Source organism: Pristis pectinata, chromosome 28 (genome assembly GCF_009764475.1).
Source record: "Pristis pectinata isolate sPriPec2 chromosome 28, sPriPec2.1.pri, whole genome shotgun sequence".
NCBI lineage: Eukaryota > Metazoa > Chordata > Chondrichthyes > Rhinopristiformes > Pristidae > Pristis > Pristis pectinata.
Window position 1 is genome coordinate 10,161,964 of NC_067432.1, and position 72,089 is coordinate 10,234,052.

Below are 72,089 nucleotides of genomic sequence, written 5' to 3' on the forward strand. Positions count from 1 at the left end.
ATCAAACAGCACTTAATTACCAATAACCTGTTCACTGATGGCCATTTTGGGTATTACCAGAACCAGTCAGCTCCAGGTCTCATCACAAACATGGACCAAAGAACTGAATTTCAGAGGTGAGGTGAGAGTGACTGTCCTTGACATCAAGCAGCATTTGATCGAGTGTGGCATCAAGGTTGCTTGGTAAAACTGAAATCAATGGGTATCAAAGGAAAAACACTCCAGCATTTGGAATCACACTTCACACAAAGGAAATTGAACGTGGTTCTTGAAAATTAATCCAGCCCAGCCCCAGGGCATCACTGCAGGTGTTCCTGAAGGCAGTGTTCTACACCTAAACACCTTTAGCTGTTTCATCAATAGCCTTCCTTCCATCATAAGGTCAAAATTGGGGATGTTTACTGCTAATTGCACAATATTCAATTCCATTCACAACTCCTCAGCAAGAGTAACAGCCCTTGCCTGCATGCAGAAAAACATGGACAACATTTAAGCATGAGGTGCTGAGTGACAAGTAACCTTCACACCACAAAAGTGCCAGATAATGAACATCTCCAACAAGGAAGAGTCTGATCACTGTGTTTCAATCGCTGCATTCTTCACCATCAACATCCTAGTTGTTATTATAAACCAGAAACCCAACTGGACCAACCATATAAATATCATGGCTAGAAGAATAGATCAGAGGTTGAATATCCTGCGGTGAGTGACTTACCTCCTGATGCCTCACCGTCTTTCCACCAACTACTAGGCACAAGTCAGAAATGTGATGCTATATTCTCCACTCACCTGAATGGAGCAACTCTGAAGATGCTTGAAACCATCCCAAACAAGACAATCCATTTGATTAGCACTCCATCAAACAATCTAAATACTCTAAAGACCACCCTAAATAATTGCACCATAAGTTAGTAGTGCAATTTGTAGTAGTGCAAAAAGAAATGCTAAAGTGTCAATAATGGAATTATTGGAATCTACCAGAAGAGGTAGAATTAAGAGTCTGAGAACTTGGCAGCACCACTGGGAAGTGGGTGTGAAAGAGATGATTGGTTCAGGAGTCTGATAACAGTGGGGAAGAAGCTGTTCTTGAGCCTGGTCGTCTGGGCTTTCAAGCTCCTGTATCTTCTCCCAGAAGGTAGAAGAGAGAAAAGGGAATGGCCAGGGTGGCAGGCATCCTTGCCGATACTACCTGCCTTCCTGAAGCAACACACTGTGAAGATGGACTGGATGGAAGGAAGTGATGAGCCTGTGGTGGACTGGGCAGTGTTTACCACTCTCTGCAGGTTTGTTTGTCCAGAGCACAACAGTTGCCATACCAGGCTGAGATGCAACTAGTCAGGTTACTTTCTATAAGCACATCTGTAGAAGTTCAAGAGGATCCTTGTGGACAAGCCAAATCTTCTCAGATGCCTAAGAAAGTACATACATTGAGGTGCTTTCTTGATCACTGCATCAGTATTGAGGGACCAGGTGAAACTGCTGGTGATAAAAACGGCTAGGAACTTGATGCTGTCGACCATGTACAGCAGCTCAGTTGATGAGGACAGGGTTGTGTTCCTCCCCGAGCTTCCCTAGAGCTGGGCACTGCCAGCACCTTGGGAGAAAATCAGGCACCAACCAACTGCAAGTACAAAGCCAGGGACTTAAAACTGAGATAACAATGGAAAAAAATGTTGCAATTTCAAGAAAAAGAACAATACATGAAATAATAATCAAAATGTAAAATCAAATGATTTATCAACTTAAAATGGCCTCTCTGTCACTCTTAACAGACACCAAATTTGTTGTTCACCAAATTTCTCTATTTTATTGTTAATTATATTTAATTAAAGGGACAGATTGTTTTCTTTATAATGTGGAAAGAGACCTCTGTTTCCTGTCTTGTAAAACTATGAGGATTCGACTGTAAACAATAAACTCTTGAAAATTTCAACATGTCAGACAGAAATATTACACAACTGTGGAAAACACACATTTGAAATCCATCAGATTAGCAGGATTTCAACATGACATGATTAATAGATCACTTGATTCAGGAGGATTGAGTGAACTGTGTTTAATCGAGATGAGGCTAATTAAGAGAGGCCCCAAAGGACACTTGTGAAACGCCTGTGACACAAGATGCTAATGACCTGTAACCCAGAGGGGTCAGAGTGTAGGTTGTAACTGCTGATGCGAACCTACTGTTCTTAATTGGAGGGCAAAGGTTAGAGTGCAGTAGATTAGTTCACATGGCAAGGAGGCTGCAAGTCAATGATTCCCACGGTTAAAGTTGACCAATTGTTTTGCTGGGGAGGAACATTTGGTTACAGCCACTCCTCACAATCACAGAATGGTTGCAATATGGAAGGAGGCCATTCAGCCTGACGTCTATACTAGCCCTTAAGAGCTAAACCCACTCCCCTGCCCTCTCTCCACAGTCTTATAAATTATTTCCTTTCAGGTACATACCTATCTCCCTTTTGATCTCTACAATTAAACCAGTTGCCACTATTAACCCTGGCCATGCATTCCACACGTTTACAACTCATTCCTAAAAAAGGAAATTCACTCGTCACTTTTGGTTCTTTTGCCGATCGCCTTCATTCTGCATCTCCTGGTTCTTTACTTCTCCAATGGGAAGAGATTTCCTCTACTTACTCTGCCCATAATCTTCATCATTTTAACTACCTCTGTCAGATCTCTTTGCATTCTCCTTCCTTCATTCCAAGGAGATCAACTCCACCTTGACCAGTCCATCCATATAACTAAAGACCTTCATTCCTGGCATCAGTGAGGTAAATTTCTTCTTGACCCTCTATAGGGTTGAGAATTGCACAAGTAATTGTGCTATTAGGGAAGCCAAGTAACTGGTGTGTAAGTAGCAGAAGCAACTGCATCATGTCCCTAACCCAGCAAGTGTGAATAATTACTCCTGATGAAACCCCTTCGGGCCCTTCTCCTCGGGGTAATGCTGCAAACATTTGAGAGGCCCTACAAAAATATGTTTGTGCTTTGAAAATAACAATTAAAAGACATAGCAATGATTTCAAATAGTTTATGTTTTAAATGTCAATAGGAACAGAATAAAGTCGGTTTGGTTATATCTCATTAAGTGATTCTCCAAATGATATCAGGATGGTGGACTGAGCTTCAGATCCTTGTATTAGGGAAGGCTGGAGAAGAAGTGGCTTCTGCATTCCAGGGTGGAATGTTGGTTTCAACTGAATAACTTCCTACTTGGTGGAGTAACCTGAATAAATACACTTCCTACCAGACAGGCCAGCTGTTGGGCCTTCTGTGCTGAGTGACTCACATCCTGATTTCCCAAGGCTTTTATGCCATCTACAAAGATCAAGCCAGGAGTGTGAAGGAATTCTCTCCAATTGCCTGGATGAGTGCAGCTTCAATAACATTCAAAAACCTCACTGCCAAGCAAGAAAAAGCAATGTGCATGATTGCCGCTATTTCTATCACCCTAAGTATTTATTTCCTCTATAACATATCATAAGATAGAAACTGCTGTATAGTTATTAAGTTCCATTTACAATAGCAGTTACAGGACAGAAGAGCCTAAGAAAATGGTGCCTATCCTAACTGCCAAGCAAGAAAAAGTAATGTGCATGATTGCTGCTATTTCTACAGCCCTAAGTATTGTAGTGTAGCGGTTAGCATAATGCTTTACAGCGCCGGCAACCTGGGTTCAATTCTGGCTACTGTCTGTAAGGAGCTTGTACGTTCTCCCTGTGTCTGCGTGGGTTTCCTCCCACATTACAAAGACGTACGGGTTAGGAAATTGTGGGCATGCTATGTTGGCGCCAGAAGTGTGGCGACACTTGCGGGCTGCCCCCAGAACACTCTACGTAAAAGGTGCATTTCACTGTGTGTTTTGATGTACATGCAACTAATAAAGAAATCTTATCTTATCTTATTCCCTCTATAACATATCATAAAATAGACACTGCTGGATAGTTATTAAGTTCCACTTACAATAGCAGCTACAGGACAGAAGAGCCTGAGGAAATGGTGCCTATCCTAACTCTAACAACAAGGAAAGTTCTTTATGTAGTGCTTACACGTCACACATACATGTTACTACAGTCATTGACCACATGACTTACATACATAACTATAAATAAGTACACCATATTGCATTCCCTCTGACGAAAAATGTGTGTTAGCACTTCTCGCAGTTACACACAAACAATCTGTTGACTGATTTCCTTACTTGAAGTGATGTCCTCCACTGCATACTGCTGTACCTGTTTCTGGAATTGGGAAGTCCTGCAAAGTCTTGGCTTGATTCATTGTTGTCCTATGATTGGATAATATCAGGAATAGATTCAACATCATATTTCCATCAACTTCACTGTCTATTATATATCTTTTGGTGTGATAATTTGATCTATATGGATATTCCTGACAAGATTTCAAATATGAATGAAGTAATTGGTAATTGGTTTACTATTGTCACATGTACTGAGATGCAGTAAAAAATTTTTGTTTGCATGTCATCCAGACAAACCTTTCCATACATCAGTACATTGAGGTAATACAAAAGGAAAACAATAACAGAATGCAGAATACAGTGTTACAGTTACAGAGAAAGTGCAGTTCAGGTAGACAAATAGTGCGAGGGCCATGATGAGATAGATTGAGAGATCAAGAGTTCATCTTTTTCATAGAAGGGGACCGTTCAAGAGTCTTATAACAGTGGGATAGAAGCTGTCCTTGAGCCTGGTGGTAGTTGTTCTCAAGCTTTTGTATTATTTCAGTCTTCCGATTTGGACTACAGTACTTCATTGAGGTTCTACTGCTGAGTTTTGTACTAAGGCCAGACTCATTCGCTCTATCAGACTTTTCCTTTTCCCTAAAATATTGCTTATTGCTTCATTTGCTGCCTCTCTGTAGTCCTGTCTGAATTAGGTTACACCAAGCTCTACTACATGTGAATTTGGTGCATTCAAAGCTCTACGTAAGCCAGTAGTAGAGTGAGTCATAATAAAGCTATAGTAACCTTGGAATATTAGGTTCTTCAAGGCTTTTTAACACTTCGACAGAACTCTGCCACCCCATTGGAAGTAAGGTGATGTGGAAGAGTCAATAGATGTTTGATGCCATAATATTGCTTAAAGCTCTCAGTTACATGGAAAGTAAGTTGCCCATTGTCAGACACTAATTTATAATTATGTAAGCAGTACCAGGGAGATTCACCAGGCTAATTCCTGGGATGAAAGGGTTGTCCTACCAAGAGAGACTAAATAGTTTGGGCCTGGAGTTTAGAAGAATATGGGGTGACCTTATTCAAACATATAAAATCCTAAGGGGACTTGACAGGGTAGTTGTTAAGACGTTTCACTAATGTGAAAGTCTCAAACAAGGGGATATAACTACAAGGTAAGGGGCCAGTCATTTAAAACTGAGGTACATAGAAATTTCTTCTTGCAGAGGATGGTGAATCTCTGAAATTCTCTGCCCTGGTGGGGGGTGGATGCTGGATTATTAGAAGTATTCAAAGTGGATGTGGATAAATATTTTATAGATTGAGGAATAAAGGGGTACGGAGAAATGGCACAGAAGAGAAGTTGATGTCAGCATAGATCAGCCATGGTCATATTAAATGTTGGGCATGTTTGAAAGGTCTTATGGCCTACTCTCACTCCTGTTTTCTTGTGTTCTTATTTTCCTTGTCAGTGTTTAACCAATAAATAAAACTCTTATCAATAGTCCACACATTGATTCCAGAGTACTCTACCACTTGCCAACAATCCTTTACCTGAGAACACTTAGAATGATTAACAACTGCCCCATTTTAATCATCAGATGAACAAGAATAATTCAAACCAAAGATTACAGAATGGCAATAACACATCATTTGGACACTTGCCTTGGCTAGTTCTTTCTGCTAATTTGTGCTTTTAGGCTAATTTCACTACTATATCCTGCTGAGTTGCCTGAGCAATCACAATGGCTGTCAGTAGGAACTCATTCTCTGGAAGTTGCAATGAGAAAAGTGAACTTTCTCTACCAATATCAGACAGTGCAGACAGTAATCTGGACAGAGCAGCAGCTTGAGTAGCAAACAATTCTAATTTCCGGTTTTGTTAGTCACTGCTTACCTGTTATACAGTGTAGCCTGCAGTGTTATGGGTAACCCAAGACCCTAAGCCATCTCAGCACACCATGCATTGTAACTATCCCAAGACTTTCAAGATTTGTCCTGAATAAGTTTTAAGACTGACCTTGTTGTTACTACATGTAGATGATTGAACTCACGTGTTCATCTTCATAATGCAATAGTTCATAGCTATGTCACTCTGTATCTCTAATGGCTTTCCATCAATCAGGAGAACAACCTGAAAGTCTTGTTACCTCACAGTACTAGTGCTATCCAAAGTAAATTCAGTCATCTGCTCTGGTTGTAATATTGCAAATCCCCTTTGTGTGAATTTTCATGAGAAGCTTACTATCTCCATGCCTACATTGCATTCAAAATGCATGTTAGCTTGTATTTCTTTTTATAAACTACTGCTTAGTGTCCTTTCTTCAGATGTGCATAGCACGTAGAATCTTCAAAGAAGACATGCAAAGAGAATGACTGTTGCTGCATCTGTGATGCTGTCATTATTTCTGGATGAAAGTTTTAAGAGTTGTCCTTTGATTCTAGGCTACCATTACATTTGTAGCTGGCACAGGACAAGATTCTCTGGCATTCATGACTGCCACCTCTATAGTAATTGCAATCCCACATGCAGAACTAAACATAAGGCTTTTTGTGCCTAACAGGTTTGACTGGACTCTCTTGTCTTAGACCACACATGAACCTGCCTGTGCCTGCAAAAAACTCTGATAGGTGTATGAGTGCATTTATGTAATTACTCATGATTTCGCCCAGCTTTTGTTTGTGTGTGGCAGATTTATAACTTTTGTTTATAGGCAAGGCATAGAAGATACAGTCTTAATGCAGGCAAATGGGATTAGTGTAGAATGACAAAAAAGGTCGGCATGGACATGATGGGCGAAGGGCCAGTTTCTGTGCTGTACAACTCTATGACTCTATGACTCTATCTGAGACAGCTATGAACACCGAACATAGAACATAGAACAGTACAGCACAGTATGGACCCTTTGGCCCACAATGTTTTGCCGACCTATATAAACACCTACTCCTTGACCAATCTAACCATTCCCTCCTACACAGCCCATAACCCTTCATTTTTCTTATATCCATGTGCCTATCTAAGAGTCTTTCAAATTTCCCTATTGTATCAGCCTCTACCACCAGCCCCAGCAGTGCATTCCAGGCACCCATCACTCTCTGTATAAAACACCTACCTCCGACATCTCCCCTAAACTTTCCTGCTCTGACCTTAAACTGATGTCCTCTGGTATTGGCCATTGCAACCCTGGGGAAAAGGTGCTGGCTGTCCACTCTATCTATACCTTTGGGTTGAAGCATTCTTCCAACCTCTGAACTATCTCCGCAAACAAGATTTCTATAGTTTTCTGCAAAGCTATTAGGTTGGTAATTTTGGGATACATTTCAGAACCAATTTTCCTAAGTTATATTGTTCTCACTTCCTCCCTGCAGCATCCAATGCTTTTGCACTTTCAGTACTGTCTTCCTGCTCAAGAATATTATTGGCCATGAAAAATATCTCCATCCAGTCCAGATAGAATGTGAATGATTCAGCTACCTCGCAGGTTGCCTTTGTCTCGAGGGAAAATTCTCAATTCTCAAGCCTCCTGTTTCCACACTTTTGCTCTTGTTCCTTCATTTCTGGGCTTTCACCATCTTTCTTACTTTAATTTTAAACTTGGGTTTTAAACTATTTCTGTGCTTGTTGTGCTTGTTGCTGTTCCATAGTCAGAAGCAACTCTCTGGGTGTTCTGGCAGTCTGCCTTTGACCCATGGGATTGGTGTAAAATGGATTTACTCAGTCTTCATTAGGGACATTGAGGCCCGTTTTCCCCCAATGATTTGCCATTTCTCCTGGCAGCCATGGAGTTTTCACAAATCCATGAAGCAAGAGCACCTCTATTAAAGGTACGGCATTGATTTCTATTTTCTGCTTCTTTTTTTAACGTTTATGAGACATCACTGATTGTTAAGTATTCCAACATGGGATACTGCTGGAGTACACATTCTACTTGTTATAGGAGCTGCAGGACACAAAAGATTCAAGTGGTGTTTATTCTAACTGAAATAACAAGAGGTACTACTGCAACTCTTCCCCAGCGTCTACCAAACCAACTGTAGATTCATGGAATCATAGGGATTTGGAGACTGGCTCTTCAATCCACTGAATCTGCACCGATCATCAACCATCCATTTACACTAATCCTATATTGTTTTTATTCTTCCCACAGTCCCTGCTCCTCCACCCTACACTAATTGGCATTGGCCAATTAACTTCCCATGCCACACATCTTTGGGACGTGGGAGGAAACCAGATCACCCGAAGAAACCAATGTGGTCACAGGAAGAAAGCAAAATCTAACCAGAGACAGCAGTGGAGGTCAGGATTGAACCCAGGTTGCTGGTGCTACATCCACCTCCAGAAGGATGTAGACAGTAGTATGAGCGAATGCAATGCCACCTCCTGCAGGTTCCCCTCCAGGTCACACACTATCTTCATTTGGAAATATGTCACCATTTCTTCATCACCGCTGGGTTTAAATGCTGGAACTCCTTATCCAAAAATGGATGTATCTTCACCAACCAGACTGCCGGGTTTCAAGAATATAACTTTAGGCTTGGAGACCCAAGAGACCACAGATGCTGGAATCTGGAGCAACATACAAGACGCTGGAGGAGCTCAGCAGGTCAGGCAGCATCTGTGGAGGGAAATGGACAGTCGACGTTTTGAGTTGAGACCCTTCATCCGGACTGGAAAGAAAGAGGGCAGACAGCCAGTATAAAAAGGTAGGGGAAGGGGTGGAGCAAAGCTGACAGGTGATAGGTGGATCCAGGTGAGGGGGGGGTGATAGGCAGGTGAGGGAGGGGGGAGAGTGGGAATGGTGTAAGAAGCTGGAAGGTGATAGGTGGAAGTGACAAAGCACCACGTGGCTTCCAGCTCTCATTCCAGGCCTCCCAGTTTGACCCCAGCAAGGATCCCCGGTGTTTATATTCCATTGATTTCTTCTATTCCATGGTCCACTGTCCTCTCCAATCAGATTCCATCTTCTCCAGCCCTTTGTCACTTCTACCTACCACTTCCCAGCTTCTCATCACCTTTTTATATTGGCTGTCTTCCCTCTTTCTTTCCAGTCTTGATGAAGGGTCTCAATCCGAAACGTCAACTGTCTATTTCCCTACATAGATTCTGCCGGACCCGTTGAGTTCCTCCAGCTCCTTTGTGCGTAACTTTAGGTTTGGCCTGGTTTCTAGGTTATAATAACTGAATAAACACAAAATAGAGAGGATGCAAATTCCACAGCAGTGAGTTTAGATTTAGATTGGAACTGTCTAAAGGAACATTCCCTCACCTTCAGGAAAAGAGGAGAGTGAAGGGGAAAAAATTGTTCCAGTAATTAAATAGAATAAAAATAATGCTAGGAGCTGGAAGATAATTGACTCTGAAGCCACCTGTATTTACTGCCCTGTGAAAGAAAGCAATGAATCTTTTGTTGTGGAGGTTCAATGTCATCCAGGATAATGGTCTGACATTTCCCCCTCCACCTTTGTAACTGATCCTCTGAGCTCAGGGCCACCGTGTGTTTCCTGCCACTATCCTGCTTCTATTTCCCTTTACCCTCAGTTCTCGCGGCAGCTGTTTCCAGCCATTCTTTGTCGATGCAGGGAGAAGGACGAGCCTGCTGCTTCCGGTGATGGGACAGGAAAGCCTGCACTTGATTGGGGTCAGCACCAAGCTTGTAGGCAGCATGTATACTTTCCATCTCTCCTCTCTCTCTCTGCCATCCCATCGACCGGCCTCTTGACTAACTAGATCCAACGGATGTATATGGTCCATATTTTATATTGGTAATTGAGCAAGAATTTAACTATCAATGCACAAACCAACACAACAGGCAGAATATTTTAAATTTTCTTTGACGTACTTCTTCATTCTTTCCTACATTACAATAGCAACTACACTTCAAAAGTAATGTTCTTTGGGACATCTTAAAAGGGAATGAAATGTACTATACAAATACAAATAATATATCATACTATATCTTTATCTTCTTTCATTCATTCTCCCTCTTCCCAATTTGAGCAACTCACATGTTTCACCCCACATTAGGTCAGTTGAGGATGGATTGCAGCACAGATTCAATAAAGTGACAAGTAAGAGAATTAGTTGCATGAACCTGATATGGTATTTCACTGAGGCATGATCTGATGGATGTGATCAAAGTATGGATTCAGTAGGTTTTAGACCAAGTCGCTTGCCTGGAAATTCACTTCTAGTTAGTAACACTAAACATCAGTCAGCAGGCTTGGAAATAGAGGCTGGAGGGATGAAGGGTGAGGACCAGAGGAACTCTATCACTGTTCCGTCTGGGAGGATGGACTGGGTTAATGATCCTATGGTACTGGTTGAAGAAGAGAAAGGCCTTCCGTTGTTCTGTCAAACATTCCTCAACTAGCAGACAACAGAATAACTGTCTATTCTTCTCATGATCATTTGTGCAATCTTCTTTTGAGCAAAATGGCAGTCACCTCATCTCAAAAACAATTGTGTGCAGAATATAAACGAAAGTAAAACTGTGCTCATCCAAAACACTGCTGACTGTTTCTTAACTCACTTCAAATCTCATTCACCCATCATAATCGTACCTGCTGACCAACACTGACTCCCGCTTTAAAAACACGTTGACTTTAAAATCTTTCTTGTATTCAAATATCCGCATGGATTTGATCCTCTTGTTTCTGTGAAGTCATACAGTTCTTGAGGATATTTTTGTTCCTCCAATTCTGGCCTTTCGCACTCTGATGATTTTAATTCTTCCGCCACTGGCTGCTGTGTCTTCAGCAGCCTTGGACCAAAGCTCTGCAATTTGTTGCCTAATCCTTCATCCCCTCCCTCCTCCTTAGAGAAGCTGCTTAAGGCACAACCAAACTTTTGATTATCTATCCTGACATCATCCTCTGCATCAAATTTTGACAACCTTTTGTTTGATAAATCTCTTGAGGCACTCCTTTGCATGTTCCATCACCCATTAGCAAGTTATACTTTAAGTGAACATCTTTAGAGGTCGTTCAGAAAAAAAATACTGCAAAACACATTTTCGTTCACCTCAAGCCACCCTGTGCTCCAAGCCTAGATGCAAAAGTACAAATTCTCCCTCACATGGCTAATTTCCTGGTAACTTTTAACTGTTTTAATTGCACCTGGAGAACAGAATGATCATCTGCCTAGTGACAGCCTCTGTGTAATCTGTTTCTCATTACTCGACAACCTAGGGAGAGGCACTAAGTCTTCCATGGTGCCCAGTTGCTTTGCTCGCTACCTAAGGGTCACAGCCATCTCAGACAATCAAGGCTTTGACTACAGCAGAAGGAAACGGCTGGTGTTGGAAATTCAAACCGAACATTGCCATTCCTGGCATTTATCACAGCACTCAGTCACTGGAGCATAGAGGAAGGTTATTTTGAGCAGGAAACTTGGGTGGGAGCTGAAAGAAAACAGAATCGCTAGAAGGGATAAATTCATTTGAATTCCCAACCCAACCTTCCTAATGTTCTGATGTGTACTATGGAAAAACAATCTAATGGGCTATGGAATGGAATTCCAATTGCTGTATATAATCCAGGCATGTTGATTGAACTTTACACTAACTCTAATGATCACGAGATACTTTTACTTGACACTCTCTACTGTACACAAAAGTTATTATAACAGCTTGGTGTTGAAGGTGATAACAGAATATGACTGTGATATCATATGTGATTGACAATGCAACATGCTACCTTCCTATTGCTGTTCCCTGACACAGATCAATGCTGTTATTTCCTGAAGTTGATTAAATAGCTTGGCTTACATTCAGAAGCTTCTGAGCTCAGAGCTTAAAGCTATTCCAAAGTAACATTTAAAAAGAGAGATGGGGATGCAGTGCCCCAGCTGGCCCGGATACTGGCACGTGGGCAGTTGGCAGAAGTCAGGAATTTTTCACCGGATGGCCAAGTTTCTGATGTTTGTACCTCTTTAACCTGCCAGAGACTCAATGTTCCAGTGGCTCAATATGTTGATGCATAAATATTAGGTCATTATTCAAAGGTTAAAAGCAGTTGCCAACAGCAGAGGCGATCTGAACCTGATGTTGCAGTCAGAACAGTGTTGAGGGTACTCAATCCTGTTTCTAACCTATTCCTTCCCCAAGCTGGGCATGGAGCTTCATGCTGTATTAGATATCTTTATCCCAAGCATTGGGCACAAATTTTGATTGTTACCAGCATGTAGGAAATGGATCCAAGTGGATTGACTACTCATTTAACATCCTGCCAATGAAAAGCCAGTTGTGAAACAGAAGGCTGATCCAATGATGGTTTTTAGCTAATGCTGAAGATTATAATTCATCTGAAATGGGCAGTGTTTCATTCTCCTGTGCAAGAATCCTTTGACCCAAGTAGAACATTCATAAATTTATTTGATCACACAATGTCAGCGTTGCTAAAATGCCAGCATTATTGTCCACCCATCATTGCCCCATGAACTGAGGAGGCATTTAAGGTTCTTCTACATTGTTGCAGGTCTGGAGTCACTTATATGTCTGACCCTTCAGGACATTAGCATGGTAGCGTAGCAGTTAGCGTAACGCCTTACAGCACCAGCGATCTGGGTTCAATTCCAGCCGCTGTCTGTAAGGAGCTTGTACGTTCTCCCCGTGTCTGCGTGGGTTTCCTCCGGGTGCTCCGGTTTCCTCCCACATTCCACAGACGTACAGGTTAGGAAGTTGTGGGCATGCTATGTTGACGCTGGAAGCATGGCAACACGTGCGGGTTGCCCCGAGAACCCTCTATGCAAGATTCATTTCACTGTGTTTCGATGTACACGTGACTAATAAAGCAATCTTATCTTATTAGTGAACTAGATAGGTTTCACAACAATCCAGAGGTTTCATGGTCACCATTAAAAATACCAGCTTCTATATTCCGAATTTATTTAATTACTTGAATTCGAATGCTCCAAGATAGGTTTTGAATTTGTTTCCAGATCAATGTCCAAGCCTTCAGATGATATTGTACCTTCAAATATACAAAAGTAATACAACTTTGGTTTCTCTCAGACACATTTTCAAGTCTCCAGATTTTATTGAAACATGCACAGCCCTTTGGCAGTGAAGGAGGGAGGAAAGTGTTTCCAACAGAATGGAAATATTTCCAGAATAGGCATCCAAAAAACTTGGTGAATAGGCCAGTCAATCCCACCAAGTGGTGGAGAGTTTATTTGGATCAAAAGGAGCAATGGGAATAAAACAGAGATGGAATATTGAGCCAAGACCCACTGGAACCTTCATAGAAGTTGGACTGTACATGTGTAGGGGTGGGGAGGTAGGCAAAGGGTTGGAGTAGGACCCTTGGGCAAATCCACTCACTAGCCTGCGGCACCTAGTGGGATTACTTGTTAAAGTAATGAGATGTTCAGTTGCACTGAAATCTATGTTACCATGTTCAGAAATCTGGTGGGGATGGCAGGTATCAGTGTCAATCAGCATCCATGTATTAAGCTGGTCCTGGTAACATGTTGTCACCCATCTCTTGCATGGAGGTTGCCAGCTGTACTGAGTCAGAACAGGAAGGCTTCAGGGTGGATTCCCAATTTGAGGCAAGTTAGTCAGTGTCAGCCAAAGTGGCAAAAGGAAAATAAAACAATTGGTCTCAGTGTCCCCCAGGCTTTCTGTTCCCAATTATGATCTAGTGAATCCTTTTGGGAGGGAAGTAGGGAGTAGGTGGGGAGGAAGTGGGGAGCACGAGAGTCAGCAGTAATTCCCCATGGTCACAAAAGGGAAAAAAATGACGAGTTTAAGCAAACATAGCCACAGTCCATGATGAAGGATGGTTTCTGCCAGGAATAATATCCATTCCTGTAAACTAACTGCCTCTCCCCCAGTTGGAAAACAAACTGGCTCTTCATCATTCCAGTGCAAGGTTTCACTTACCATCCAACAGTATTTCATTCCACCTCTAATATTTTGTCTCAATTTTCCTGAGTAGTGCTTTGAATGACTCAACTTTAATTCCTGGAGACCTGGACAACCTGGGAGAGTTGATCCCAGAACCTGATGAACCCAGTTAAGTATACAGTTGTGGATTTGGATTGAAAGTGGGGAACTCTGCCACTATAATGGGGCAGACTTTTACAGGAAAGTTTTGTTCAAAGAGACGAAGTCCTTTCCAGTGAAGGACTGTGGGCTTCAGGAACACGTCATGGTCGGTAGTGAGAGCAGATTGAACATTAATGTGATCCTCTTTGCAACAATATGACAAGATAACACTCCGTTTTAAGCCCAGTATTTTGTGAAATAACAATATACCACTCTCTTAATTACCTCTGTTTAATAGGTTTGAGGCACAAGGGCAGCACATTTGTGCATTAGGTAGTGCTGCTGCCACCTCACAGCTCCAGAAACACCATGTCCAATCCTAACCTCTGGTACTGTGTGTGAAGTTTGCAAGTTCTCCCAGAGACTGTGTGGGTTTCCCCTGGGTGGTCTGGTTACCTCGGCAGCCTGGTTGTTAGGTCAATTGACCCTAGTATAAATTAGGAGAATCAGGAGGTGTTGAAGGGTATGGGAGAGAATAGATTGCAGGGAAATAAGTGGGAGAATGGGATTGCTGGGAATGCTGAGAGCTGACACAGATGCCCCAGATGGCTTCCTTTTAAGTAGCAAGTATGAGAAATAAGACATCTCAGAAACAAGGGTACACGTGTTTCCATAAGGTTAGCCTAATGCTTTCTGTGACAAGGACTATTCGAATCAGCACACCTGTTCATTCAGTGTGCTCCAGGCTGTTCTCATTCTTCTGAAGGAAGCAGAAGGACTTCTTTACTATGGCCTTCCCATTATGACTTCCATTCATAGATTTTCCCTCTGTTGATGCTGCCTCCAGCATTTTGCGTGTGTTGCTCTAGATTTCCAGCATCTGCAGTCTCTCCTGTGACTTTGTTTTTCCCTCTGACCACAAGGAGTGGTTTTATGGCCAGGTGATCTGCTTTATTACAGTTGTGCAAGGGATAAATATTGGCCTTGATGCAAGGGAATAACAACTTTGCTCTTCTTCGGCACACGCCTGAGAAGACAGACAAGGTCAGCATTGTATTTTAAAGACAGTACTTCTGTCAGTACAGTCCTCACTCAATAGTGTACTGGGATGTCAGCCCAAATTCTTGGGCTGAAGTGGGACTGGAACCTCTGTATCTTCTGTCTCAGAAGCAAGAGTGCCAGCATCTGAATGACAATTGACACACAGTTTGGTCTGCCCCATCCAATGTTCAAAGCCAGTAACTCTAATAGTCTTAGAAAAACACTTACAACTACCTCATTAGTTCCAAGTCACTCAAAAAAGTGTAGATATTTGTCTTTGAAAAGCAAAAAAAAATTGCAGATACTGGAAATACTCAGCATGTCAGGCAGCATCTGTGGAGAGAGAAAAACAAAGTTCCAGTTTCAGGTTGATGATAGTTCATTGATTCTATCTTCACCAATGCTGCCTGGTGTGCTGAGTATTTCCACATTTTCTGTTGAAATCTGTCTTTGCCATCCCTCCCACCTCATTGTATTAACCACACAGCCTAGATGACAGGTCTCAACCCTAAACTGCCTATTTCCCTCCACAGGTGTCATCTGACCCACTGAGTTCCTCCAGCATGTTGTTTGTGGACAGAGAACAAAGCCATTCAGACCAACAGGTTCAAACTATTCTCATGTCTTTTTAATCTAACCTCAAACACATACTTTTTTTTCTCCCTTAGGAGTTTATCTCACATCAGTTACTTCCTGTGTTAGCAAGTTCCACATTTTCAACCTTCCCTGGCTAAAGACACAGTTGCACAGCACAGAAGCAGGCCCTTTGGCCCACCATGTCCATGCCAACCATTATTCTTATTTAAACAAGTCCCACTTATCTGCACTTGCTCCGTAGCCTTCTATGCTTTGGTGATTCAAGGTCTTGTCTGGATGCTTCTTAAATACTTTTAGAGTACATTCATCCACCACCTCCTCAGACAGGTATCTCCAGAATTGATTTAGATTAATTAATAACCACCTTTCTTTGAAAGCCCCTAGAATAGATTGACAAAGCAGTTTTCTTTACATCTTACAAACCTTTCCACAAGCTTAAAGGTGCACACCACAATGATAGCAGCCAGCTGGTAATTTACCCCTGATCGTGCACACGCTTAGAAAGAGTATCCTTAAGCGACAGTTACTAAATAAAAAACTAAACTTTGGCTGAAATTTTACCCTACTGGAATATTGAAATCAATTGATAATAGCAACAAATTAGTTAACAGAAATGTAAATCAGGAAGTGAAACACAAGAAACAGGAGGAAGCCACTCTGCGCCTTTTGCCTGCTCTACCATTCAAGATTATGGATATTCTTTTCCTGCAATAACCCGATACCCAGAGATACACTTACTATTGAAAAATCTATCACCACCTCAAAAGTACTCAGTGACAGACTCAACTGTCAGTGCAGAATTCCAAAGATTCACCACGTGCTTCTTCTCATCTCAGTCCTGATGGCCGCCCCCTTCTTTGGAGACTGTGCCCTCTGGTTCTGGACACGTTAGCCACGAGAAATATCACCCCTGTATTAACTCTATCAAGACCCGTGAGAATTTTGTGCACTTCACTACGATCACCACTCTCATCTAAATTCAGTAAAACAGAACTCAGTCTGCTTAATCTTTCCTCCATCCCAGGTGTCATTCTGGTGAACCCTCATTGCAATCCATGTATCATAAAAATATCCTTCCTAAGGTAAGGGAGACCAAACCTGTTAACAATACTCCAACTGCGGCATAATTGTAGTAAGACATCTTTAACTCTTGCAATAAGGGGCAACATAAAATTTGTCTTCCTAATTGCTTGCTGCAGTTGCATGTTAAACTTCAGTGATTCATGTACAAGGTGATCCAGGTCATCTCTCACCATAAGAAAAAATCCATTCTTTTATTTTCCTAAAGTTGATGACTTCATATACATCTTCTGTGGCTATATCTTCACTCATTTAGTTACTCCATCTATATTCTTGGAAGACTCTCTGCATCCTCCTCACAACCCACCACCACTCACCTTTGCATCATCAGTAAGCCTAGAAATATTACACTCCATCTCCTTATCCAAATCATTGATATTAATTTTGAATAGCTGGGGTCCCAATAACAATCCCTGCATCATGCCTTAGTTAAAGCTTTCCAACCCAAAAGTACCCTGCTTAATGTCTGTTAACCAATCCTCAATCCACAGTAGTATGTTACCCAAATTCCACGTGCTCTAATTTTGTTTAATAAACTACATGACACATTATCAAAGGCCTTCTGAAACCACAAATATACCACATCCACTGGTTTTCCCTTATCTACTTGTTACAAACTCAAAAATACTTAACAGATTACTCAAATATTATCTCCCTTTAATAAATCCATGTTGATTCTATCCAAACCCATTGAAGTAAAATTTCAATAATTGCAACCCGGCCATTTGGGAATCCCAATGGATCAGCATCTGGCTCACCAGGTGTCCCTTCCACTCAGTGGGGCCCCAGTTTAAACTCACTCTGCTCTCTTTGCCACTTTCCCTCAAAACCAACCTGGTTTTGTTCCCCCATGCTCACTCGAAACTTTCTGGAGCCTTTTTACCTGTGTTCCTTTTAAACTTTCCGGGTTCACTGGAAAAGATCTATTTGTAACATCTAAAGAAGTGAATTAAACATATGTTGTAGCATTAATCAGAACACCATCCTGTCACCCATGAAGCGTCAAAGTCCTGAGCATACCAGTTTAACAATTTCACTGTAATATTTTCTTAATGATCTGCTGCTACTTTCTTAATAATAGATTTTATCATTTTCCCTACTACTGATGTCAGGCTAACTGATCTGTAATTCTCAGTTTTCTTTCCCCTTTCTTAAATAGTGGGGTTTCATTTGCCACCTTCCAATTATAACCATTCCAGAATCTATGGAACTTTGGAAGATGCCAACCTTTGCAGCCACTATTCTCCGCCTCCTTCAAAGCCTTGGTATACTGGTCAAATCCTAGGAATGTAAAGGCCTTCAGTTCTATGGATTACTCCAATACTTTTAACTACTGCTAGTTTCTTTCAGCTCATTTACTCCAGGACTTTTGTCTTCCATGAAGGACACAGAAAGAGTATCTGTTTAATTTCTGTGTCAGTACAATTTCTCCAGTACTTTGAGGGATCCACGTTAACTGGTTCTAATCTTTTCCTCTTGACACATCAATAGAAGCTTAAATATTTCCATTTTATCCCTTTGCAAAAATTTAAAAGGAGGTGACCACTCTGGGCCATAATCTACTCAATGTTTCCAACCCTCATTAATCTCAACCCCACATACAGCCAATCTTGCAAGTAAGTGCATAGTGGGGTGCATAGATAATGAATACTTACTGTACTAATGAATGAATCAGCCTGCCAAGTCAATCAGATGCCAGATTATTGTAATTTTACTGTATTAGAAACATTTACAAGAGTAAAATCCCAAATGATGGTATTATTCTTGTTATGTATATACACCATTTAATTTCCTGATTTATACTATGTCTTACACAGTTTGGACACCCAAGACAACTCCCACTAGTGTTTTCTTCCCCTTGCTGTTCCTTAGTTCCACCCAAACTGATTCTATTTGGAGAAACATACAAGTCCGGAGTGTTTGTATGTTTCAGCTTGTTCCAACAAACATACAAGCCGAAACTCATTGGATTTCATTTCCCACAGGCCCTCTAAACTCACTGGGACTGTTTCCTGTTCCCTTTAAACTTAGCGGGTTCACTGTAAAATTTGTGCAACATGTAAAAAAGATTCCAAACCAAGATTCTTTTGCTCTTGTCTTTATAACCAGAGCCACCTCTTCTCCTTTTAAATTTTAGAACAGGGATAATATGGATTATGCTGGAATATTTAATTCCCTGCCTTGGTCACTTTGCGACCACATCTCCCTAAGGGCTCCACGATCACTCTATTTGTTTCTGTGTGCCATTAATTCATCTATATCCTGTTATGAATGCTGGATGTGTTCAGATAAAGAGCTTTTATCTTTGTATTTTTTCATCATCTTTTCTTGCTGACTGTAAATTAAAGATATATTATGTTCTTACCCTTCCTGAAAGTCTCTGGTTATCATTAACTCTTACATTACCCTGCACTATTTCCTTAGCTTTTCTCTTTAACTTTCTAGAGTTTCCATCAGGTTCCAGCATCACTTGCCCTGCCAGTCTTAACTTCTTTAAACATATAGCGATACCATTGGCCCCAACTCACAGAACCCCCTGACTCAAAGTCCATACTCCAATGCACTGCATGTTACACTAAAACATATCATGCCTCAGCAGAACCCAAAAGATTTATATTCCTAGGTTTTATTAGTTCTAAATCAGCTGACTTCAGTTAACCAGTTCTAGATGGTTACCCAATTATCTGGATGACTAAAGCCTAGTTGTTTACCACTATATGAAACTCACCACTAAAATAAAGCCATAAAAGAGAATCTGATAAACAGCTAAGTATTTCAAATGAACTGAGGACTTTAAATAGTATTCCATCAAAACATTAAAAAGAATAAAACTCTATATTTCCCAGAAATAGAACCCACCAAAACTGAATTTAAGTGTGATTTAATTTCTCTGGAGGTCCAATTGCCTTTAAAACTGAACATCATGTGCCCTCTAGAGGATATCCAGAGAAAGGACCTAATTAAGGAAGTTGACTTTACATTTTTAATTCAGCACATTTTGACAATAGCTCTTTTTCCCTATAGTCCCACCCAAGATCAGATTGATTGTTTGCTTTCCTTCCAGCTCAGATGCTTCACTATCTTCTGTCATCTCCTGCAAATGTTGCCACTTTCATACGTCAAATTTAAAAGAGGACACCACCCCCTAAATTCCAGACTTCAACTCTCAAATCTCATTTCTATTCTTGGAAATCTTCTGCTCTTCTTACACATTGTAAACTACACCAATTTGTCTTTTCTTAGACCTCAAACTCATGACTGTTCAATTTTACCCTCCAAGCCACAAGACTTTAAAACACAAACTCAGCATTACCTACCCATGACTGCAATTAACCTGGCATTTTCCACTATTATCTAATATAATGCTGTAAATCTGCATCACTGCTCTTGGAGCACCAGCCAGTACTTCCTTGCAAATATATTCACATATCAGAATTTTGAATATGGACAGGAGCCTGACCAACTGATTCATCTCTATCCACATCTCATTACAACAGCTTACCCGAACTATATGAAAAGCATTTTGGGTGAATTGACAAACCAATAACAATTACATTACAATAATCAACCCTTCAAGGAGGGATTGAAGAAAAATATCTAAAAATTTTAAGTTAACTCAATCCGTTCTATATAAACTGAATCTTGATTAGGTATGAGGGACATCTGGTGGTGTGATGAAGAACACAGTATACAGGAAACACACACCTCTGCACTGCCCTGACACGAACTATACAGGAAACACATAATTCTGCATTGACCTGACCAGTAAGAAGCAATAATGAAAATAAAAAAATTGTCTGGAAGACAAATAATTAATATAGATTGAGACCTAATGTCAGACACAGGTCTTTAACTCAACATTTCTTACAGTTACCAATGTATGGCTGGTCTTCTCAGACTCACTTTGTTTGATGAAATGTCTTAATACTGTACATCTTTACCACACCATTTCTCTAAACGCTTTGCAGATTTTCAACATTTAGCATTAGCCTTCATGCAATTAGCACAGTATTGATTCGAGATCAGATGACTGCGTACTCAACAAAATACATCAAATCCCAGGTGAAGTTAATAATTTAGGTACATCTTCAAAGATAGTAAAAGATCACATTGAATTCAAATGAGCCAATAATTTTGATGCTTGAATATTTGCAATGAAACCATAGGAGCCTTGTGACTCAGAGTAGAACCTATGGGATGCATTCTACATTGGGATGGCATCAGAGCAGCTGTTTGGGCTGCTGTTAACGACTCAGGTTCAATCATGACCTTTGTTGATGTCTATGTGTAATTTGCATGTCCCTTTGATTGTGCGAGTTTCCTCTGGGTTCTGCTATTCGAGGACATCTTCAAGAGTTGGTGCCTCAAGAAGGCAGCAGGAGTGGGTGGAGGGATAATTGGCCATTATAAATTGTCTCTAGTGCCCTAGTGGTAATATCTGGCGGGGGAGGGGGGGGGAAGTAGTTAATAGAAATATGGGGAATGGAATTAATGTTAAAATGAATGTTCCATAATTGGTGCAAACAGCCCTGTTCCATGCTGTATGCCCCTATTGTTTAAAATCCCACACCAAATTTCTATAACCTGCAGGGTATTATCTTGCATTTGCATGCATTCCAAACCAAGCAACAGTTTTCTTGATAACCAAGTTTTACTTGACCACAATTGAGCTTGATTAGCAAGTACTTGCCCATAAGTACCATGCAGTTTGCAACACAACTGCAGAATGGGTTATTTCATGGACAAGTGTTGGGTGCCTGCAAAGGTCTGGACTGGTCTGGAAACAATTAAGGGGGCTCAGAAAATGATGGTTTAGGATCAGAACTAAATGCTTTTGTTTTGTTGTATATGGACTATCCCTAACCTCAGGCTTGGTCATATAGGTTTCAACAAGCGAATAAAACTGCACACAATGGTTACACAAATGTCAGTAGTGGGTTCATTGTGCTAATCTCAATTATTCAATTAAACTGTAATCCCCTCTATATTTTTGTGGAGATTGCATGGAACACTTTTAGATTTCTTCAAGGAATGTATAACGTGCTAGAATTATTGCATTTTTCCTCTCAAGCCGTAAGGAATGTTGCTTCAAGTGAGACCACCAAATAATTACTAGCCACACATTTGATAATGTATTTCCTGCAGGATTGTGTTGTGTACAGAACAGCAGGTATATTTTCCAAATTTCATGATCTTTATGACATTGCACTAAAGCAGGAGGTTAACCACTGCCTTCAATCTGAACTCAATATGGGATTTTAGCAAGGCACAGATTGAAGATGATCATCAAAACAACAAAGAGAGAAGATAAAAATTACAAGGAAACCATTACAACATGGAAACACTTCCAGATGGATGCAGAGTCCACAATATCTTTTAAAAAGGGAAGGATGAAAAGAAGGCAAGGGGGGGGGGGGGGGGGGGGGGACTTACATAAATAGTTTTGTTTCAGAAAGATAACAGGCATCAAACAGTCCTGCATTACAGATTTGTGATTCCAGTAATAAACTTACATTTCTAAGCCTCTTTAGTATGGATGGAGGAACTTCAAATGCCACCCATCAAAGCAAAAGCAAAACATTGAAAACAAATCTGGTGGATGAACACTTGAAAAGCAAGGTTCATTTGTCTTTAATGCACCTTCAACATGATGGTGTCTATGCAGTAGCATGTACAAGCTGCATGCACTTATAATACAATTTCCACATCGTAAAATAAACAATGAGTTTATCACTAACTGTACAAAATACTTATAATAGCTTTCATTTAAGACCACTTTACAGTATTTACACTCCCACCCCCCCCACAAAATTAGTTCGTACACAAATAGAAATCTTATGCATAACCCACATCTACATTCAGCATAAATGTGTCTAGTTCATTTTCTCTTTTATCGAAATTTAAGAATTATCAATGAGATAATTTAAAAGAAATCCAAAGACCTGAAAAAATTCTGTGACTTTCTGTAAAAATTCATTTCAAATTAATATATGACAACATCTGAAAAGATAAAATTGTATTTAACTTTAATAGTACAAAATATAACTTGGGTGCTCTCCAATAAAAAGTTTTGGTAGCACATTAGGAGTTCCAATTTTAAAACCAGGGCGCAATTGAACTTTTTTTAGACAGGTAATGGAGGACTGAACCACACTGGGAGAAGCCCAGGACTGGAAAGGTTCTAAAATTGCAGGTTTGCTCTGACCATTCAGTACAGTGCGAGGAGCAGAGGCATGTGATTCAAAAACCTTTCTTCTCACAGCACTGGGTTAACAGTCTTAAAGTCAGTGGGAATTCAAGATAGCTTCTTTTAAAATTTTCATGTACATCCCAATTGCAATTAAAGATAAAATCAAAAGAATGTTAAAATAGGCTATATTACTCGAAACTTTTAACTTTGTTTAAAATAATGTAATTTGTAATGATTTTAATCATAGGTTGGTGGAGATGACCACTCAGTCCACTTTATTTCTTTCTTTATATTATACCTCTTATCAGCAATTACACAGGTCCATTCTATTCAAACATCTAAAAGAATTGAGCCAACCATTTTCAATGTGTAAAATTACATTAACAGCAAGAACTAATCCTTTTCCATTTAGTCTAGTCTTGTGAAAAAGACCTAGCAAGTGACCCATTGTGGGCATTCAAACTTTACCTTCATTTAATCCAAATGGTTTTAGCCCAAGTCTGCACTGACACTTAAGGGGTGGGGAAAATCTTTCAAATACAATGCATATTTTAAAAAATAACTTAATTTTTTCTCCTTTGAAGACAATGTCCAGTTTGAATGGTTCAGTCAGCCTTATTACATGAATGCAAGTTTACTCAAACCTAGTGGCAATGTAGTATTGGAGCTTAACTCCAAGTTCATTCCATTTGAAGTGCTTTATCACATCCACTGTTACCACTACAAAGCAATTCCAACATTCAAGATATCCATAGTCCTATACAATGTTTCCCCAGAGAAAAGAAACTGAAACAAAACTACCAGGTATTATCACCAAGATTAAGGTGGTTCTAGTTAATTAGCAAGTTTTTTTCTGGAGTAGGTCTTTGTAATGCAGCGGCGAACTGGCATTTTGGCGAAAGGAGAATAGTCTTGTTCAATGTCACCAGCCAATCTCTTGGAAGGGGAGCTGTCTATTGGTACAATATCTGTGAACAATTCAACAAAGTAAAGAATATTAACTTCATAATTCTAAATATGTTCTGCAATGTAGAAGTGAAATGTTCCAAAATCCCAGGTTTAGTTCCTTGTCATTGCTAAGTATTCAAAATTCATTCCAGAAAAAATGGGTAGACATATGGAAACTATCCATCTTCCATTCAAAAGCACATACAGACATCAGCTGAGGGCAGGAAAGAAGTTGCTTTGTGATGCCTTTTAGTTTAAAGTTAATTTTGGTTTTATAGTCAATGCCATTTGGACAAGGGACCAGAAATCTGATAGGACTGCCCAAATTGTACATTAGTAATTAAATATCTTCAAGAAGGAGACATTTAAGCCACAAATGGGAAAGAGGGCAAGTACCCCAAGAGCAAAAGGAAATTTAAGTAGCAAGGAGGAAACAGTCTGTTAAGGGAGATAGGTTAAGGAAACATTTCTCACCTCGAGCATAATGTAAAGAAATGCAAAACTATCTATTTTGATTGGTTGAATAGAAGAGCAGAATATTGTTAAAATGGAGACAAACTACAGAAGATTTGTACCAAGGATTTGAAGCCCCTCCAACATGAAATATAACTAATATGCACAAAGAACAATTAATTAATAAGGCACATGGAACAATGCCCTTCATGGCAAAGGAATGAAGTACAAAATAGGGAAGTCCTAACCCAACCAACCGTACAGGACATTGGTGAGATCACACCTGGAGTACTAAATATAATTTCCGTCTCTTTAAAGGAGGACATTATAGGCAGTGAAGAGAACATAGAACAATCCACTTGGCTCTTGATGTTTGTGCCAAACATGATGCCAATTTAAATGACACATCTGCCTGCACATGATCTATATCCCTCTACTCCCAGCTTGTTCATGTGTACATCTAAATGCCTCTTAAACGTTGCTATCATACCTGCTTCCACCACTTCCCCTGGCAGCGTGTTCCAGGCACCTACCTCTTGTGTTAAAAAAAAACTTGGCTTGTAAATCTCCTCTAAACTTTCTCTCCTCTCACCTTAAAGCTATGCCCTCTAGTACTTGATATTTTCATGCTGGGGTAAAAGATCATCTACCCTATCTATGCCTCTCATAATTTTACATACTTCTATCAGGTTACCTCTTAGCCTCTGACACTCCAGAGAAAACAATCCAAATTTGTCCAACCTCTCCTTATAGTGAGTACTCTCCAATCCAGGCCACATCCTGGTGACCTCTCCTGCACCCCCTCCAAAGGCACAATCCACCAAATGTGGCCTAACCAGTTTTATACAGCTGCAACATGACTTCCAACTTTTATACTCATCACCCCCAACTGATGAAGGCAGGTATGCTGTGTACACCTTCTTTACCAACCAAACTACAGGTGTTGCCACTTTCAGGGAACAATGGACTTGCACCCCAAGATCCCTCTCTACATCAGTGCTCCTAAGGATCCTGCCATTTACTGTATGCTTTCCTCTTACACTTGACCTCCCAAAGTGCAACACCACACACTTGTGCGGATTAAATTCCATCTGTCATTTCTCTGGCCATATTTCCAATTGGTCTATATCCTGCTGAATCCTTTTGACAACCTTCTTCACAATCCACAACTCTGCAAACTTACTAATCAGCCCACCTACATTTTCTTCCAAATCATTTACGTAAACATAATCACAAACAAGAGGTCCCAGCACTGATCCTTGTAGAACACTCCTGATCACAGATCTCCAGTCAGAATAACACCCCTCAGCCACTACCCTGTCTTCTATGGCAAAGCCAATTTTGAATTCAATCTACCAAGTCTCCATGGATCTCATGTTCATTAATCATCTCGATTAGCCTATCATGAGGGACCTTGTCAAAAGCTTTACTCAAGTCCATGTATTCAACAACCACTGCCCTCCCCTCATAAATCATCTTCATCACCTACTCAAAAAACTCAATCAAGTTTGTAAGATGTGATCTCCCCCACTACAAAGCCATCCCTAACAAGTGTGCTTTTCCAAATGAGAGTACAAGATTCACAAGGTGGATTCCTGGGATGAAGGGGTTGTCTTATGAGAAAAGGTTGAGCCTATAGTCATTGGAATTTAAAAGGAGAGATTGTTCAGGGGCTTGATGAGTAGCTGCTGAAGGAATGTTGCTTCCTCTCCTAGGGGAAGCCAAGGGGCATATAGTTTCAGAATAAGGGGATATTTATGATAGACGAGGAAGAACTTCTTTCAGAGGTTGTAAATTACTGTAATTCTCTACCCCAGAGAGCTGTTTGACACACCTTACATCATGGGTACACAAGATTGGCAGCATGAAAGGTGATAAATAGCAAATAAGGGATTTCATCCTTCCGAATGAAACTTCTCTTCCTTGCTTCAGTTCAACTTAAACCCATACACGCATACATAACAAAATCCAAAATTCCTTTCACATTCACCTTTGATACCAGTTCTTTTTTTCGCTGGTGTTCTCCCAGTATACAACAATGGTGACTGAGTGAGTGTCAGCAGGCCACTGGCAGACAGACCTGATTTAACTTTGTAACTTGGTGATGTTTCAACTACAGAACACAAACAAAAAAAATTAATAGAAAGAAGGCATTCGTTGCAATTCTCTGCTTTATCACTTAATTGCTTATGACCATTCGATTTAGAATCTGAACAATGTGTTCATTCCCACGTTGCTTTTTTCAGTCGAGGTTTATTTCTCATTACTTATCTAGCACTCTCCTGCAATTTTGTGCTTTCCTGGCTCCATGCTCCTCGAGTAGCTTCATTTGATGGTCCTTTTTCATTTTCCATACAAGCACCTACATTTCCCATTCCCATCAAACTGCTAATAGTACAATCCCTCAAGAATTTCTCTCCTATTCCTTTTGTTCACAAAGACATTGGATAAGTAGGAATGAACTGTCTTTCTATCGTGGTAAATTAGAAAAAGTAGGCTCGTACATGTGGACATATAATTCGGAATCCAAAATGTTTGTAATCTAAACAATGTAGCAAGCTTCAACCAGTGCAACCTTTCAACTCCTCTCTCAAACCATCCAGGGCCCAATTCGGCTTTCCAAGTGAAGTAGTGAGCCACTTGCTCTTTGCTCAATCTAGTGCACAATATGGTCTCCTCTGCAATGGAGAAGCCAAAGATTGGGTGTTCACATCGTGAATCACCTACACTCAGTCCGCAGGGGTGACCTTGAGCTCCCCTGTTGTCTTTTATTTTAATTTTCCATCTTTCTCACACACTGATCTGTTTGTCTGTGGCCTCCAGCACTGTTACAAGGCCCAATGCAAGCTTGAGGATCAATATTTCATCTTCCGTTTGGTCATGTAGCAGCCTTCCAGACCCAATATCAAATGCTCCAACTTTAGATAACTAATCCCATCTGTAATTTTGGCTGTTTTTCCTGTCTTGGTACAAGCCTGGCCTGCCGGGCATGTCCTGCAGCCTTGCTGTTAGGAATATATAAACACAAACAAAGAGCACAATCCAACTCTAAGTGGCACATTTGCTCATTTGGTCTCACCCTATCAGAGATATTGCCTTTGCCCTCCCCCCAACCACCCCCCCCCCCCCACCTTCTTTGGTACTGAAAACTAACTAATTTCCCTTTCCTGACAAAGGGTCTTTGACCTGAAACAGCAACTGTTTCTCTTGACCTGCTGAGTGTTTCCAACAATGTCTGTTTTTCTAATATGCTGCCCTGTAATGCAGATCTTCAACTCTTTCCTTTTATGCTGGAAGTGAATGGTCACCAAAACCCCCAGTCCAGGATTAGGTGGTTGAATGAAACCAAGACAAATCTTAGTTCTTCCACAACTGCCAGGACATTTTAAAACCTGAAGAGGTCTGTAAACAAATTAGTACAAACAAGCAACATTCCTACAAACCAACAAATGCAGGTGACCGATAACACCAATAAGTGCGAGGTGGAGGGAATGAATGGCAGTGCTAGAGTGAAATTGGCATTGCACAAGGGTTCATTTAATCTGCATACATCAGACAAGCTCTCGCAAGTGCCCTCACTCTTAAGGATGCAATAAATCTACATAAGTGGATTGCACAGCAAATTCAAATCTGTAGCACTTAATCAATGGGTGCTACAGCCAGATTTCCCTGTCACCATGTCATTATACTGTGACATCCCCATTTGATTTTCAGTTAAAGAATGCTGCAGCTGAAGTTGCAGCCTACTTTCTTAACAAAAAATATATAAATGTGGTCATCTCTAACAGACAAATTCATAGTACTGAAATGACAAATTGAGTTACTTGTTTCAGGGTTGTAGTTGTACCTTCATCCACTTTTTCACAAACATCCCCTCCCACAGAGACAGTAGTTTAAGAACAAAACCAGAAAATGCTGGAAACATTCAGCTGTTCTCTTACCATACATTTTAATTCAAATTTCCAACAACTGCAGTACTTTTCTTTTCTAGTGCAGGAACAAAAACAGGCTGCAATCATAATTTTGGGAAAAGCAAGGTATTTGGAAAATCACCTGGACTATTGAAGACATCATCGTCAACTGAACAGTGCAATATAGTTTCATGAATAGGAGCAGAAGAGCTGGGAGAAGACTGTCTCTTTTGCAGCTCTACTGATGTAAATCCAGATTCTGAAGAAGTTCCAGTAAAATTTGTCTCCTTGCGCTTTTTAACTTCTCTTCCTTCTGTTGCCACAGGAGAGATAAAACTACTCCCACGTTTTCTAGAATGAAGGGCAAACGTTGTCACTGGACTATCTGGAAATCTTTGGTCCCATTCCACATTAGGGGATTGATCTTGTAACCTGCTCACTCCTTCCATACTCAGCTCTTCTAAAGGCAGAGTTTTGCTGCTATAGTGTTCTGTAGGAATGTTGCCATCTTTTTGCATGACTATAGGTTCGCCCACCTTCTGACTCTTCCTACTGAGTGGAGTGGTGGCTGCTTTCTTCTTTCTTGGCCAGTTTTTAATGGCATCTGGTGTTTGGGAGGGCCGAAGCTTGTGTGTGGGTGAAGGAGTCCAGGGCACGGCTCCCAAATCTGTTTGTGATGGAGAGGATGTGTTAGAGGAGCACTGGTTTGGCGTATAGGATTGGCAGATATAAGTCTGCACACCCCCTTTTCTAGGTGTAGCCTTTGCTGGAGTGCTGAGAGACGTATGGAAACAAAATGATGGGGATATATGACCTGCTTCGGTTCTTCCCGAATGTTTAATGCAAAATTGTGCCTGCGCCTCACCTAATGGACTTTCGCACCCACTTCTCTTTAAGTAACCCGAGAGAGGACTATTATTGCTTTCACTGACAGATTTCTTCAGCTTTGGACTAACCCCTGCACTGGAATTGGTCCGCTTGAATCGGAGTTTGGGAAGCCCAGAATCTTGCATTTCCAGCTCAACCTCATAGGTTGGCATTGAGGGCCAATTGCAAACATTTGGAGTTGATGTTTCCCTTGGAACTTCAAGCATCTGCTGCTGCTGTGCTGCTGCAAGTCTCTGTCTCCTATCTGGAGTCCAGCGGAACTCATATGACGTGGATTCCTTTTGAAGCAGGGATGATTTAGTAGGAGCCACAAAATTAACACTGGAATTAGAAACGTTTCTCTGCACAGCAAATTTCATTCTTAAGCCAGAGCCTTCCTTTGGTGAAAGACAATCTTGTGATATATCACTATTTTCTTTTGTCTGCAAGCCAGTTGCACTAGAATCAATTCTACTAGCCAAAGGAGATGAATCTGGTTTCTCCAATATTAAAACAAGTTCAGAGGCTGTGCTTTGAGAAAGGCATGAGACAGAATGTGATGAATCCAAAGCTCCAACAGCATTAAAACAGTCTGCTCTAAGATTATGTGAGTTGTCACAAGTTACTTTTAACCAACTGCCAGAAGCTGTCTGGTTGGTAACACAGCTTTCAGTTGTGTTAGGAATCCCAATGTTTTCTTGTTGCATACACTCATACATACTGGCCTTTGATTTCCCAAATACCTTGACGTTCTTTGGGGACTTATTCCATGCATTATAAATTGTGCTCATATTTTTTTCTGGGGTTTTAAAAACTTGGTTTAATCTGGGCACTGAAGTGGCAGGTTCTGGTGGAATTTTCAGTGGTACTGTAATTGCTTCAGCTTCAGAAACTAATTTAATTGATGTATCCAATATTGCCTGAGCTTCAGATAAATCATGTACATCATGCTTAGATTCTGTAATGTTAAACCCAAGCCTTACCCTCATTGTATCTTTGAGATATGGAGATGTTGAATTTGATGTAGAAGGTGACAAAGTCCCAACTGGGCTTTTATCTGGTGTAGAGTTACAATTTGATGGTTTTTTCTGATCAACTTTTGAGAATACAGCGTTAAGCCCAGCCCTTGCTCTTGACCTTGAGGATTTGAGGTATGGAGATGTTGCACTGCATTTAGAAAGCTCTGTCACCTCAGTTTTCAATGGTGTTACGTTAAAAACTGACTGTGTCTTTATAGGGCTTTTAGGTGACCTTGTAGAGTATTTTGGTGGTGGCTTTGACTGAGATTTTGCCGGCGTTCTGTTAAACATTGACCGTGTCTTCGCTGGGCTTTTAGGTGGTGTTACAGATTTAGATGGTGTCTTCAACTGAGATTTTGAAGGAGTAGCATGATAGCCCACTCTTGTTTTTCCTGGACTCTCATTAAACCTGGTTGGTGTACGCAGACTCCACATTGATCTGGTCATGACTGGAGTTTTAAGTGGTGTTTGAGGACTGGCTTTACTAATATTCCTTGATGTAGAAGGGGTGCTTGGAATTGATTGCGAACAATTGCTTTTATCTGGTGAGCTCAAATCAAGGCCTCTTCCACCAGTTGTCTTTGAGGATTCTGATATCCACAATTTTTGGGGAGAAACAAAAGATTTCGCTGGTGTGCAAGAGATCAATAATTCATCAGATTTTGACTTCCTTAATTTTAGTTTTCCTGATGTACAGAGCTTCGATGGTTTATCTTTTGACAAGGTATCAATCAAACAGGATGGAGATGGTCTTTTTGATTCTATTTCTGAACTACTCAACACAGATACATCTTTGACTGGTGCTTTCACTTGGGAACCAAATTCTACAGTTGAGAGGTTTGTACAAGGAGATGCTAAACACTCACTCTGCCTGGAAGATTGTTTGGCTGGTGAATGGTCTTTGTAAGGAGACGTCAGCTTCAGCTGTACACTAACAGTGGAAGGAGATTTAAATAGAGATTGGCCTTCCATTTTCCATGGTGAATTACCTTCTTCAATTGTTGCTTTAATCAAACGTTCACTTCGCCTTGGTGACTGAAATTGTGAATCTGTTGCTATTTTCCGGGGTGAAGATCCTTTATTTAAGAAATTTTTGGCAAAATTTAGGTTCTTGGATGGGATTTTGGCATTCTTTACTTTCTTCCTTGGTGTTAAATAATGGTGTGTTGGCCGGGATCTTTGGGCAGCTCTGGTCTTGTCAGGAGAGTTCAACGTTTGCTGGGGACAAGACTTTGGACCCTGAGAGATTAAACAAAAAAATTATTACAACTAAATTTTAAAAAGGTTTTAAATTAACATCCCGATTTCTAACAATGTAAAAATTAAGCAAACATCCTAGAAGTTTATTCTAGACATTCAGTCAACTATAATTAGTGCAAAAGCTGGAATGTAACATTTACTTCAAGATTTGGCAGTTAATTTTTAAATGACACCTCAGTTTAAATGTTAATACTGAGGACAGGAACTCCTCCCAAATTAACTACCAAGTTGACAGCATTTGCACCTTTTGGTTTTTGCATTTGCCCACAAAAATTGAAACATAATACTCCTAATCCAATATTTAGCATTGTTTTTAAAAATTTCAGTTAGTAAAAAAAGTACAAGAAATTTGAGTGGGAAAAACAGAACAAAAGTCAATAGCGTATATAATTTTATTTCCCATTCTTGAATTAAATTTGCAAGTTCAATCATACCTTAACTAATAATCCCTCAGAAGGTGAACGAATCCTCTTGTTCTTAGGACTCTCAAGTCCAAATACAGCACCGAAGAGAAAACGATTTGGAGACTGGATGGCTTGGTTGCCTAAAGAGAAAAGATCAATTAAGTGCTGTAGAAACATTGTATCCCTAGAGTATACCTTCTTCTATCGAGCTTCCAACATCTTGCCTTAAATATCAGTTAGTTTTGTTTTGTATTTTACGGTGCAAATAACCTTGATTTGTAGACAAAAGTGCCATATTTCACAGTACAGTCCCACAAAATGATTAATCATCAAGATGTATTTTAAAGATCCTGTTTCAAAGATCCATGTACGTTCTTTGGATGATTGAATGGCATTTTTTGGTCATCCAGCTGAACTGCTGAACAAACAAGTGCAGCCTCCCTTTGACAGGTCATCTGAAAGAGGCATGGGTTATTATATAGTGCTCTTTAATGACTTCATTGGAGCAACAATCTAGAATGAGCCTCAATCCTTCTTGTTGTTAACCAGACAAGAACTTTATCAATATACCCAGGATAGCATGTGCTCACACTCTTTCCCATATTCAAGCATATATTTAAATTAAAAAATGTCTCTATATACAGAAATAAGCGTGATTGAACACAATGCTCCATTAGAAATGAATACAGAAACTATTAAAAAATGGTTAAGGAAACGCTTGCTATTTAGTGGCTTGATAGGCAAAATCATTGTCAAATATAAAAATTAAGAGTTCAATTACTGGTACATGCCAAGTTAACTGGTCTCAACTGCCAGGAATATTAATTGGTGAGATCTTGGCCAACTCCTGAACTATATAGTAAAATAAGGTTCCTCCCACAAATTGATTAATCAGCCTTTACTTGTAAAATTATCAAAAAGAATAGCAGGCTCAGCTGTGCCAGACAATTACTGACTGGTGCCCAAAGAATTGTAGACTGGGGTGCAAAGATGAAGCAAGAGAGGAGAGATAAAGAAAGACTACAGCAAATACACACAAAGACAATGCCTTTACCTATCAAACCACCAAATAGCAAGTGTTTTCTTAACCATTTTTAATAATGTTTCTGTATCCATTTCTAATGGAGCACTGTGCTCAATCAAAAAAATAACATCTACTTATCACTCTGTTTAAAATTAATATATGCAAGGGAGACCACCTTTAACAAAAAATAACTTCAACAGATCAGAAACTTGGAGACACAAGAGACTGCAGATGCTGGAATATGGAGCAAAAAAACAAACTGTTGGAGGAACTGAGCAGGTCAGGCAGCATCTGTAGAGGGAAATAGACAGTTGATGTTTCGGGTCAAGACCCTTCATCTGGACTGAAAGAGTAGAGGGGAAATAGCCAATATAAAGAGATGAGGGGAGGGGGTGGGGGAGAACTGGCAAATGATAGGTGGATCCAGCTGTGGAAGGGCAATGGGCAGATGGAGGGGGGAGCAGTAGAAATAGCGACAGAGGGTAGGATCAGAAACTTGCTGACGTAGAAAACTCATCCACTTTTCAAATTTACGCAAGAACATTAATGCAGTATGAAAAATTGTTCGTTACTTAGAAGCAATTTGTAATTTTTGTTACCTGCTCCTTTTGCTTTTTGTGACAATGACTGGACTCGCTCCAGACTCCGAGACATTGGACGAGAACCAGAGTAGAATGTGCTAGAATGTCTCCGGGCAAGTGATGCCTTTCTGATGCGTGGGCTCCTCCTTAGACACAAGTCTACACATAAGGAATAACTATATAAGGGAAAACTTTTTCAAAGCCTAAATATCAGGCAAAGTACTGGATTCAAATATTTAATCACTCTATTTTCATTTCTTCACCTCGAATTTAAATTTTCTCCTGTTTGCTCCACAACTGAGTAACGTTGAAATAATATTCTAGGTTGGTATCATCTGCAAAAAGTTTATTTGTACCTGAACACCTAGTTCAGAAACATGTCCAGTCCAAATCTTAATTTTATGATGTACTTGTTAACTAGCTTTGTAACTCATTGGTCTATATTTCATATTATTATAAATGCAGCTCATCCAGACAATTTGAGATTATCTACAAGGGCAGCTTCAATATTTGAGGCTTGATACTATCTAGGACAAAGTATCCCCCTTATCTGGCATCCTATCCATCACCTTTACCAGCATACCATGTCTGCAAATTATTTTATCTGCAAGATCCATTTTGCAGCAAATCAAAGTTTCCTCTATAGAACTTCCCAAAACTTTGAATTCTAACAATTGGAAGGTTAATGACAAAGTACAAAAAAAAAAGCCATTATGTGCAAGTTCTCTTTCAGGTCATATCTTGACTTGACTTGAAAGTGCCCCTTGATTGGAAATCCTGGATCTTCTGAATGACACTGTGGGAAAACCTTCACCATTAGGACTTCCTGCAGTGTTCAAGATGGTGCCTCACCTCCAACTTCTCAGGTACAAATTAGGGATGGTCATTACATGTCAGCCAATTCTTTCCCAAAAGTTATTACTGAATCTGCTTCTACTACGCTCACACCCAATGTGATCCACATCATGACTCCGTTAAAAAGAAAATCATCTCACTGCAAGGTTATGTCGCTTTAGTGAAATTTTTACTTTAATGACATATCTTGATATGTGGAATTTATTATCAATGAACTAAAGTGCATGAACTGTTCATGAAGTACCTGATCCACCACCCAAAGACTTACTGTTAGACAATGCTTTCTCTGGAGATTCTTCTACAATACTAACATCAGAGTTGGACTCTGAACACCTGTAAAAGACAAAAGAAACGATATTTTAAAAAAAAAAAGACATATGATAACCAACATCTATCAAAGAGCATTCCCTTGTTAAATAGTTTAATTCCCAGTGTCTGAAGATATTAGTCATCTAATTTATGACACAATAGAAAGTTAACTGTATTTTATCTGCATATGGTCACGCACCTTCCTTGAATCTGCTTGTGCAGAAGCCGCTGTGGCACCTGCTTGTGAAGTGGTGTCTCAGTCACTTTCTTGGTTAGCAATTTCCGATTACCTAAGACAGGCAAAAACATATTAAACTTACTTTCTCCTTTTGTTAACTAGATTTGATACTCATTACTAAAGTAAAGAATAAATTATTTGACAAGTTTAAGTAAGATACATAGAAATAGGGCAAAACTTAGGCTTTAGGGACAGGGAAATGAATGTGGTTTGGGGCTTCCATTCATAAGATACTGTGACCCCTACTGAAAAATATTCATATATTAAACAGAACTAGATTCAAGAAATTCAAAGGCACACAGCCTGCCATCTGCTGAACCAGTCTGCACCCAAGCTGTGCAAGAGGGAACGTGAGAGCCAAAAGGTATATCTGTAACTGTCCCCAGATATGAATCAGCACCATGATGAAGAGCAAGACAGAGATCAGTAAAACAAGTTGCCCATTATCTATGTTATTATACCGATTCGTCCAACCAGAGTTGCTTTAAACATAAACCTCACCATTAAGTCTCGGCAGGTTGTCAAAAGTCACTTATTTGCAAAGCTTTACCCTAGTGATTTGCTACTTAACCATGAAGCGTGCTAGGTTTGAGTGCTGCAAATCTAACAGCAGGGTGGATGCTGGAGTGTTACTTGCACAAGCATCTTTTCAAAACTGAAGAGGGAATGTTTAGTAAAACATCACCAGCTGGAGGAATTATAAATAATCATAGCAGCAGATTCTAATCTAAAATGTAATAAAGGATAGACAATATTTAAACATAACACCACAGGTTATTAGATCTTCACTTTTAGTGGTCTTTTCTTCACTGTGTAGTTGCCTCACTCCCTTATCAACTGACAGAGACTGGCTTCTTAGCATCTTTGATTTTTTCCTTGGCGACAACATTTCACGATTAAAAAGGTTTCTTCTCACTTTTGTAACCTCTGAGGATTAATAAACAGAAGGGAAAGATCAATTGAGAGGTCAGTAACCAGAGAAATACAAACATTTTAGCAGTGAAATTCATGCAATTAAATTTATAAACCAGGTACTAAATCAATAAGCAACACAGAATTTACTTATAACATTTTCCCAAGATCAGACAGTGCTTATTTATCTGGTCACATAAATACAATAACTAGCAGACCAAATCATTATAGTGATTTTCTGCACAAGCTTAATTCTGAACTAATTTGGCAAGGGTTACTGGATTGTAATCAAAAGCATAAGCCATGACTGTTTTTTAAAAAAAACATACATCCTCCTGCTCAGAAGCCCAGATTAGCTAACTTAGCAATGACCAGAAACTGACCCCAAGAAAATTAATTTAGATCAAATTAATCTCCAAATGAAACTTCCTGTTTTCTTGGATACTTCCATTTTCCTCCCAACTTCAACTGCATCTCAACTACAAATCCTAACACGCAAGCTCACTGTATAACACCAATGCTATTAGGGGAAAATTTACAACATTTTAAAAATGTGTCTCCTAACTACTATTTTACTGTGAAGTCATATTTTGCAGGATGTTCCAATTAACCTTCAATTCAAACCCAACTCCTGCTGAAGCAGTCTGGCTGAATGACAACCAAGAAAGTTCAAAGACTGAACCATTTTTCTCATAATGGTTTCAAAGGAGGAGCACTGAAGCAAATATCATTGTTGGTGGCAATTAATGGTCCCCTCCAGTGAAATGTCAGCAATGGTCAGGAGTACTTGCTTATGGCAATTGAAATACACTAAGATTTGTTGAATTACATTGAACTCCAGACATTTTGCTTAATGTTTTGAAGACAATGCACCACATATCTTGAATTAGCTGTTGACTGGTGTTATTACTAGAAAGTGCAAACAAAATATTTTGTTTGTTAATATATTTTGCCCCTTAGTAAAGATGCAGAGGATGTCAAATCTTGTTCTCACAGCAGTTTGCACTTATAGTTGTTCTAATGTTAAGAAGTGTGCTTCACGGAGAACTGATTTAAAAAAGCATGATCTAAACATTGCTTACAAATGAGACCTGAAGAAAGACCTTTAGTGTCAATAAACACCTAAAGATTTATCAGGATACTCAATTTCCCTTATTCTTCTCCAGAGAAAGAAAATTCACATTTTTAATGTCATTCCGAGAAGGGAGATGACATCTCAATTTAACATCTTAATGGAAAGACATCACCACAAATAATCAGTGGGCTATCAATATTGCACCAAAGAGATCAAGTGCTACAGTCAACTGCATTTAGCATCCCGCTCCTTCCCTTCCCCCATACCCCCAATCCTGCATCTCCATTTGATGCAATATATACCCTATGGAGTGCAGGGTAGCAACTGACAAAGTTTATGCAAGACAGTTCTTCTTTCTTCTGACTATTCTATAAAGCAAACAAGAGCAATGTTATTAGAACAAAGACAAGCTTTGTCCCCTCCTAAGGACAAGAGCATCCTGATTTGGAAATACATCACCATTGCTTTCGTCTGAATCCTGAAATTTCTCACACAACGTTACTACAAAAGCACAATCACAGAAATTCAATAGCAATGGTGCAAAGGAATGAGCCATAATGCAAAACTAGAACCAGAAGAGGTGTGGTGAACTGAAGCTGTGATACATTTATATATGAGAACACATTAAATGTAATCAGCATGCCACTGGCAGAATGTGAAAAATAAGGACAGGCACCAATTTTAAAAGTACTTGAATTGCACAACAAAAAAAGGAGGAAGACAGTTCAGCAAATTTTGAATTCACTGAATTCAAATCCAATTGTACTTGCCTCACACATTTTGGATTGGCAAGCTGTGCAGTAACTGCCAAGAATGTGCATCAACAAAACATCAAAACTACCATCTATTCAAGAAGTAGTTGTTCCACTGCTAATCACACAGGCCTAACATTCAGTAGCACAATATCAGATAAACAAATCATAAATGTGATAGCACAATATATATAAAACCAAATTGTACCTTGTACGTCCTTTTGTGATGAAGACTGTAGTAGCTTTGGTTGCTCAATAGCCAAGGACAGATGAGACTGCACATTCTCCTGCTATTAATCCAAAAGTGTTTATTGTGTAGTTTCCAGCTGCATTCACATTTAAACATCACAACTTGCCACATACATTGCAAGGTACTTTTTAGTAAAATATTTGTAGGTTATTCCTTTTAAAGGGCTAACATGAATAGATGTAAAGTTGTATCATCAAGGCAATATCAACAAAATAACCTTAAATAACGGAAGAAAGGGCCATGTGCAATAATTCCCCCGAGGCTGATACGGCAAAGGACATGTGCCTATCCCAACATCAGTTTGTAAATTTCCAAAAACAGTAAGATAGATATTAACAACTACTGAAGGACGTAGGAATTCTAGTGAAACATGCAGATCATAGCTAGGTAAAATTAATATAGAGAAGTGGGATGTGATACATTTTGGTAAAAACAGAGGCTTATAATAATAAAAGGAACAATTGTAAAAGGGATATTGGAAGAGAGTTGTGAAAAGTCCATGTATCCATATGCATGAAGGTGATACTATTACATTAAGGGAATCATACAGGGTTGGTGCAGGAAAATGGCCTCGACATACAAGATCAGCCAAGATCTTATTGAATAGTAGAGCAGGCACAAGGATTCAAATGCCCACTTTTGTTTCTATTTCTGGTATTCTAAACCTGCCTGAAAAGTAAACATATTCTTAAAAATATTTCCTGTAGCTTTAATGGACCATATTATACAATTCATACAGAAACAGTGAGATTGTGAAAGGATCACATTGAGGCACTTAAAACCATACCGCATAGGTAGTAAATAGAAACTTCCCATTGTGGAGGGATCAAGAACCGTGGGACATTGAATGAAAGTGATCAGCAGAAGAACTATAAAAGTGACTTGAGGGGGAAGAAACATTTCCATGCAATGAAAGATTTGGGTTTGAAAAGCATTGCCAGGGATGGTAGTAGAGAGAATTCCAATTGTAGCTTTCAAAGGGAAGAATTTGCAGAGCTACAGAGGGTGGAGAAAGGGACTCTCTGGATTGCTCCTACACAGATGTGGCACAGACATTACAGGCTGAATGACATCCTTTTACTTTGTAACCATTCTATGAAACTTAACTGCAATCCATTCATTCTTAAAATCCCACCAGCGTGAACCAGAAATTCCAACAGGCTTTAAAAATTACAACTTTAGATTTTCAGATTGTTCCTTCTCTCAAACAGTTTACCTGTTTTACAGACTTCTTTGGCATTTGGATTTGCCGCAGATTATGGGACACCTCTGACGTGCTCCGATGTCTAGTCATTGGAAAGTTCCTAAAAGATAAAGCATTGAACAGTGTGTTGTTTTGAATGTTTATAATAATTATATTTACTGTACAGAACTCTAATGTTATACCCTTAGTCCACATTGGCGATTTAAATTTAAGATGATCTCATTCATTATTGCTAACTTGCAAACCTTCATCTCCACTCAGGTCATCCCAGTTAACAGCAGTCCTTCAGGAAAAGGAAGTATGCAGACAAAACTTTTACATTGGACAAATAGCTGATTTAGCAGCAGTAAAGAAGGCCAGAGCTCCAGTCTTCCGTATCAATATTCTATATAGAACAAAACAGCTGGAGATCAAATATTTTTAATCAAGTGGTTTTTGGACATGAAAGCACTTTTTCCTGAATGGACATTTATAGTTTTTCATTTCCTTAGGAAATTCAAAAATTGCTTCGCTTTTGCATACTGCATTGAAAAAGACAACCTGTTACATATTTGTATCTATTGTGCTCAGACATCATTCATACCATGAACTTATTGCTTCCACTCAGCCTACAAAGGATTTGCTCTTACATATTATAGTAAAAGCTCCCAAAATACTTCAAAGAAGCATTATCAAACAAACTTTGATATCGAGCCCCATAGGTAACATTAGGGTAGATGATCAAAAACTTGGTAAAGGAGTTAGGTTTTAAGGATCATCAAAAAGGAGGAAAATAGAGGTGCAGAAGAGTTTAAGGAGCAAGTTTCAGAGCCTAGGAATTCAGAAACTGAAGCCGTAGCTGCCAGTGGGACCAGAGCTAAAGCTAGGTATGCACAAGAGGCCAAAGTTGGAAGAGTGCACATATCTCAGAGCCTTGTAGGGTTGGAGAAGTAGTTCATGATGCTATGGTGAGACTGGAAGAAATGAATAAAGATTTTATATCCAGAGTTAACATCGGTCAGCAGGCAGAGGTCACTGATAAAAATTATTTTGCGTCAAGGTAAAATACAAGCTTCAAAGTTTTGAAAGACAGATTCATGTGGAGTTGTACAAGGGAGGTTAGCCAAGAATACACTGAAAGAACCAAATCTAGTGGTAACAAAGGAATTAACCAGGGTTTCAAAGAGATGGACAAAGGCAAGGCAAAAAGAGACATCTGAATGTATAGTCATAGATTTTCTCCTTCCAAACACAAGATTGTATTTGGTGAGCTGTAAACTAGAGCAAGGTGGCTATTGTTACATAGCAATAATTGGTGATAGTCACTGTTTAAGAAATGTGTTTAAAAATTAAAACTGAATATACAATGATAAACCAGTGGCTGAAACATCTCTTCACTCATTCCCACAAGTACAGTAAATAAGCCAAGTTATAGAAGTGTGAGAAGATAACACAAACACTAGGAAATATTAAGGGCCTCAATACCTTCTTTTCCTACAAGACCTGGTACGCAGTTCTCCTAGCTGTTCTCCTTCAAAGTCTGCACAGCTGCTATTTGGAGCTAGTGAGGCTGGTTGGGAGCTACCAGGTGACTTGGCTTCTTGACTCATAGATTCGTCACTGAAAAAGTCAGCAGGAAGCACTGAGGCGAGACGTGCTGGGACGTTCTGCCCTAATCCGAAGTATAACTCGCCCAATATTTTTGGCACCGTGAGCAAATATCTGAAATGCAACATGGTTGAATTCACCTGAATCAATTTCATTTTTAGAAACAACTTGCATTTACATTCTGCTTTTGACAACCTCTGAACATTTAAAAGAACTTTACAACCAATAAAGCAGCTTTAAGTTTAGTTATTCTTGCATTGCAAGAAATCAGAGAGCCAATTTGCATGCAAAAGCTCCCAATAAACAGCAATTTCAATGACCCAATACTATGTTGATGTTTGGCTCAGGGAAATATGAACCTGGGCACAGAGGATAATTTTGCTCCAAATTATGCCTTTTAGAACAGTAGGTATTTTAGTTTAATGCACCTTCAGAAAGAGGGCACTCCAATAATGCATTTCTCCTTCAGTATTAGGCCGGCACACCAGTGCAGATATTCTGTGCTCAAAACTCAAATTCAGATGAGCAAGCTGCCAACTGAACCACAGCTCACAGAAGCTTGACATTCTTACACTGGAAGTCGAAGTCAAGCTGCTGAATTGATCACAATGAGTAATCAGTGGGGTGGGGGGGAAGCCATGAAAGATCTGATATAGTTAATTCCACACAATTCAAATAAATCTTAAGAGCTTTTGCCACCAGTAAATTGCACAAGAGCTATGCCCATAATATGTACATTTAAAAATCAAAATGTGACTGAATGTCTTCTCTGCACTACATCTAGCATTTCTCGGACAATGCTTGGGGTTTGAAGTTTGACAGAGTGGGCTAACAAACTTTGTGAAAACAATGACTTCAGAGATTGAAACTCAGCAATTTTCTGGATCTGTAAAGTTATTATGCCCAGTTACTAAGCTGTTAACATTCTTACATACAATGAACAAGCAAAGGGTGAAGAGAGTAAGCAGCCAACAATCAATGTCTTCGCCATGTGATGCTGCAATATAAAACTCACTATTGATCCAGTGGAGAAAATAACAAATCAACTAAATGTTACACAAAATTAACAAATTTGGAAACTATACCAGATAATTTAAAATGTTACTTCGAAGTTGGGGAACTTTTCACAGGGCATTTGCCTTTTAATACAGTCAAGAGTCATATAACATGAAAAGCACACCAAATCTATTATCAAGCACCCATTTACACTTTGTCTGACACCAATATTATTTTATTTTTAATGCTACAATGTTTCTCAAGATGGGAAACAGAAAGCGTTTAATTCATGCATCAGTAACATTTTATAATTTCCAACTCTCATATTCTTGCCCAAACCAATTACTATTAACTTAAAAACTTAAATTTTTAGTGAAAGTAACTTTGCTATTTCTACCAGCCCTCTGGGTAAAGGCCCCACGACAAGGTTCTGAGCCACAGAGATTATAAAATCTCATATAGGTTTTGGGAGTAGAAGAGTTATAAAATACTAGTGCCAAGAATGAGGATGCAGCCTTTGCTGATCATTGTTCTTTAATCCTGAACTATAAAGTACAAGTGTATAATTGAAATGGAGAGAACTGAATAAGACAAAAACATAATGCCATTTGTAATTGATTGTTTTGAGCTTACGTATTTAAAATCTCTTCCTCCAGAAACGCTGTAAGGAACGTGGTGTCTTTTGTTAAAGATATTATGCGCAGGAGATTTGTCATCTGCAATCAAAAACGAGTTTGGTTTAAAAAAAATTAGTCTTTCCTAATATTGTCATCAATATACATCACTGGTCACTCATACATCACTTTCTAACAATGATCTAATTCCTGACCATTCTGACAATGCTTCTAAACTGCAGTTTAAGATCAGTTGCTGCAGCATTACCACTGGAAGATGTGCACTAATAATACTGAAGGACCTCTATACTCCCAATATTTAAAATAAATGAAAAGTTGAGACATCTGAGCATTTGTTCATGTATATACATAACCTCTCTTAAAACTGTCCTGGATTCTGCAGTTAACTACCTTCACATGGCATTAAATCCAAGCAGTGCAAGATTGCCTCCTCCAAGAATTGCTCACTGTTATTATTGGGCATTCAGAAGACCACTCCAGGAACACACATTGAAATATACAACTGCTTTGATGTGAACTTTTATATTCCTTTTGACAGCATCCAATATTTCAATAGTTGTTGTTGTTTACGTTTAATTCAGAAAACATTCTCTTCTGACAGGATAAAGCTCATGCATCGGATATGGCTACAATGGCTGCTCCTTCCAATGCATTTACTTCCTGGCATTATTCATGTGAATCAACTTTTGCCCAGCACAGCTGAAAGAATTCAATTTTCTTCCAGATACCCTAGGATAGTTTGTAATACAATCAAAACATTCCAAACCAAGTACTCCATGCTTCAAATATGACTTTTTCATTAACTGAACATTCATTTTTTGTTTAAAACTATACAGAAATTTTGCACTGAATATGAATGGTGCTTGTTGGGAAAGCACTATTGCTTCTAACGCTTCTCATGACAAATAATGAAAGATTTTCCATTAACGACTACAGCAGGACTTTAACTGTGATTGCCCTTTTGGTTTCATACAAATAGCTGCTTCAACAAGGAAACTGTATTAAGAATACTAAACTCTAGTGACATTTATCCTATCCCTTGCACCAGATACAAACTTAGACTTGGTCTAACACTATACTCACTTCTTCCACTAGCTGTTCCAACTGCTCATTGTCACTTTGCAATGATGGAAACTGCTGACACATCTCCAAGCACAACAAGACCTGGAGCTGGCAGCTGCAAAAAGAACCAAAATCATTTATAAAAGGATAATTTTCAAAACAAAAACAGTTAAAATTATATTGCTCTTTACGATCCAATGCTCATCACCAAACAAAATTTGAGATGTTGAAAAAGAGTTCATTATCTAGAGTTAAGAAACAGAATACCAAATCAGATTCAAAGGCAAGTTAGAAGTTGGTTAGAATTCCCTCAATTCTTTCCAAACAGCTTGTATTAAACTAGCTTGAAATGTGTATTTTAAAACAATATTAACACAAGGCACAGTATGAATGAAATAGACAGATTATTAAAGTGCTGGATTGAGCAGTTTTGTACTGTAAACAATTCCATACAATTTCACTAGAAACTTTACATCTGACAAAATGCATTTCCTTACTTTAAAAAAAAATTATGAGTGGCCAGTAGTCGGGAATTTTCAAAATAAAAATCATCTTACTCACTCTCTGACTTTACATTCCTTATTCTCCTGGTTTCCATACTGCTGTCGAATGGATTTGCTGCTCTTTAGTAACTGCATCCGGATTAGATTTATGCACGCGACCTTTTAAAAGTAGTAATATTATTAAATGCAAAGAGTTTACAGAAGAATTAGTGTTGAAATTGTCGTACATTTACAACTTAAAAAAAGGCATTAAGAGATTTGAATTTTGAAACTCAAAAGTGAAGCAAAATTCAATGTTTGGAGGGAACTCTGATTGGAGTTGGTAATGACTGCACTTTGAAGAGAGAAATTCATTACATCTATAGTTACATGGCAAATTCAGGAGAGAAACTAGCCAGTTGGGACAACACAGTTTTAATGTTTTATACAAGATTTCTACCATCCTTCATCTAATCACATCTATACTGTCACTATTCCTTTTTCCTTCATCCAATTATTCAACTACCCCTTAAATACATGTTCTCTGTGTCAACTACTCTTTGCATTAGCAAGTCTCACATTCTAACTACTCAGGATTAAAAATCTTTCAGCTAAATTTTCTATTGATTTATCGGTAGCCATCTTATATTTATACACCATAGTGCTGGTGTCCTGGACAAGCAGAAAACTCTTGTTCATGTCTAGCCTACAAAATCCTTTCAAAAATTTAAAAAGTTCTATCAGAGAATTTTATTCTTTTGAGATTAAAGGGCCCAATGTCTTATCAATCTTCCTTGATAATCTTTCAATTCTGGTGTCATAAGTGCCCTTTGCATCTTCCATATTCTCTATATGAGAAGCAGAACTTAAAGGTGACCAACCAAATGCCTGTTAAGTTTACAATTACAATTAACTTGCGCTATTCATTTCTATCCCTCTAGAAAGGAACCCCACTGCCTTCCTTTCTAAAAAAAAGTACAACATTGCTAATTTTAGTTATTTGTGCAAACATACCCAAGATTCCACAAATCACTAAGTGACCCCCATTTCACACAATTTAAAGACTAATGTCCCAGAGTTCATGGCCTCCTCACTTTTCCTACCGAAATTGCTACATCAGATTCATAAACAAGTTCATTTTCTAGTAAAATGCCCACTCTGCAAGGTAGTCTTCCTTAATTTGTTGCAACTTCCTGTATTAAGTATAGTCCCCACTTGGCATTATCAAGTTTTTGACAATACGCTTATAGATGACCCCAAGCTTTTGCAAATTTATGATGTGCAATGCTTCAGCACCAATCCTCATGAAACATCACTTCTTTTTGCCAGCAAGGGAACTACATAATGAAGCACATCTCAACTTGAGTAACAATTCCTAAAACCTAGCAAAATAAACAAGAAATAACAATGCAATATTGTGCTGCACCGAAAAGATAACAAAAGTATGCAAATACAATTATGTTCCCAGTATTATCTCATGAAGGATTGTAAAATGTCACAATTCAATTGTATCTTTATTTCAGGGTTATCTGACCATCAAATTAAAGATGGAATACCTCAAGATCTTCAGTGTTAGCAGATTCTAGATACATCTTAATGACAGTGATTGCATTTTTTATGAAATTGAACTGAGGCAATTCTTCCTCCGAAACATATTTCTGGTAGGTTTCTTTCAGACTGGAAATCATCTCCTCACTACTTTTAAAATCTGTAAGAGGCAGAATTAAGTAGATTTAAAAATTGAAAATTGCCACTGTGCAAATCAAGATGTAATCAAATACAAATGAATCCTCGATAAACTGATATTCATTCCAATAATACACTCCTTAAAATGTATTAGCATAGCATTGTATACTGTCACAATACTGCATGTCCTTTTAGTACTGCAAATTTAAACTAATTCCGAATGATATCATCATCTTGCTAGGATATAGATTCCTACGCAATAAATCATTGCCCTGCAGAACCACATTCACTATTCACCAAATGTTATTTGAACCCAGTTCCAAACAAATAATTGACAAAATTATTACGTCTAAATCTGATATTGATAAGTTACAGCTGTATTGCTTTGATACAAATTTCAAACCAAATGTAGAATAAACAGCTCTCAAAAGTTCTTGCTCTCCAACTAGTAAATTAAGTTTTAAAGGAAGCATCCTCCTTGCTGTTTTCAAGATTTCAAGTATCCCAAGAGAAGCTATCTTTAAAATATTCATGAGAATTGCACCAGTTATAATTTGGATGTGAAGTAGTTACTGAGACCTACCTGCAATATCCTTTCTCACTTTTTTATTTTTCCATTTGTGCCCCAAATGTTTTTTGGATTGATTGGTAGATATCTCTCCAGAGAGGGGTTGCACCCCATCTGTCTGACTTTTTTGAGCTTTCACATTTAGCCTGGCAACATTCAACATCTGGAGAGAACGACTCATTGATTTCATCTTCTGCCGGATGGGAGTTCGTGGACCACCTGTAATTTATTAAGATATGTTCAATCAGAGCCATAAGGTTCAAACTTTGAGATCTGTCAAGTTAGGCTGCAAGGTTCTAAAATTTATTCAAAAGGGAGAAAACAGATGCTGGAAGTCTGAAACATAAACACAAAATACTGGAGTTAGGTCTATTGCATGTCAGACAGCATCTGAGGAAGGGGAAAACAGAAGTTACATTTCAGGTCGATGACCTGCTCTAATGAAAGGTCATCTACTGAAATATTATCTTTGTTTTTCTCTCTACAGATGCTACCTGCCCTGTGAAGAAACTCCAGCAATTACTGTTTTTATTTGTGAAGTTTATTCCTAGCTACAACATATATTGATCTGGTAACTTGAATAATTTGCTGACATGAAGGTCACAAGAGTATTCAGATAAGCATTCACATCCATAAAATTGTGACACAATTAAGAAATAGCTCAACCACAATAGGAGGTAAAACAACTGTATAGAGAGGAGGGAGTTGAGAGAAGCTGCATGTCAAGTAAAATTTACAACACATTTCTAGTTCCAGAAAAAAATATACTTACACCGTCTTCTTTTAGCTCCATGCTCTATACTTGCTCCAGCTTCACCTGCAGATTTCCTCTGGTAAAACTCAGCTAAATGACCAGTTAGAGCCAGTTCAGAGTCTAGGTTCTCTTTGTCATCTGTTGCTTGAATTGATCTAATACAAAAACAACAGCTCTGAAGTATGCCACTATATTATCATTTCATAGAATTGAAATAATTTTAATAATTTACCTGAATGATTCCATCAGAGTGGAGCTTGCTCCTGATAATTCAGATAATGGAAACCACCCTTCAACAAAGGAAATGCTTTGATTGGAGGTCTCAGACAACTCTAAGTGTACCCAATCCGGAACAGTAACATCTTCTGGAAGAAAGAAAATTACATTTAATTTTTTGCTTTATTTCACAAGACAAAGGTAGAGTAACTGAAACTGTGGTGAAGAAATGGTCATATTATTTAAATATTTTAAAATGGAATAGATAAATCCAAACCACTAACTCTATACAAGATTCAAGTGGGCAGTGAATGCATGACAATGGGTTACTCAGGGAGGATAATATATTTAGATGGTGTTAAAAAACTCAAGGGAGATAGGAGAAGCTGGGCAAATTTGATTTTGGGACTAGCTAAATGGAATGCAACATCAATTCTTTCCTATGTTTGAATGTGTAAAGTGCATTATTTTTAATCAGTCACGGGTGTTTCAATAGTCATTGTGCATGCAATTTGCATGCTTGGTGCTAGTTTATACAAATTTGAAACAATACAAAAGAAAAATGTTAAATTATCTGATTTTTCTTGTTAACGTACATGTTAAGGATATCGTACATAATCTTATAATCTGATTGGTGCATTAGTGGATGAATTTAGCATTAATATTTCATTTGAAGTAGTTTTTTTTATTTCAATGACTTCACTTATGGAAGACTTTTTTTTAAAAACTGGGTCATAGCGCATTTTCTCCCCCCCTCTACTGGAGCAGATTCCAGAAACTAAAAACATTAGTTTTCAACTACTCTAGTGAAATATGCATCCTTAGATTTAACACCAGGAGATCAAGTAACTCACTGCATGGTCACCTTCATTTACCTCATAACAAATGATGGCAAAGCCTATTCCTACAGCCAAAAAGGTACACAATTAAAGCACTAGGTAACAACAACGAGTGGAGGCCTCGATGCCATTAATGAAACCACAGCCTGTTCAGTTCCGAATGAAGTGAGTACTATACTAAGATCTGGATAACGAGATAACAGCAATTCAGCAACCCAAAGGCTCCATTATAAGAACTCCCCACTTCTTCACAATACTGAGCACCAAGTTGTGCTATTCCCATTGGTCATCTATTCAAATGTTCTTATATTCACACACGTGTGTTCTCACTTAAATAAGTCAATGCCAAGATAATCTTCATCCACAAAATCAATTCCTTATCCTCACTCAAGTTTAAAAAAGGCCTTATTCTGTATCTAAAAGGAATGTTCAGGTTCAGGAATAACAGCAGAATTACATTCTTGTCAGACAGATCAAAGGGAATGTAATTAACCACCAAATTAGTGACATTACTGCTACTTTTGCTCACCTGAACTGGTCAGACATTCTTTGGGGGTGTCAGAGATGAGGTTCAGTGCTTTGTCCACAATGTCTGAGAGCTCAGAGGACATTTCCTGGCTCCTCTCTGTTATGCCTGCCTGCAGGAGAAGCTCCTCAAACTCGACTGATCGTTCCCAAATTAGCGTGAACACTGCAGTATTACAAAGCAAGGGAGACAGTATTCCTGTACACATGGCTAGGCAATCATTCATCTCTATATCAGCAACCTGAAAAAAAACAATAATAATTTTCACAGATGTTATTAAGTACTTCCTATCAATTTTTCCAAGGCTACAGCTTTACTATCCAAAACAATGTGAATAAGATCAAAATCGGTTATGAGTAGTAGATATTATTGTACTGTATTTCCTACAACATCAGGCCAACATCTGGGAATTAAGTTACCAAGGGAAAATGTTGGGACAATAACATTCAGTAATACACAGCCTTCAAATGAATGGTTCTTTAAAAAAAAGTACCCACCACGTGCAATTTGTTGCAAGCCATTTCCTGCAGAAGTAGTTGAAGAAGGCAGTTATCTTTAGTTTTGTTCTGTTCAGCTTGCTGCAGGACCCAAGAATGTGTAGACAAGTCTGTTCTTTTTGGATCCCAATTCTTCATAACTCCTTTTACAATAATGTTTACTGAGTCGGTCAGGTACTTCTGAGTACAGGAAATTGGCTCCAAAATGATAGGACAGCAAACCTTCTGCCCTCCTGTTCACAGGAAATGTCATATATAAACAACATTCATAAAATAAATAGTGGAATCTCTGCTGGAAGAAGTTTCATTTAAATAACACTTAACATCTCTTAGAAAAATCTTAAAGCTCATCAGATTTAGTTAATTATTTTTAAATGATTTACATAGATGATTATACATACATCCCATTAGTTCCTATTGTTTTCTCTTCTTTAACCAATCCTTTAGCCACTCTAATGTTAATCCTCATCCTACGGCTAATTAATTTAAGTGTATGAAACTGCTGGAAAAAAATGTGGGTAGGGTGTATCCCTGGAACCAGAGCATGCATTTGGGTTAGTTGGTGGAGAGACTGGAGAGTTGGGTGAAGAGACTCTTCACCCAACAGATTTCGAGGGCTGCAGCTTGCTGCCTGATGGTGGGAGGGGAGGTATGAAGGAAAAGGGCATCATCAAGTTTGGAGACTTTTTATTCTTTACTGGGAGGACTTGACTTTCAGAGCTGCGCTGGAAAATCAGATCAGACTGGGCTATCTTTAAAAAAAACCAGTGGGGATACAATAGACTATATGGCTTGAGAATCATGTCATAAATTTTCCATATGCCATTTTATCAAATAATCCTCAGATATTCCATATTATTACTCCTACTACTACCACCTTTCTAACACTGCCAGCTACTTGACTAGAGGCAGGCTGATTGCTGAATCTAGATTTATATTGCATGCAGTCTCTGGTGAGAAATTGTTTTGCAACAGAACTAAATTGCAACAAAACAAGAGTTAAATGTCTTAACATGAGATAGGAAAGGCAAAATCAGAACCCAAAATCATATTTTAAAGTGTCAAAGGAAAACACGAACACACAAGTAGACACTCTGAAACCTGAGGGCGATCAGCATAATTACCTTGTGTTACAGTCAGTAATCCATGTTGAAGCGGAAATGTATTTCGATAGAAACTATCAATGCTCACAAAATAATTCATGGTGCAATCAAATGGAAATAGAGCATCTACTGTTTTCAACTGTTCTACATATTCCTTTGCGTCCTTTCCATTCTTCTGGCCAACTTGGGAGCTCAGTGATGTTTTCTCCAATGGTAAATGAGAATCTTTAAGTGAAAGTTTCATTAAAGCAGCAAATGGAATTAAGCTCCCACCAACCAATCGCATCACCTCTGAAATTAACCTATAGCCAACATGATCAGACGTTCCAATGAACTAGATGGAGGGAAAACAAAGATAAAAGAATGATATAATTTCTGGACAAAACCAAGTATTCATACAAATGTTCATAAATGTGCACAGCAAGTTTCTTAACAAGATACTGGGCAGACAATTTACTTGTGAAGCTAGTTCAAAAAATGACCATACACCCAAGACACAGTACAACAGCAATACCCCCATCCCTGAAATTCTCTGAGATAGTGCCATTAGATCCTTTACGTCACTACATAGCCATATAAGGCTATGGTTTAATTTTCTTTTCAAATGGGAAAGTAAAAAATTTATTGCATACAGTACTACATTGTCTTGAAATGGAAAGTGAGGTTGGCTGGATCAACAGCCTCATGGGGCCTCATGATCATTTTCTTCAAGTCTACAATGCTATGGATTCTTGAGGTTAGAGGCTATCTCTAGTTTCAGCTATCATTAAAAGTCAAGGAAATCATATAGAAATATTTGTTAATAATGGCAATTTGTACGTATGGTAAGATCCAAATTTCAAAGTAAAAACACTAAAAGCAGATCTGCAGCACTCTCACTATGGCAATATACAGGGCAGGTTAGAGAATACTACTTGGAAATCCACTATCTACATCACTAAAGCACTTCACATGAAATAAAGTACTTTTTTGAAATGGAGCAACTAGAGTCAAATGTGAAAATTTGTTTGTACATAGTAAGATCCTAAAACAATGACCAGTTGTTTTAAAAATAGAATTGAAAATAGAATAGTTATTTGAGGAAAACTACCAGTAAGGACAATTTATTCCATGTTTGAAATATTAAGAACTCTTCAATATCTTTCTGAGCAATAAGGATCCTGTTTGATGTTCGATGTGCAAAGTGAAACTTCATACAATGAGTACAAGTTCTCCATGTTGTATGAAGTATCATAACTGCAATATCATAATGGCCATCATTTATATTTGTCACTTATTCGAAACAAGAATTTGATCAGTTAATCATCTACATTAACACGTGAATTTATGTGCAAGCTATGCTACAGTTAACACTTCACCCCGATCACCTTTCAATTCTGACCCAAGGCCATCATTACAAATTGTTTAATGGTTAACTTATCATAGATAAAACCTGTCTTGCTGACTATTTTCATGTAGGAAACACACCAGCCAATTTGTATACTGCATTGACATTTGTAGGAGTTTGCAAAGGCCAGATATTGGCCAGAGCACGTGTCTAAAAGTTTTGATTCTTTTCTGGTGACACACACAACTATCTTAGTGTCATCAACAATGGATAATCAAAATAAAGTTGCAACTTTACATATGACAATAATAATTAAACTTGGCAAAATAATACTAAAATTAATGGTCAGTAAAATCTGCACTTCAGACCCAAATCACCAAAGGAAATATGAGGCGGCAAAAGAGCACTTGCATTCGTTTTAGTGCCTTTAACAGCTTCAGATTGTCACAAGACACTTCAAAGCCAATGACATACTCATTAAAGGTTAGTCACTGTAAAGTAAGAAACACACTATAGAGGATCATGTGACTAAGAGCTTGTCAAAGATTGGTTTTTAAGGACAGTGGCAGAGACACACAAGAAACCTTGATTGTTGATGGCTCACTCACTGAACATGGGATGATTAAAATTGTGGTCAAGAGGTCAGAATGAGAGAAGTGCAAATATTTCAGATGGATGCATGATGCAAGATTAAATGTAGATAGTGCCAAGACCACAGAGGTGTTTTAAAATATAAACAAAAAGCACTGTGGCAGCAAAAGCTGGATGTGATAATAACTGTGTAAAAGAATCATTGAAATTTATCGTATAAGAAACCAGCATCTTCACCAACCCAAACAAGAAATGCTAGGCAAACTAATCCTACTTCACAACTAATAGTTCACTGCCCCATAAGTTATGTCACATCATATACTATATATGCTCAAAGTACTTTATTAAAAAAAAAGGGATGAGGGTTTCTATGTCCGCCTTCCTTTCAGGCAGTACATTATATGAAGCCTCACAAAGAAAGCACTGGACCATGGAAAGAATGAGTATTTTATAAAAGTTATAAATTGTCTGGGTGCCAGGGTAGTTTGATGTTCTTCTTGGGTGGTCCCTATGGGTCAAGGAAGACTTCCACTCCAGTTCTGTAGATTCTAAGGTGATTAGTGAAGCCAACTTGGGGTTCATCATCTGGACCACAGGTGGGTCAGGTCGTGCTCAATAGGACAGTTGGGAGTTTCTGCCAGCTTCATGTGGCCTCCAGATATTCCCATGGTAATTAGTGTCTTCTCTGGTGCCCTTTCTCCATTTTGAACTATCATAGGCCAGGAATTCCATGAGTTAATAAGCATGTTACATTTGTTCTATGGTGTTTTTACCATCATTGAACCATTTTTTTTCCATTCTTAGCCATTAGCTCACTGAATGGCAGAGCAATTCCCTGGAGAATAATTTTTACCTTAGTATGTTCTTGGAAATCTCTTGCCATGATGGATCTCAGAATAGAGACCACTTTGGGAATCTAGTGTTAGGACAAGGTGGCCCAAATGTCACATCTGGCCAAGTGTAATTAAGTTTAGGGGATTCAGTAGGCATAATGGGCAATGAGATTAATAGCTTGAAGACATGGAGGGCTGAGGCCATGGTGCCATATGCTTTATTGCATAAAAACTGTCAAGAAGATGCCATCTATCATCAAGGATCCCCACTATCCAGGTCATGCCCTCTTCTCCTTGCCACTGTCAGGTAGGAGGTACAGAAGCCTCAAGTCCCAAACCAGGTTCAGGAACAGCTACTTCTCTTCAACCATTCAGTTCTTGAACCAAGCTGCACAACCCTAATCACTACCGCAGTACAGCAACACTGACAACTTTGCAATTGTTCTAATTGTGTCCTTTCTTGTATAATTTATCTTTTTCTTGTGAATATTGTGTCTCTAATGCTATGTACCTGTGATGCTGCTGCAAGTAAGTTTTTTATTGCACCTGTGTATACATATACTTGTGCATCAGATTTTTGAACCGGCCTGCACAACCCTAACCCAACTTCAGCAATAGAGCACCAAAAACTACCTCCTAGTTCATGGATTTGTCTTCAATTGTGTCTTTGTTTATTTCTTTGCACTAAGGTCATGCTTTTGCAGTCTTTCCCCCTTCCCTCCATTGTATGATATTATTTTATGTACAACTTGTATTCTGTGTGTTGTTTGTGATCCTGCTGCAAGTTTTCCATTGTATTGTACTTCACGGTACTTGTGGACATGACAATAAACTCGACTTGACTTGAAGTACACAACAGATCGATGATTGTTCATATCATCTTGGGCCGCCAATGATTAAAATGGGGCGGCTTGATCAGGTTGTACCGCTTACCTGATGCAAGGGCTGGGTGTCCACCCAATGCAGGGCGATGCTGTGGCCGGAGAGCAGTGCCCGGACCGGCGGCGGGATGATTTTCTCCGCCAGTTGGTGACAGCTGTCGGCGGCCGGGAGCTGCAGGAAGCTGCCCAGGTCGGCCCGGGAGAGAGGGCAGGGGGCGAAGAGGAAGAGGACATTGCGAGGCCGGGGCTGCGGGGCCTCGGCCGCTGACCCGCGGCCAGGCTTGGCCGGGGAGGTGATGTCGGGACGATCCCACGGGTAGTCCGACAAGGCCTCGATCAGCGCGGTCTGAGTGGCGGCCGCCGTCCCCCGCCGCCGGCTCCGGCCCAGCTCCCGGCTCAGGGCCTCCTCCAGTTCCTCCAGGTGCTTCAGCCGCAGCTCCCTGAAGCCGTGGCCCCGGGACACGCGGCCCCGCGCCGCCGCCGAGTCGAAGAGTTTAAAGGCCCAGCGGACGTCCTGGAAGCCGGCGCGACAGGCCGAATGAAGCAGCACCCGGAGCGCGGCCCGCCGCACCAGCGCTGGGCTCAGGCCGCCCTCCGAGGCCGCGGTGTCCACCAGGAAGGCGAGGTTGTGCGAACCCATGGCCGGCCTGCCGGGCCCGGGCAGCTCTCACTCCCTCACCATCAACCGCTGCCGCAGAATCGCCGTCGCCATCTCCCTCTTCAACTCGGACGAACTGTTCTTGGCGCCTTTTTCGTGCCCAAGCGCTCATTGGTCAAGAGCGTATCGTCCCATGCGCTCATAGGGTGAGTTATGGAACATCCCACTCATCTCATTGGTTCTATTCCCGCAACTGGGCAGATTGATGCATTTCATTGGCCAAAGAACTTCCAAGCTCAATCATCGATTGGTCATTTTGGAGTCCTTTAGGATGTCCGAATAGTTAATTGGATAATGTACTTTGAAAGACAACCAATTGCGTTCGAAGGAAACAGTTTCGACTTCTGATTGGAAAATTTAACAGTCAATCCCAAGGCACAGCCAATTGGATTGCCACATTTAAAATTCCGAAGTTTGTTTAAAAAAATCTCTGCAACACTTTAAAGGGAGTTTGCACCATATTCCACATGCTGAATTCTGCTGTAAATTCTTCTAAATTAGTCTTAAGAGGTGAATATCACGGGCTCTTTCACGTATACATAGAGCTTCAAATAAACAACCATTATTTGTGGCAGGCCTGTCTTAATCTGCAGCAACAAACAATCTGCAGGAAGAACTCAGCAGGTCGAGCAGCATCTGTGGGCCGAAAGGAATCGTCAATATTTTGGGTCGAAACCCTGCATCAGGAATGGGCAGGATTTAATTCCTTTCCTTTCTTCCTTTATTTCCTTTCCCACTACAGATATTGCTCAACTCGCTGAGTTCCTCCAGCAGATTGTTTGAAGCTCCAGATTACAGCATCTGCAATTTCTTGTATCTCCAAATCTTAATCTGCATGTAACTGTAGACATAGTCAGATTAGCAATGGTTAACCATGCGACATAGCTTCTTGATGTAAAAGTGACCGCACTAACCATAAAGGAACAATGCATTACTCATGACGGAGATACAGGAAATTCTGCGGATGCCGGAAACTGAAGCAATACACAAAAAGTGCTGGAGGAACTCAGCAGGCCAGGCAGCATCTATGGAGGGAAATAAACAGTCGACTTTTCAGGCCGAGACCTTTCATCAGTACTGGAAAGGAGGAGGGCAGAAACCAGAATAAGAAGGCGGAGTAGGGGGGAGGAGCACATGCAGGCAGGTCATAGGTGAGTTCAGGTGATAGGCGAGTTCAGGTGAGAGGGAAGGTAGGTGGGCAGGGGAGGGGGGAAGATGTAATAAACTGAGAGGTGATAGGTAGAAGAGGCAAAGGGCTGAAGAAGGAATCCAGTAGGAGGGGGCAGTGACACAAGAAATTCTGCAGATGCTGGAATCTGGAGCAATACATAAAAAATGCTGGAGGAACTCAGCAAGTCAGGCAGCATCTATGGAGGAAAATAAACAGTCGATGTTTCGGGCTGAGACCCTTTATCGGGACTGGAAAGGAGGAGGGCAGAAGCTCATTACTCACACAATACTCGTATACCACAAGTGTCAATATCCACCAAATGATTCTTATTTAATTTAAGGATGTGATTATGCATGTAATATGCACTTATTTGTTGTGCTGCACTAGAAGTGGTAAAATTTAAGAGAGACACAAGAAACTGCAGATGCTGGAATCTGGAGGCAAAGGGATAGTTGACATTTCAGGATGAGTCCTGATGCAGGGTCGTGACCCAAAACATCAGTTATCCCTTTGCCTCCACAGATGCTGCCTGACACGCTGAGTTCCTCCAGCAATTTGCTTTTTGCTGTAGTCAAATTTAAGTTCCTAGACAAGCTCTGGAAAAAAAAATCCGTAGTATGACAATAAGTTATCTTAAAACAAAATACTTTACTGAATGACAATGCTAGACAAATAGAAAGCAGTAGTATATTTTTTTTTGTAAGAAAGTCAAGGCTGAGAAAGGATTTTGGACTACGAGAGAATCAGAGTTAGAGGGATCAGCAGGAAAGTGGTGCTGAGACCCAAAATCTTATTCAATGGAGGGGCAGGATGTTCACCAAGTTAGGTAACAAAGATTTTGGACACATTGAGCATAATTAGAACGGTGCAGGAGACCACAGACAGATAAGTCAGAATGGGAATGGGATGGAGAATTAAATTTGACAGTCAACTAGAAACTCAGGATTGCGTTTGTCAACAGAATGAAGGTGCTCTGCTAGGTGGTCACCCAACCTGCATTTGGTTTCTCCAGAGTAGAAGAGATCACATTGTGAGCACCAACTGCTGTACACTAAATTGGATGAAGTGCATGTGAATCAGTGCTTCACATGAAAGGAAGGTTTAGGTGTCTGAATGGCAGGAAGGCAAGGTAAAAAGAACAGATGTTGCATTTCCTGCAGTTGCATAGGCAAGTGCAATGAGAAGGTAAGTAGTTGGAAATGGAAGAGTGGACCAAGGAGTTATGAAGGGAATGGTCTCTTCAGAATGCTGAAAGGGGAGGGAAATGTTAGGTAGGTCTGGTGGAGGAACCTCCTTGGCTTCATCAACAGCTTGGATCCATGTCAACCCTTTGTCTTGTCTGTTCCTCCAACACCCACTCTGCAATTTAAAATTAACTTCTCTGTTTTCAGTTCTGATGAAGCGTCATCAACCTGAAATGTTACCTCTTGTTTCTCTTTCCACAGATGCTGCCTGGCCTGCTGAGTAGTTCCAGTATTTTCCATCAGAGTTTAGATGAATGAAAAGTGGCCTCACTGAAATGCACAAGTGTTCGAGGACTCAGAAGGATAGATATAGGATTGTTGTTTTCCCTGGCTGGGGTCTAGAACTGGGATTCACTGTCTCAAATTAAGGGGTAAGCCTCATAGGACAGAGATGAAGAGAAATTTCTTTATTCAAAATGTGATGAATCTTTGGACATCTCTAATTGGAGTGGTGTGGAGGTTCAGTCATATATTGCATTCAAAACAGAGATCAATGGATTTTTGATAAAGTCACAGAGTCATAGAGCACCACAGCACAGAAACAGGCCCTTTGGCCCATCTAGTCCATGCCGGCCTGGTTTTCTGCCTAGTCTCATCTACCTGCACCTGAACCATAGCCCTCCATACCTCTCTCATCCATGCACCTATCCAAACTTCTCTTAAATGTTACAATTGAACCGCGCATCCACTGCTTCTGCTGGCAGCTCATTCCACACTCGTACCACCCTCTGAGTGAAGTAGTTCCCCCTCAGGTTCCCCTTAAATATTTCACCTTTCATCCTAAACCTATGACCTCTAGTTCTAGTCTCTTGAGGGGAAAAGAACCTGCATACATTCACCCTATCTATACCCCTCATAATTTTGTGTCCCTCTATAAGATCTCCCCTCATTCTCCTGCGCTCCAGGGAATAAAGTCCTAACCTATTCAACCTTTCCCTATAACTCAAGTCCCGGCAACATCCGTGTAAATTTTCTCTGCACTCTTTCAAGCTTATTGATATCTTTTCTGTAGGTAGGTGTCCAGAACTGCACACAATACTCTAATTTTGGCCTCACCAATATCTTGTACAACTTCAACATAAAATCCCAACTCCTGTACTCAATGCCCTGATTTATAAAGGCCAATGTGCCAAAAGCTCTCTTTACAACCCTATCTACCTGTGATGCCACTTTCAAGGAACGATGGATCTGTATTCGGGGGTCCCTTTGTTCTAGTGCACACCTCAGTGCCCTACCATTCACTGTGTAAGTCTTACCCTGGTTTGTCCTCCCAAGGTGCATCACTTCACACTTGTCTGCATTAAATTCCATCTGCCATTTTTTAGCCCATTTTCCTAGCTGGTCCAGATCACTTTGCAAGCTTTGATAGCCTTCCTCGCTGTCCACTATGCCGCCAATCTTGGTGTCATCTAAAAATTTACTGATCCAGTTTACCACATTATCATCTAAATCATTAGTATAGATGATAAACAACAATGGGCCCAGCACAGATCCCTGTGGCACACGACTATTCACAGGCCTCCAGTCAGAGAGACAGCCATCTACTACCACTCTCTGGCTTCTCTCTCTAAGCCAATGTTGAATCCAATTGGCTACTTCATCCTGAATGCCAAGCGAATTAGCCTTCTGGACCAGCCTCCTGTGTGGGACCTTGTCAAAGGCCTTGCTAAAGTCTATGTAGACAATGTCCACTGCCTTCCCCTGGTCAACATTTCTGGTAACCTCTTCGAAAAACTCTATAGGATTGGTTAGACGTGACCTACCACGCACAAAGCCATGTTAACTATCCCTAATAAGGTCCTGCCTATCCAAATGCTTACATATCCTGTCCCTCCGAATGCCTTCCAATAATTTACCCACGACTGACGTCAGGCTCACTGGCCTATAACTTCCCGGCTTATTCTTAGAGCCTTTTTTAAACAACGGAACAACATTAGCTATCCTCCAGTCCTCCGGCACCTCACCCGTAGCTAAGGAAATTCTAAATATCTCTGCCAGGGTCCCTACAATTTCTGCACTAGCTTTCCACAAGGTCCGAGGGGGCACATCATCAGTGATTTCTAGTGATTTAAAGGAATCAATGGATATGAGAGTAAAGCAGGAAAATAGTGTTGTGTTAGAAAATCACCCATTATCTTGTTGAATGGCAGAGGAGGCTTAAGGGGTCAACTGGCCTATCCTGCTCCTGTTTCTTATGTTCTTATTCCACAATCCTGTGAATGAGAGAATTACACAAATTTACAATGTTGTACATAAAAAAATTTCCTCATCTCAGTTCTACATGGACAATCCTCACCCTGAAATTATTCCATCTTGTTATAGACTCTGCACCGAAAGGAAATAGGCTCCAAATACTTCCTCTGTCAACCCCTCTTAGAATTATAGCAACCTTAATGGGATCACCTCTCATTCTTCTAAATTCCAGTGAACACAGACTGATTATTCTTTGTAGGATAACTTGTTCCAACCTTTACACCTGTTGAGTGAATCTATTTCGTGCTTATAATGAACTAGCACTTAAAATCTCTCTACACACCAACATGTTCTAGTTTCTCATTACCTTAAGAAGTATTATTTTCTATTCTTCTTACCAAATTGCATAACCTTATTTTATCCCGTTGTTTGCATCATCTACTGCCTTCTTGTCCATTCATGTAATCATTCCATATCCTTTTGCTGACTCTTTGCATCCACCTCCTAGCTTCCAGTCATCTATAAATTTGATTATTAAACTTTGTCCTTCCATTGAAATCACTTATATATATTATGAATACCTGAGACTCCAATACTATACCAAGATAGTAACGTTAGTTGCAAGTAAAATTTGAGCTGTCTTTGTGTTGGACAATAAGTATCTCCAACAAAAAATAGCACAACACCTTCCCTTAACATTTGATGTCAATAACATTATCTTGTCCCCTAAGATCTATTTTTTGCAGGCCATCATTGACCAGAAACTTTGGACATTTGACAGAGCTGTGCAAGATTGTTTTGCGTCTAGACTGGTTCAGGACCATTCTCATTGGTAGTTCAGGACTAGGGGCCACTGGACAGAAATTTCCAGGAGGAAGGCTTGGAGGATAGTGAGATTAGTGTGGGGCATGCTCATGTGCTAGGACATTTTAAGATCAGGAAGGAGGTTTGAAGAGCAACAAGGTAGATAAGCCCCCAGGACCTGATGGGATATATCCCGGGTTATCGAAAGCGTTGAGAGGATATTGCTGGGGCTTTGACGAAGATCTATGTATCCTCACTAGCAACAGGTGAGGTCCCAGAGGACAGGAGAGTAGCTAATGTTGTTCCTTTGTTCAAGAACAGAAATGGGGATAATCTAGGAAGTTATGGGCTGGTTAGCCTGACATCAGTGGTAGGGAAGCTATTAGAGAGGATTAGGGATAGGATTTACTCACATTTGGAAAAACGTGGCCTGAGTAGGGACAGTCATGTGGCTTTGTGCAGGACAGATCATGTCTTACAAACTTCATTGAGTTTTTTTGAGGAGGTGACAAATGTGATTGATGAGGGTAGAGCAGTGGATGTTGTTGACATGGATTTTACTAAGGCATTTGACAAGGTCCCTCATGGCAGGCTGATCCAGAAGATTAAGATGCGCCCTGACCTGGTAGTTTGTATTCAGAATTGGCTTGCCCATAGAAGGCAGAGAGTAGTGGTGGGAGGGTGTTATTCTAACAAGAGATCTGTGATCAGTGGTGTTCCACAGGGATTCAGGCCTGTTTGTGATATAGATAAATGACCTAGATGAAAGTGTAGATGGGTGGGTTAGTAAGTTTGCAGATGACACAAAGATTCATGGAGGTAGGGACAGTGTAGAAGGCTGTCAAAGGAAACAACAGAAAATAGATCAGTTACAGATATGGGCAGAGAAATTGCAGATGGAGTTTCATCTGAGCAAGGACGAGGTGTTGCATTGTGGGAAGTCAAATGTAAGGGGAAAGTATACAGTTAATAGCCAGACCCGTAACAGCACTAATGTACGGAGGAATCTTAGGGTCCAAGTCCATAGTGCCATGAAAGTGGCCACGCATATAGATAGGATGGTAAAGAAGGTATATGGCATGCTTGCCTTCATTGGTCAGGGCACTGAGTATAAGAGTAAGGAAGTCATGCTGCAGCTATATAAAACTTTGGTTAGGCCGCCCTTTGTGTATTGTGTGCATTTCTGTTTGCCCCATAGCAGGAAGGATGTGGAGGCATTGGAGAGGGTGCAGAAAAGGTTTACCAAGATGCTGCCTGGATTAGAGGGTATGAGCTATAAGAAAAGGTTGGACAAACTTTGGTTGTTTTCTCTGGAGTGATAGAGGCTGAGGAAAGACCTGACAGGAGAGGCATAGATTGGGTAGACAGTTAGAATCTTTCTCCTAGGGGAGAAACGTCAAGTACTAGAGGACATGCGCTTAAGACGAGAGTGGGGGAAGTTTAAAAGAGATGCGTGGGGCAAGTATTTTACACAGAGAACGGTAGGTGCCTGGAATGGGCTGCCGGGGTAGTGGTGGAAGCAAATACGATAGGGGCATTTAGTAGGCTGTGAGATAGACACATGAATATGCAGGGAATGGGGGGATATGGATCATGTACAGGCAGAAGGGATTTAGTTTTATTCAGCTTCACATTTGGCGCAGACATCATGGGCCGAATGGCCTGTTTCTGTGCTGTAATGTTCTATGTTCTTATAAATTTAAAGTGATGGGCAAAAGATACAGAGGGGTGTGATTAAAAACCATTTGTGCACGGACTATGTTAAAGATCTCACTATTTACGAGGATGGTAGAGTAAATTAGGCCTTTTAAAGAGTAATTTGATAAGTACTTGAAGGAAAATAGTTGACAGGTATGTGGGGAAGAACAGGGAAATGAGATCAATAGATTGCTCTTCAATGAACTGACATGGACTCAATGGGCTGAATTACCTCTTTTATTCCAAAACAGTTCTACGATTCAACGAGAAACGGAAATGGACGAGACATATAAATTCACAGTATTTAAAGCAGGTCCAAGGCTGATTATTTTGTAGTTTGTGTTCCAAACCTTTCCAGCCTTCACTAGTTAAAAGCAAGATTGCAGACTCTCTTATTGCCTAGATAGGTGCAGATACAAGAACTCTCATGGAATTGAAAACTACCTAGGATAAAGATGTCAACTGAACTGATGCACCACCCACTGGTTTAAACAACTGTGCTCTCTACCATAAATCTATCATGGTTGTAGTGTGCACTTCCAACAGTTTGCAGTCCCCAATATTACATCCTTCATAATATGCTAGAAGAAGGACAGCTGGTGCTTGGGAAAACTCTCAGATACTGTCCTCTCCTAGTCACACACGGTCCCGGCTTGGACAAATATTGCATCCCCTTTGTAGTCGCTTGGTCAAAATACTGGAGGCCCCTCTTTGACAGCAGACCAAAAGTTTTAATATGAAGATCCATCACCACCTACTTGAGGGTAATTAGGGATGGGCAAAAATGCCTTTGCCAAAGGTAGATAATAAAATCAAGACTGGATTTTAGTCATCTTTTTCCTATTGACTGCAGCAAAAAATATTTAAAATTTACACATTTTTCAGAAAAGCATACTTGTATTTATAAATATTACATTTGATCTTTTACATGCAAATTTAATAAAACAATTCTATCTTTATCTTTGTCCAAAATTCTTATATAAAAACATACCAATGCAACTGCACATTGCTTCTGATCCAGTAATTACTCCTCACCAGCCTCCCAAGAGTACTCAGGTATTAATTCCAGTTCTGGCTGTCACAGTAATTTAGCGAAGCAGATGATTCTATTCATCCTCAGGCCGAATGATCATTCAGCCCATTAAAAGGCAGGAGCCAGACATGGGAAGTGTTTGTAAGTAACCCATGGAAAGGTTTTAATCGCCGTCTGGCTCCCTGGCTGCTCCCAGTCCAGTTCTGTTGCCTCTCCATTGTGTTCCTGTGATAGCAGCATGCCATCATATGTGCTTTTCTTTTGTGTCCTAAAGATCACGAAGTGATCTACCAGAGTCTTTTACTAAGGGGAATACTCCCCTTTAAATTTCTTTCATGTCACCTCATAGATAGCGAATCATGGAGATAACCAACAGTTAAAAGGGTAGATTGATCCTGGAAAATATCTTTCAGTGAATTCAACAGTTAAGCCTCGAGTTGAAAAGCAGTACGAAAATATACTCTTACTTCTGGAAAGTCACTGCTCAGTTAACCCTTTCTTTGCTGTACCTGCCACAAAGGTGTTTAAAGTCTCCATTAATTTAATCTGAATGAAACAGTGGTAAATTGGTCTGGTGCTACAGGGCATTTGTCTCATTAATGGATAATTGGATTACAGCCCCTACTTGACATGCATAGAATGACAGCTCAGATAGGAATGAGGCAACCCCATATGTCAGTGCCCCCAAGGAGAGATCCTACCTGGACAGGAAGGGAAATGCTCACTGGAATTAAAAACCCTTTGATAATTTGGCCTGAGTTCGTCTAAGCTTTTGGAGCAAATAGGATTTGACAACTGCACTATCTGTTTGGTGGAGACATAGTAGTCAGGTTTTCTACTAAACGTCAGACAAATTTCTATATGGAATCATGTGCATTTTCCTTCCTTAATTAAATAGACAGGGAGATCTTTTTCTGAGTTGATGAACATAGCTGAATTGCTTCAGGATTAAGGAACAACAACAATAACCATACATTTCTGTGAACTGTCTTTAACTGGAACTTATGCAAGCGATCCCATTCCATTTACACCATCCTTAATCATTCCAAGCAAAATAATCAATCCCTTGCAATTTGGATCAACATTAGTATTAATAATAATCAACTTTTTTTTAGCCTCTTGCCCTGAACACTCTTTATATTCCATCGTGCATTGAAGCCAACTCCTACTAAACTCATTATTTCGCCCAAGTCTTAAGATTCTGGACCCCCTCGGTTCACTCAGACATCTATCACAAATTAGCAGCCAAGCTTGGCATCATTTAATTACTGCTTTTTAATGAATCTCCTCATTGTTCCTTGATGGTCTCACTTCAGTTTCCTGCTGGGCTCAAGCCTGTGGTGTCACTAAGAAAGGTCACAAGATATGGAAAATGGGAAAATATCACAGAGGTGCAAAGGAATCTTTACATTTATTTCTTTTCTGATCTGCCTGTCCCTAATGTGTTGGTGTAGAGGTGGGGTAATTCACTATCTAACCTATGCTGTACTGATCAGAGTGTACTTGATGGGTCAGTGTAGAGGGAACTTTATTCAGCATTTACCTAACCTGTGCTGCACTGGGTCAGATGTATTTGATGATTCATTATAGAGCAAGTTTTATTTAGCATCTGAACTTTATTTATTATCTAATCTTTATTCAGAATTGAACAGCAGAGAAGGGGTTTTCCTTTGCAATTCTGTGCATGAGTTGGGAATGTTTGTTGGAGTACGGCAGAATGATTTTTTTGTTTGTTTTCATATAACTTACATCATACTTTGCAATCGAGTGTTTGATGGACAGTGTAGAAGGAGTTTTAATTTGAACCTCACTTATGCCACCCCTGACCTCAGTGTACTTTTTCAGCCAGAGTAGAATGAGCTTTAGTATACGTGTACTCAGTGCAATAACTGGTCTGGGAGTGCTTCAGATTGGCATTAGGTGCCTGAAATAAGAAGAGTTCCACTCTTCTGCCTAACACTTTGCACCTTGCTGAAATATGCAGAAAAATATAAGTCACAAAACAAATAAAACAAATTACAATTTCAGAAAAGGGGTCTCTTTAATATTGATGTACTTGTTTGAGGAAATGGCCTGGTGCTGATATGCTGGAAGTAATTAGTGATGAGGGGCCGCCTCTCAAAGATAATGCATTTGCTTGAGTAGCAGATAACCATCAGGCGCAATTAGCAGTGGGCACAGATGATGTAAATAAGGGCACCTTGTTATATTAATTGCTGCGTTCGAAAAGACCTTGTATTACACAAACCTACTGTAATTATTTTGATTTCATTAATTTTTGACATGAACACTTCAGAACTGTAAACTTTGCGGCTCCGTTAATTGAAAAGCATGAAAAATTCAAACCGTCCGCTAATGGCGACGCATTTCATATTGGGGAACAAACAAAAGTTTCTATTAATATTTTAGTCCGATTTGCATTCTGTGGCTCAGAGAGCCTGTATACAAAGCTCTGTTGGCCGCAGGGTGCCATCTGTTCCCGAGCTTTCCATTGATGTCTGGATTGCTGTCCCACATTGGACGATGCTGTACAGAAGCAAAGTGGAGGAACAGCTGGCATCTGATAAGATGCATTTCTGAAGGTTGAACCAAAACAATAGCAAATGGGACTCACGGTTGCTAGATCCAGACCTTGGATCCAATCTTTGAAGTGGATTCATTCTCCGATACGACTGGGTTGAGAAATTTGACAGACATTTGTTCCTGGGAAGTCTCGTACCCATCCTGTTGATGGATGCCATGTTAGTGTTGTATCAGGTCAGCTTCTTTGTTAGTCCCAACCTCATGAGAGATTGCTTTGAGATTACTGAACCTCATCTCGTATTGACTTCTATAGTCATTAAACAAAGAAAACGTTCAGTCTTTCAGAGTGGAATTGATTTAAATGTGTTTGTCAGAGGTGAAAAAGTAGTGTCTAATCCACTAGAGAATTTATTCTTTAAAAACAGCAAAAATGTGTGTAGATATGGCCAATTTAAAGAGTATTATCAAATAACATGTGATATTGAGCCTCAAACAGACATTGGCCTCTGACTAAAAGCTTGGTCAGAGATGTAGCTTTTAAGAAGCATTTTAAAGGATAAAGAAGACGAAGAGAATACAGGCCAGTCCAGTGAGGGAACTCCAGACATAAAACATTTGTAGCTGAAGGAAAGACCATCAATGATGGTGTGATTTAAATCAGGATGCACAAATGGCATGAATTGGAGGAGCATAGTGGTCATGGAGGATTATACACAGGAAGGAGACAGAGAAGTTTGAGCCCTTGAAAGGTTTGAAAGTAATGGTGAGAATTTTTAAAATCAAAGTGCTGTTTGAGCTAAACACAAGTTGTAATTTTCAGCCTGATAAGGATGCTGCATGTAACTTTCAAAATCTGACTTTCTCACTTGCTTGTGGGACCTGCTGCTCAGTGTTACAACAATGGTAACCAAGTAGCTGGTGGTAAAATTTTACAAGAGCTCAACATTCCCGTGTTCCATGTTCCGGTCCCCAGTTTCCATTCCCAGCCACACTTTGGTCTAGGCTTCTGGTCACTTGCCCAGTCCTGTCCCAGCCACACTCCACTACCCAGCTTCCAGTACCAGGCACACTCAGCCCAGGCTCCTGGCCATACATCTATCCCTGTTGCCCTGTTCCTGGCTCCTCACCCAGCTGTACCCCTGTCTATGTCCCCACTGGTGAAAGTGTAGGGGTATTGGGTCACTTTGCAGAAAATTGGTGGTTAAAGCAGAAGCAGGAGAAAGTGACTAGCTAACCATAGCCATCAATTCAATGTTGATTTGTTCACTGAAGCATAGACAGGATGAGCCTTACACTCAATATCCACAAATCAATGGTCCTCTACCAATGTGCTCCCAGTGTATAACACCACCTTACAATAAAAGTTCATGATGAAACCCTGGAAAACTTGGCCTACTTCCCATATCTTGGGAGCATCTCTTAATGAAGGTAGGCAACAATGAGAAAATTTACCATCGATGTTGTGTGCAGGAAACAGGCTTTGCCTGAAGGAGGAAGTGGGTGTTTGGAGACCAAGCCCACAAGCATAGCACAAAGCACATGGTCTATTGGGCAGCATGGATATCTGCTGAACGATAAACCTCTGACATGGATTGCCTACATCAGGCACATTAAAGCCATCAACGCTGTCTCTGACAAATTCTCCAGATCCATTGGAAGGATAAGAAAACCAATGTCAGTGTCCTCTCCCAGGTCAACGTCCTCAGCAATGAGGCCCCAGTTACACTCTTCGAGTTCTTTTGGGTGGGTCATGCTTTTCATAGGTACACAGAAGAAAAGATGCAGGGATATACTTGGAAATTCCTTGGAAAAAGTGAAGCATTTCCACTGACTCCTGGGATTTCCTGACCCATGACCATTCAAAGTGGAGAAGGAGCATTTGGAATGGGACTGAGAGTTACTAGTTTATGCACTGGTGATGCATAGATGGCTGAAGAAGTACGCCACCTCACAATCTATCCACGTACCTGATCGGTCAGGTACTCCCCACCATCTACAGTCAAGCCAGAGGCTCCCCTGTTGGCCCCATCAATCATTTCAGAACCAGAGCTGCAGTGGAAACAAGTCATCCTGGATCCTGAGGGACCACCTAAGAAGAGAGGTATTTTTAAATAAATTATTATAAGTTGGAACGTGCATATGTGATATTATCACCAAATTCAATCTTGCGGAGATTGAAAGTCAAGTCTAGTTTTTCTATTATATCCAAAAATTTGCAATATTGTTGAAACCTAACAAAAACATGAAAAAAACAGTGGGTACCAAGTATATTGGTATTTGTTTATTATTGTCACGTGTACCAAGATACAGTAAAAAGCTTTTGTCTTTCATGCGGTCCAGACAGATCATGCCATACACGATTACGTTGAGGTTGTAAAGAGAAAACAGAATGCAGAATATAATGTTGCAGCTACAGAGAAAGCGCAGTGCAGATAGACAAATAAAATGCAAGGGCCACAACGAGGTAGATTGGGAGATCAAGAATTCATCTTTAGTGTATGAGCAGTCTGTTCAAGAGTCTGATTACAGTGGGATAGAAGCTGTCCTTGAGCTTGGTGGTTTAATAGAACAATACTAAAAAAAAATCAAGTCCTCAGTAGGTTAGGTAAATCTATGGAGAGAAAAACTGAGCTACTTTCTCAGGTCAATGATCTTTCATCAGAACGAGTGAACTAGTGAACTTAGTGCAATTGTATTATAGCTGACATCATTTCCCTGCTTCCATCGACTGAACTGAATTAGTACAACAGAGCAACCACTAGATGGAGGCAGATAGACACTGCTTCTGTGTTTGACCCAGTATGAGACCAGTCCAGGAAAAGCTTGACCGGCTACAGCTCTGGGTAACAGACAAATCTTCAACTTCCTCCACAATTTACCCTCCATATGAATAAAAATGGACCTCTCTTCATAAGAATTCAAGGATCATGCTTTCTGTCTAGAATCACCATCTCTTGTAATGCTCAAACAGCTTCTACAGGAAGGTAATGATTACAGAAGAAAATCAAGAAGAAATCTGTCAATGGCTGCTATATTCACAATAAGGTTTTGTTGTACTCTGCTTCTGAAATTTGGTTACATTGACTTCAATGGAATCATGGTATGTTGCAAAATTGCTAAGATATTACATTTTGATACAAACAATCAAGAGCAAAATTTTACCTCATGAAATTTTAAACAAATAAGGTGTTTAATATGTTTTTAAACATCCCTTTGTATGGAAGCGTTAAAATGTTAAAATGTAGTGCTGTATTACTTTGCATTCACTGCAATGAAATAGGAGAATGCCTGTGCATTTCCACTAGTTGCCAATGCTTCCTGCAACACCCTTCTATGATGATAAACTAGTTTTACAATAAGTAAAGCAATTAATTGCCTCTTGTTTTGCCTTGTTTATCTTGCAAGCATGGATACAAAAGGTGCACTGTAGTAACTCACAAGACTTCTCTGACTGAAACATCCAAGCTTGCTACTGTGCACCACCCAGAAAGGCAAGGACACCAAGTTAAGAGACATTTAGACAGGTACACAGATAGAAAATGTTTACAGGGATATGGGCAAAACACAGACAAAAGGGACCAGCTTGGATAGACATCTTGGTCGGCATGGATGAGTTGGGCCGGAGAACCTGTTTCCTTGTGGTATAACTCAATGACAATGACGTGAGATCACTTCTAGGTTATACGCCTTGGAAATATATCTCTACTCCCTGAACATTGTGGCAGTACTTTCGTCACACAACTCTTTAAAGAGAACAGCAAACATTTGAAATTACTGTTGTAATGCAGGAAATCCAACAACCAATATATACTTATCAAATTCCCACAGACACAGTATGATAATGACCAATTAATTAATTGAAAGATAAACATCAGCGAGAACACCAGCAGCTAACTCATCTGATCGTCATCTGAGAGAACAGACGCATTTAACCCTCATCCAGAAGACAACATATCCAACAGGGCAACACGTTCTCAGAGCTGCACAGGAATGCCGGCCAAGATTAATTCTCTGATGAGAATAGCCTTCTGACTCAGGAACGGGACTGCTACCTACTAAGTCATGATTTTCACACAATTGCTTCTCATGCTTTATTGTGTTCAAATTGAGGAATGTGAAAATCTGGGTTTTGGAACACACATACATCTATTTCAGGCATCTACCATCAGCATCATAATTTCAAGATCAGGAACAACATGAGTTAAGTGTAGATTAAAGTTCATTCTTTTGTCTCCTACTTCTTGAACAGTCCCTCGGGATAAGACCATAAGACACAAGAGCAGAACTAGGCCATTTGGCCCACTGAGTCTGCTCTCCATTCGATCATGGCTGATTTATTTTTCCCTCTCAACCCCATTCTCTTGCCTTTTCCCTGTTAACCTTTGATGCCCTTACTAATCAAGAACCTAGCAACCTCTGCTTTAAATACACCCAATGACTTGGCCGCCACAGCCATCTGCGGCAATGAATTCCACAGATTCACCACCCTCTGGCTAAAGAAATCCCTCCTCATCTCTTCTAAAGGGACATCCTTGTACTCTGCCTCAAGGGATCAAGGACAACTTTCTACTGCTCCAGTTTTGAGGGTTCTGAGGTAGCTGATGAGGCCAATTTGGGGACGGCAGACTCTTCCACAGCTGGGGCTGGAGGTGCCTTAGAGGGAAAGTGGATAGGTAGTTTGTGAGAAGATGTGTTCCTTTCACCGCTTACGCATGGCTTCTGTGTGCTCCTGATGCAAATACTCATGATTGACAATATCATCCTGAATGCTCCTTCTCTGCACAGACATCAGTGGGGACGCTGCATTTTTTTAAGAGGCTTTAACCACATTCTTGAATTTTTTCCTCTGTCCACCTTGTTTTCTCTTCCCCTAATAAAACTTGGAAAAGAACATTTGTTTTGTGAATCTGTCATAACCCAATCATAGCCAGTCACAATCTTGGAAACGTTCATTTCCATTCCCCACTCCAGCCAGTTTGTGTGCTCTGTGGGCGTTCCAACATGGTGAGTCAGTGGTCTGGAACAATGGCATGTTGATTTAAAATTAATTATAAGGGAGTTAGGACAATTGATGATTTGTGCAGAGAGTTGTGAGGTTGTAGAATGTATGAGCAGAGCTAGTTTTCTTTTGTAAATGAAACAGAGGTGAAATTAAGATTTTAGAATAATTAGATGGCTGGACAAAAGGAGAGTGACGAGATGTAGTAACACTCAGGGATTTGATTGTCACTACAAATATGTAGGAACATCCTTTTGGACTATCACATGTAGTCCAGTACTAGGAAATACAGTGTTAACCCAAGGTAAATCAATGTTCTCCCACCCCCGCCATCCCCAAGGTAAATATCTCGCTGTTTCTTCATCATTGCTCTGTTTAAATCCTGTCCAACAGCATGTGGGAGTAATTTCACCAGAAGGATTGCAGAGGTTCAAGTAGGCAGCTCGGCACCACCTTCTCAAGGGCAGTTGGGGATGAGTAATAATGCCTTTTGCTTAATAATGCACTCATCTTATTAATGAATGGAAACAAAAGGCCTAGCTGCCCAGTCATTTGTCATTTGAAGAGGAAATATCAAATGCAGAATTTGAAGAGTGCTGACGTTTAATTTCCAATGGACTTCATTGAAACAGATCAAAGCGCCGCTTATCTAATTGTTATGGTGGGATCTTGCTGTGCAAAAGTAGGCTGCCATTTTTCCCTACAAAGCTCCTCAATAAAGACTGCTGCCTTTGTAAATTTCCAGTTATGTGCTATCGATTTTTGATTTTATTTCATGTGAACCATTTAAGATAGTTAGGCCCCCCTCAAGCTAAAACTGTTGCTTTTGCTGCCTTTCTTAATTGGCACTGGCAGTAAGAGTTTTGACACTTCTGGCATTAAAGGGATGAACAGCCCAAGTTCAAAACTGAGATACCATCTGCCCTTGTGCCGGCACTGCAGGTGTTCCCTCATTGGCACCTACAATTTCAACAACAGGTCTCCATAGTATTCCATTCTATACAGCAAGAAATGTCAGAGTACTTTGCAGTTTAGAAGCTAGTGGGTGGTAATTGAACTAGTCATGCTCATATTTGGAAGATCTAGGAAGAGAATGAAAGCGTGATCAAAGAGATGGGTTCCAGAATGGTATTTGAAGGCAAGGAACGAGGAAGCAAGGTAGATAGACCAAGGAAGACATTTCAGAGTTCCAAGATTTTGCATCACTAAAGATTACCTTACTATATTTTTAAAAATGGGAAAAATTTAAATGGTGAAATGAGAAGTAATACCCCTAACAATACTAGTGGTGCCTCTTGGAGGTTCAAGAAAATGACTATCCAGTTACTTATTCTATCAAAGTCTAGGTGTATTGCAGTTCCTGAGGGCAACCTTGCCTGCAAAGAGGTGGGTTCAAGCCCCAGTGCAAAACACAGAAAATATTGTGTCTTAATTCAGTGCAGCAATGTGAGAACTGGCTCTTTTTTGGAAAGGGCTGTTCTCCAGCAGGAATTCTTGCTCCCTAGTTCCAACAGTTCAGATTAACTTTGTTTGATAATTCTCCCAATATTCTGATAAACAATCTTGCCTCAGTCAAAATTACATCAAAGAGTTAAACAGCTATTCATGTAATTTCTTTCCATGGAATTTGGCTTTGTGTGAAATGACTGTAAGTTTACCCCATGTAACAGTGACCATGCAAAAGTGACCAGAAAACACATGGAGACTAATTGTGAACAATTCAGGGATGGGAATTGTGCATTAGTTACACATGATTGAAAATCTCTTGTCCCTATCTGAAACTGAACGATCTCAGTTCAATCTCTTCTAGCCCTACTTCAGAACTAAATTGGTCATTTTGGTTTAAGAACAAGTTCACCAATACCCTGTACATTTTATATCAGAACTTCCCTATTTCTAAACTCAAACCCCTTGTAATAAAGAACAATAAGCAATTTGCCCTCTTGACTACTTACTGCACCTAGAACCATAGAACCATAGAACACTACAGCACAGAAAACAGGGCATTCAGCCCTTCTAGTCT

General features: G+C 39.8%; 1 protein-coding gene across 3 annotated transcripts; it reads right to left on the bottom strand.

The window, feature by feature from the left end:
• Positions 1–22,502: 22,502 nt before the first annotated feature.
• On the bottom strand, positions 22,503–54,518 carry ticrr (TopBP1-interacting, checkpoint, and replication regulator). Of its 3 annotated transcripts, none has more exons than XM_052040673.1 (22): positions 53,796–54,518; positions 50,133–50,445; positions 49,009–49,241; positions 48,515–48,752; positions 47,163–47,292; positions 46,949–47,085; positions 46,192–46,395; positions 45,479–45,630; positions 44,002–44,102; positions 43,462–43,555; positions 42,377–42,459; positions 40,625–40,861; positions 39,173–39,260; positions 37,915–37,996; positions 35,757–35,894; positions 34,929–35,019; positions 34,689–34,753; positions 33,584–33,724; positions 31,991–32,100; positions 28,553–31,535; positions 26,490–26,612; positions 22,503–24,066 (listed from the first exon to the last, which is right to left on the bottom strand). In XM_052040673.1, exons 1-22 carry the CDS (start codon positions 54,381–54,383, stop codon positions 23,933–23,935), a joined length of 6,465 nt encoding a protein of 2,154 aa, XP_051896633.1. In that variant the 5' UTR covers positions 54,384–54,518; the 3' UTR covers positions 22,503–23,932. The 3 variants fall into 3 exon arrangements, with proteins under 3 accessions (XP_051896633.1, XP_051896632.1, XP_051896634.1); XM_052040672.1 differs by having other exon boundaries at positions 22,516–24,066; positions 47,163–47,295; XM_052040674.1 differs by having other exon boundaries at positions 22,516–24,066; positions 31,286–31,535; positions 47,163–47,295; positions 53,796–54,468.
• Between the last annotated feature and the right edge of the window lie 17,571 nt (positions 54,519–72,089).

What these genes read in the sequence shown, in the direction of transcription:
- ticrr (XM_052040672.1), bottom strand. Translation starts at nt 54,383, where the DNA reads ATGGGTTCGCACAACCTCGCCTTCCTGGTGGACACCGCGGCCTCGGAG. An exon ending in AGGTCTTGTAGGAAAAGAAG is followed by an intron (nt 39,261 to 40,624) that starts GTATTGAGGCCC and finishes TTTATCTTTTAG; the next exon opens with GAACTTTCCAATGACTAGAC. An exon ending in ACAAAAAGCAAAAGGAGCAG is followed by an intron (nt 32,101 to 33,583) that starts GTAACAAAAATT and finishes TTTTCTCTTTAG; the next exon opens with GCAACCAAGCCATCCAGTCT.